Consider the following 72,089-nt stretch of genomic DNA (forward strand, 5'->3'; position numbering starts at 1 on the left):
ATGTCTGGTCACATTGCATCTGCAATAAGGAATCAGGGGAGAATGATGGTTGTTGGTGTTCAGCTTGCTGTTTTCTTTTCTGTAGTCAAGTCAGGACCCAATTCCAGGGAAAAGTGGCACCCACCCTTTGGGTGGGTCTTCCTGCCTCAATTGACCTATGTAGATAGTTACTCACACACAAGCCCCGGTGGCCTTTCTGTAGTTATTCTAGATCCCATCAAGCTGAAAACTGAGATGAACCATTCAAGAGACCCTGTACTAGACGATACACAAACAAGATGAACTTTAACCATTTGTGCTGTTTTAAATTTGCTTTTACCTTGATCATTCTTGTATATATAAACATCTTCAGCAGAGATGATCCACTGAGCCAGGAAATTCTTCGGCGTGGATAAGGCTGAGGACCGGTGTAGCCTATTCACTGCTTTTCTGCCTGCTTCATTTCCCCCAGGCATAACTGATGACCATCCACGCTGGACATAGAGACGGTAGACTCATTCTAGCTCAGTTTATGGGTTTTAATATTGCCACAGTAGACTTTTAGATAATGGAAGAAAGCAATGTAAGACCTCTGTCAAGGAAAAGAAAGAGAGAAAAGGAAAAGAAATCAGTTCTCAAAGTCATCACGACCTGCAGGATGTGAAATTGCTTTAAAATGGGCTTTCTTTCTCTCAGTCAGAAAGGTCTGTCACACCCCAGGGTTGTGATGCTGTCCTGTTCACTAGCTGATGTGAACCCAATGGGGAATTCTAGGGCAGAATTCCTAAAAATGTCACCTGTCTGCCAACTTTCAGATTCAACCAACTCAATTTGGCTAATTGGCTTTAGATGTGAAGGAGTCAAACATCTGTCTTGGGTCTTGGGACAATTTCAAAGAGACAAGGAAGTGACATATCTTTGCCCTTTGCTGCAGAGTTGCTTGTCTTTTTGTTAGCTATCTGTATTCTGACAGGTGGCCTTGGGGGTACCTGCTTGGCTGTTGAAGCATGAAACTCAAGTCTTGCTGAGATATTCTGTGTAAGGTTTGGATAGCTGTGGTTCTTTGGCTTTGAAAACATGCTGGACCACTGTAGGAAATGGTCACTCATCTCAGTTACTGTCCTGAGATATCTAGTCGCCCACCTGTGCTGGCTCCAAAAGGACATCGAGAGCTGAAGAATGCCTTTGGGTAGGTGAGCCACTCGTAACCGACATTTCTCTGTCTCCTGCCACTCTTTGGACTGCAGCCTCAGTGAGAACAGAGAGCCCTGGACATGAGGGCTGTGTCTATGCTCTGTGCCCTTTAGTCTCCAGTTGTTATGATTTTCTGCTATTTCCAGCAGCTGACAGTATGTTTGCAAATCAGCATGGCGGATAAATGTACTTTAGGAATTTAGAGCACACTGGAGGCAGAGGCAGAATACAGGAGCCAGAACTCAAGACCTGCAGATCCCGGACTGTACAGTAAAGGTGCAAAGTTCCTTCTGCCCATCAGAGCCAAGTCCTCCTGTGTGCTTCCAGGTGGGGCAGGGCCAAACACCTTTCCCCAAGCCCTGCGTCAACTCTGATGGAAATGTCATCTGAAAGTTTTGGGGTAGTATTTCCCAGGTATGTTAGCTACTTTTCTCCTGACTGTGACCAGAGACCCATCAAGAAGCAGCTGAAAGGAGGAGGAACTTCTGTTGTCTCACAGCTTGAGGGGGCAGTCTCTTTGCTGGGGAGGTGTGGCGGCAGGAGCTTGGGGCAGCTGGTTACAGAGCATCACCGTCAGGAAGCAGAGTACGCGATTGGTGTGTTTTCTCCTTTTCGTCCAGTCCTGTGTCCCCACCGGTGGGACAGTGCCACCCGCATTCAGGGTGGGTCTTCTCTGCTCAGCTAAACCTTTGTGGAAACACCCTCATAGATACTTCTCAAAGTGTATGTGGTGACCCCCGTCACCTTGACAACGGAGATCAGCCATCGCAGATGGCTGCAAGTGTAGGAAGCGCTATTAGAAGACTGATCTCAGTCCTACCTCTCAGAGGGAACTTCATTTAACGGCTCCTAGTTTTCATATCATCTTCTGGCTCCTGAGTTAGAGAAGCAAAGTTTCTGCTGAGTGATTTATTCATCGAAACCTTTGCATATTTATTTTACCCTGTTTTACCCTGTGGTAGATAAATCTTGTTAAAGTTCAAGTTTTATTTTAATCAGATTGTTTTCTGAGACAAAGCGAATGACAAAGGGTGTGGAAAGAGTCCTTCCTGGCTGTGACAGTGTATGCCTCTATTTCTAGAGCTTGAAGGGTGGAGACATGTGTATTCTGGGGGCTCTGTGGCCCAGCTAGTCTAGCTGCAGGTTCAGTGGGAGACCCTGTTTCAAAAGCAAGGCAGAGAATGACGAAGGAAGACATCTTGACATAGACTTCTGGCCTCCACACCTCACACAAATGGATGAGTGCATCTGTACATATACAAATGCTATACACATACACACACACACACACACACACACACACCGCATGAAGAACAAAGAGAAGAAAAATAAGAAAGAAAAGATATCCTTCAGGCTTCTTAAATTGCATACTTTCTACCTTTTCTACCATACATCTTTATCTCTGGAATTTCCAGCAGAAACACCAGAATTTTGAGGGCAGATCAGTGTTTACTATTTTTGTTCATATGATGATATAAATATTTTTTCACACTTGATCTGGGCATATACTGCCTACTTTCTTGAACACATTTTCCTCTTAGATTTAATAATCACTTCATTTTTCCTTTTGCTTAACTCTGTGTAATTTTTTAGCACTTTAGTCTGAAACTGTAGTTTGTGAATATAATGAAACACATATTCACTTTGAAGTAAAATAATGCAACTTTTGCCTACTATGAAAATGGGTGCTTTTGGGGGAGGTTTCACACTCATGGCTAGACTATGTGCTCTAAGGGGACTGCATGACTGTGCTCTAGGTTTCTTTACCTTGGATTTCTTATGTTTTCCATTGCCTCTGAACTAGTTGCTTATTGCTGTGCAACAAATCACCTTAGCATTCAGCAGCACAAAAGGACCAATTGTTGCTTTTTCCTTACAGTTTCTGTGACTAGAGAATGCAGGGGTAGCTCACCTATGTGGGTCTGCTTCAGGTTTCTTCCAATAGTGAAGTTGTCCAAAGCTTGGCTTCTAGGTTCCCTATTACATCATCCCTCTCCCTTATCCCCCTCTTTTCCTTCCTCTTCTCGTCCTGGGATTATGGGTGTGCACTATGTCATCTGGTTTTAAATTATGCTGGGGTGGAGCCTAGAGTGTTGCCTGTGCTCATTATGTATTCTACCTACTAACTGAGCTTAGTTGTTAGTAGGTAGTCACGGTTGTTTCTTGTAGTTGGTTTTGGGAAAGGTTGTGTGGGATGCAATCTTTTTTAGAGTCTACATTTCTATACATGTCTGTACTCTTTTCTCAACACTGAGTGATGGCCTCTGTGTGTATTCATTTTTCCCGGGGATTGTACAGGCTTTGCTTCATTGCCATGGTTTCCAGAGTTGTTAGTCAGGTTGATGCCAGTTTGAATCTCTTTGTCATTTGTCTATTTTTGTATTTTTGTAACTTTTAGGATCTTTTCTTTTCTCTTGCATTCTGGAGTTTTATACTTACATTCTACCCCTTCCCATATTTGTGTATATTCCTGGTAAAATATAAAATCTCTCCACCTTGAAGCCTAAACTCTTTATTCTACAAAGCTTTTCTTATGTATTCATTAAAATTGAAAATTTCTCAAATCTGTAAGTTACCTCTTTCTGGGGTTACATTTTCTTCATGTTGTATTAAATTCCTGATTCCCTAAGTAATATTCTTTCTATCAATTTTTCTTTGATCTATTTTCTGAAAGCCTTCCTCAAAGATATCTCTCAAAAATGTTTATTGCATCTTAGATATCTGCTTTTTTGTTCTTAACTTACTATGGTATTTAATGAATATTCCCTTCTCTTTGTTTTCTCACACACTTTGTCTTTCCATTTTCTTCCTGAGAATGTCTAGTTGAGTTATTTTGAACTACTAGCATGTAAGACTGTAGCTAAAGCTGTGTCTGTAGGCACAAGGCTTGTTAAGATTGAAACAATAATTTCCAGTAACTTATTGGAGCTATTCATTGATGGATATCAACACAATGTTTTTTCTTGAATTGTTCAGTCTCTTCAGGGAAAAGTTACCCAGTATTTTGCTGGCCGTGCGTGCGTGCATGCGTGTGTGCATGTATGTGCGTGCGTGTGTGTGTGTGTGTGTGTGTATGTGTATTATGTGTATTAAGGAATGGTTAATAAATCAGGCTGTGTGGATTCTAGAAGTCCACCATGGTGAGAGGGAAGAAGGATCTCATTATGTCTTAGGTGTGGCTCCACCAAGCCTTTCTGCTTTAGAGAATGTCCTTCAGTTCTGTTTAGTATTCCTGTGTCTAGAGACTGTCGGGTGTTTAGCCTCTTAGTAAATTGCTAACATGGAGAAAGAAATTGTCACCCAACTGTGTCAGTTAAACCAGAGGTCCTGAGGCAGGGCTTTGGCTGCTTTATAGATATTTGGACAAAGTCTTTCTGTCTCAGGTTCACCCTTCTTCTAGCTCTTATTATAGGGCCTTGCTGGCTCCTGTGAGGGCAGCATTGACCTTGCAGTTTCTGCATGCAAAGGGGCATTTGCTAGAATGACAGATTTTAAGATGTGGTCCTGGAATCTCTGGTGTCTGACAGGTCAAGATGTTTTTATAGTAATACTAAGCCACTATTTATCCACTTCATTTTTATTTTCCTCGGAGCATACTAGAGAAGTTTCCCAAGGCAACATGACCTGTGCTATCACAACAGATTGAATGCAGAAGCCAGCTAGATGAGACTCTAGCTGGCTTCTGTTAAAGAAGAGATTTGAAAAAATTGTGTATCAAGGCCATTTCTTTTTTTCTTGTATTTTCCCTTTGGAAAAATAATTATTTTTCACAAAATATGTTATGTTTATCTGTACTGTAATTATTAACACTGGTGAAATAAATTAATGCATAGATAATAAAATATGTCCTATGGTTAATTATTGTTTATTATTGTTTGGGCCTTATGTGTCCCTTGAAGGTACATGTACTCAAGGCTTAGTCTCCTGGTGTCACCTTAGGAGGTAGGGTCTGGTGGGAGGCAGTTACGTCACTGGGGGTATGCCCTTAAAGGGGATATTGGGATGTTGACTCCTCTCTCTCTTTGACTCCTGGCCACTATGAAGTTTTGTTCCACCATGTGCTTACAGCCATGATGTTCCGCTGTGTATCAGTCCCAAATAATGCAACCAACTGCCTTTGGACTGAAACTCGCGATAACGTGAGGCACGGTGTTTCCTGTGATTGTATCATTGGTTGTATCAGGCGTTTTGCTACAGAAATAGTACCATGACACCGCCGTCGGGAGTGAAAGCTCATGGGGTCTTGACTAACATTGAGTAGTGTAGCTCAGCCCCTCTGTCCCTCACCTCTCATTTGGGAGACCCCGAGACCCCAGCCTTGGAGATGAGGCTATCTGTGAGAAAACGTGAAGCTCAGCTGACAGAGCATGCCGTTATTAGGGGTGACATCTTAGGTTGGTCCCTGAGTAGGAGTGGTTGTGCATAGTTGTAATTCTATCACCCTGGAGGAAAAGGCAGGGGGACAAGAAGCTCGAGGTCATTCATGGCTACCTAGGGAATTCAGGACCAGCCTGAGTGAGACACACAGGATTCTGTCTTGAAAAAAACACGCACACACACACACAAAAAACCCAAACATCATTTGCCTTTGGTTGGGGCAGCTGAGAGCCTACTGGCTGCATTTTCATGATAAGTTGTGAGTGCTCTTCATTGCCTGCTCATGACTAGGCAAATTGGTCTGTCTGAGGGGAGAAGACATGGATACTTTTTTCAAATTCAGAATAAACTCTTTTCTAATATGAGCTTTCTTAGTAATCAAGAAAACATTTTGCTTTAATAGGTGTTTTAGTTTGAAGTCATTTTGGATTCATGGAAAAGTTGCAAAAATTGTACTCAGAGGTCTATGTATGTAACCTTTATCCCACTTCCCCTAGAGGTGGCATCTTACTGACTACATACTACAGCAGAAAATAGGATGCCCAGAATATATATTAAGACTAGCCAAGCCAGGCAGTAGTGGCTCACGCCTTTAATTCCAGCACTTGGGAGGCAGAGGCAGGTGGATCTCTGTGAGTTCCAACCAACCAACCAATCAACCAACCCGTCTCCCCAAAACAAAACAACAGCAACAACTAGCCAGTCCACAGACCTAATTTTCAATTTCGTTAGTTTTCCTACATGCTGGTCCAGGATTCAAGCCACATTAAGGGTGCTCTCCAGGCTCTGGAGCTCATACTTATATCTTAACTGGTGTGTACTCTGTTGAGGGAAAACGAAGGTGCCAGCATTGACCTGGGCCCCATCACTTTCAAATCTTGTGTTTTCTGGATTTCCATGACATGAGGGCCTCAGCTCTTCGGCCTTCTTCTCATATCCCTCACTCTGGTGGTTCCTCTCTTTGCCTCACTCAGGTACCACAAGTCCATGCCTCCCATCCTGAGACCTCGCTAGCCCCCTTTCCCTGTTCACTGCACCCCTGATTTGCTGTCTGAGAGGTTTTCTTTCCTCTCTCCCAGTCTAGGGTCAACCGCTGGGCCTCATGCAGGCTCTGAGAGCTGGGGAGCTAATGTGTGTCTTTATTCTTTTAATATTAATAGCGCTTAAATTTCAAGGAAGTGCGGAGATAAAGGAATAGATTTAATCTTGTTTAATTAGAAATCTGGTCCCGAACGCATAATCTGCCATCTGTACATTATTGCTTTTCAATTGAGAGCCTTATTTAAATACGTTTAACGATTATAAAACAGAGCTCCATAGTCATCCTTATAACCAGAAGAAACTTCCGGGGGAAATGAAGGAAGAACATAGTAGTTTTCCCACTCACTGTCTGGGTGTGTTTATTTATTGTAACCCAATTTATTTATTTATTTATCGGGCCCCAATTAGAATACTTTTCTTGTAGCCTGTCTTGCATTTTTTAGCTTGGAATGGAAAGCCATGTTCAGAGATGTGCCTTGTCCTTCAGGCTTGGCCAGCGTCACAGCTCCTCCAGCTACTCACTGCTCGGAGATCAATCGTGAGTCCCTCATAGGCTCCTCTCCCAGTTTCTGAAGGAAGGCTCGCTGGAAGGACGAAATGTTATCTTATCTGTGGTTTCCAGCTCTCAGCCGTCTCCTATCATTTTCTCACACTCAATCCAAAAGGAGGAGTGAGATACAGCTGGGTAATACTCTTCTATACGGAAAGCATTTGATTGGTTACTCTTGATTAATTCCCCTTGCATTAAGGAGGAATTAAACTGGTTTGTTACAGCTTATAGCATTTATAAGAAGACTAGAACAGTCCCTTCTCATTTCTTATTTTAAAGCTGTCCCTTGGAGTGGGTCCATCCCTTGTCTTTATACTTTTGCTTTGTAGTTAATTATGCATCCATATGCATGTGCGGTGTATTTGAAAATTGTGCACATCGATGTTGGGATGGGGTGAGGCATGGGAATGGGATGGAGGAGGGGTACTAGGAGTCAGGATCTCTACTCTTCTGCTTTATATTTCAAAGAAAAAGTTAGGAAGTATCTTTTCTGTTTTGTTTTGTTTGTATCCAGACAGGGTTTCTCTGTGGAACAGCTCCAGCTATCCTGGAGCTCTTTTGTAATCCAGGCTGGCCTTAAACTCAGAGATCCACCTGCCTCTCTGCCTCCTGTATGCTGGGATTAAAGGTTTGCACTACCACTGCCCGTTGATTGGAAGTATTTATGACAAAATATTTTTGTTGAAATAGATTATTTTCTTATACAATGTATCATAATTATACTCCCCCCCAATCTTCCCAGTTCCTCTCCTCTTCCCCTCCCCCTTAATCCACTGTCATTCTGTTTTTCATTAGAAAAGAACAGGCTTTTAAGAGGTAGCAACCAAACATGATAAAACTAAATATAATAAGATGAAGCAAAAACTATGATATCAAAGTTGGACACGGCAACCCAAACGGAGAAAAAGAGTCCCAAGAGCAGGCACAGGACTCAGAGACCTACTTCTCCTCATATTCAGGAGTCCCATATGTAGCTGTGAGTGACACATGCAGAGGACCTGGTGCAGACCCATGTGGCCTTGTGCTTCCTGCTCCCATCTCTGTGGGCTCATGTGCCCTTTGCCTAGATGATTCAGAGGGCCTTGTTCTCCTATGTCCTCCATGTTCTGTGACTCTTACAATCTTTCCAAGTCCATCTTGGAGGGGGTAATGGGAGTTTATAACCCTTGTGCTCAATTTTTTTCATTATTTTCTTGTACGGTGTGCTTATGGCAGTCTGAGGTTGATGTTGGGTGTTTTCCTTAATTGCTTTAAACTATTATTATTATCATCATCATCTCTTTTTTGATATAAGGGGTCTCATTGAATCCTCATCTCACTCAGCTGGCTAGAATGTTGGCCAGCAATCCCCAGGGGTCTTCCCGTGTCTACCACCCCAGGTTGAGATTATGTAGGTACACACCACCACACCTGGCCTGTATTATTATGAAGCAGTGCTGAAGATTTGATTAAAGATATTTTAATATAGGTTTAAGAATTAGGGTTAGGAGGAAACGATGCTTGGGAGAAAGTTTGACATGAAAATGTGGGTGTGGGCTCCTCAGCTGGGTGCTGGGTGCTGGGTGCTGGGGAGGCACTTAGGTTTTGTGCATGTAAGGCAAGCCCTTTGTGAACTGAACCATCTCCTATGCATCTAACTTTTAAATTTAAAACTCTGCATTAAAGAAATCAGATAGCTTCATTCATTTTTTCTTCTTTTATTGAAATTAGAAGCAACCTTGTTTTACATGTCAATCCCAGTTCCCTCTCCCTCCTCTCCTCCACTGCCCCTCCCCACTGACTCCCTATCCTATCCATTTTCTGTTCTCCAGGGAGGCTGAGGCATTCCATGGGGGATCTTCAAAGTCTGTCACATCATTTGGAACAGGGCCTAGATCCTCCCCCATGTATAACTTTAGTTTCTTTGTCAAAAATCAGGTGTTTGAAGGTGTGTGGGTTGATATCAGGGTTTTCAATTCAATTGCATTGGTCTATCTGTATATTTTTGTGCCAATACCAAGCTATTTTCAGGACTATAACTCTATAATAGAGCTTGAAGTCAGGGATAGTGATGCCTCTGGAAGTTCCTTTATTGTACAGGGTTGTTTTGGCTCTCCTGGGTTTTTTGTTTTTCCATATAAAGTTGACTATTGTTCTTTCAAGGTCTGTAAAGAATTGTGCTGGGATTTTGATGGGAACTGCATTGAATCTGTAGATTGCTTTCGGCAAGATTGCCATTTTAACTATATTGATTCCACCTATCCAAGAGCATGGGAAATCTTTCCATTTTCTGGCATCTGCTTTAATTTCTTTCTTTAAAGACTCAAAGTTCTTGCTATCCAGGTCTTTCACTTGCTTGGTTAATGTTACCCCAGGATATTTTATGTTGTTTGTGGCAATTTGTAAAGGGTAATATTTCTCTGATTTCTTTCTCAGCCCATTTATTGTCTATATATATTAGGGCTACTGATTTTTTTTAGTTAACCTTGTATCCTTCCACATTGCTGAAGGTGTTTATCTGCTGTAGAAGTTCCCTGGTAGAGTTTTTTAAGGTCATTTATGTAAACTACCATATCGTCTGCAAATAGTGAAAATCTGACTTTTTCCTTCCCAATTGAATCCCCTTGATCTCCTTTTGTTGTCATATTGCTCTAAGTAGAACTTCAAGTACAATGTTGAAGAGGTATGGGGAGAGGGGACAGCCTTGTCTTGTTCCTGATTTTCAAGGAATCACCTTGAGTTTCTTGTTGGCTGTTTTGGTTTGCTGTATATTGCTTTTATTATGTTTAGATATGTTCCTGTTATCCCTGATCTCTCCAAGACCTTCATCATGAAGGGGTGTTGGATTTTGTCAAAGGCTTTTTCAGCATCTAATGAGATGAATCATGTGGTTTTTCTTTTTCAATTTGTCTATATGGTGGATTACATTGATGGATTTTCATATGTTGAACCATCCCTGCATCCCTAGGATGAAGCCTACTTGATCATGGTGTATGATTTTTCTGATGTGTTCTTGGATTTGATTTGCTAGTATTTTATTGAGTATTTTTGTTGTCGAATTCTAACTTTAAAGCATGGTGGTCTGATAAGCTACAGAGGGTTATTCCAATTTTTTTGTACCTGATGAGGTTTCCTATGTTGCTGAGTATGTGGTCAATTTCAAAGAAGGTTCCACGTGGTGCTGAGAAGAAGGTATACTCTTTGGATGGGTGTTCTATAGATGTCTGTTAAACCCAATTGTGTCATAACTTCTTTTAGCTATTTTGTTTCTTTGTTAAGTTTCTATCTGGTAGTCCTGTCTAGTGGTGAGAGTGGGATGTTGAAGTCTCCCACTATAAGTGTGTGAGGTTTTTATGTGTGACATGAGTTTTAGTAATGTTTCTTTTATGAACACGGGTACCTTTATATTTGGTTTAGACGTTTAGAATTGAGACTTCATCATGATGGATTTTTTTTCTGTGATGAATATGAAATGATCTTCTTCATCTCTTTTGATTGATTTTAGTTTGAAGTCTAATTTGTTAGATATTAGGATATCTACACCAGCTTGTTTCTTGGGTCCATTTGATTGGAAAATCTTTTCTTAACCTTTTTCTCAGAGGTAATGTCTGTCTTTGAAGTTGAGGTGTGTTTCTTGTATGCAGCAGAAGGATGGATTCTGTCTTTATTTCCATTTTGTTAGTCTGTGTCTTTTTATAGGTGAGTTAAGATCATTAATATTGAGGAGATGAAGGACCATTGAGTTTTAATTCTTGTTTGATTTGGATTTGGTGTTGTCGTTGGTATTGTGTGTGGATTTAACCCCCTTTTTCTTTTGGTAAAGTGGGATTATCTATTGACTGTTTTTGCGAGTGTAGTTAACTTCCTTAGGTTGGAGTTTTCTTTCCAGTACTTTCTTTAGGGCTAGATTAGTGGATTTGTATTGTTTAAATCTGGTTTTGTAATGGAATATCTTATTTTCTCCATTTATAGTGATTGAAAGATTTGCTGGGTATAGTTGTCTGGGCTGGTATCCCGTGGTCTCTTCATGTTTGTAGAATATCTATTCAGGACCTTCTGGATTTCAGAGTTTCCATGGAGTAGTCGAGTGTAATTTGGATGGGCTTGCCTTTATATGTTACTTGCCTTTTTCCTTTGCTGTTCTTAATATTATTTCTTTTTTTCTGTATGTTTGGTGTTTTGATTATTATGTGGTGAGGGGACATTTTTGTGGTCCACTCTATTTGGTGTTTTGTAAGCTTCTTGTACCTTCATTGGAATGCCTTTCTATAGGTTGGGAAAGTTTTCTTCTATGATTTTGTTGAATCTGTTTTCTGTTCCTTTGAGGTGTTTTTTTTTTTTCACCTTCTTCTATACCTATTATTCTTAGGTTTGGTTTTTTCACAGTCTCCCATATTTCCTGGATACTTTGTGTTAGCAATTTTTTGGACTTAAGATTTCCTTTGGTTGATGAATCTATTTATGTTAGTGTATTTTCAATGCCTGGCATTCTCTCTTCCATCTCTTTTATTCTGTTCGTTATGCTTGCATCTGTAGTACCTGACCGTTTGCCCAGATTTTTTATTTCCAGCATTCCTTCAGACATGTTTTTTTATAGTCTCTGTTTCAGCTTTCAAGACTTGCACTGTTTGAATTGTTTCACTTGTTTGGTTGTTTTTTTTCTTCTTGGTATCCTTGCTTTCATTAGGAGATTTGTTTATTTCTTTCAAATTTTGGTTTGTCTTTTACTTAATTTCATGAATTTTTTGCTTGGTTTTTCTTCCATTTCTTTTAGCGATTTTCTCACTATCTCTTTGACAATTTCTATCATCTTCATAAAGTTGTTTTTAGGGTTATTCTCTTCTGCTTCATCTGTGTTGGGATGTCCAGGTCTTGCAGGTGTGGAGTCCCTAGACTATGGTGGCTTCATATTGATCTTTCTGTTGTCAGCTGTGTCCTTATATGCTTGTCTTCCCATCCCTTCTTCCAGTGGGTGCTGGTGGTGTCTCTCCCTCTGGTGGGTACGGGTCCATGGTTCTCTTCTGGTGGATGTAAGCAGCTCCAATACTCTGATTGCTCTCCTCTTCCCATGTGTGGAGGTGGGACAAAGACGATGGCAGACTCTGGGTGGTGTGATGGACTCCCCTGTGCACAGTCCCCAGGTCTCATTAGGCTCCGAGAAGGGCACCGGCAGGCCCAGATTTAAATAGGAATAATGATGATTGCTTGGTCTTCTGCTTTCTGGGAAGGAATCGTTTTCTGGAAATGAAATGATTTTATTCAATTGAAACTTTTAAGTTTTTGGGCAACGTTTTTTAGGCCACTCTTGCCTGGATATGTGTCAGTATAACAACACTAATGGAACAGTATTTCTGTTACACCCTTTTCATCATTCTAAAACAAGTCCAATCACCTCAAAATCGTCAAAATAGTCTGAATGGCTCTAAGAAACATCTGCACCATGTAAGCTTCAATCATATCTCCTCTGTCAGGTGTCTACAGCAGTGCGTAGCCACTGAAGATGTAAAGTAATGCTACATCCCAGGGCCCAGCCAAGAGGCATGGGTCTAGTGTCTGTGTGTAGTCATGTGATGACTGAAGGGCAAAGGCACTGAAGTCATTGCCATGCTCGGTGGCAGTGTGCACAAAGATGTGCCTCCCAACACATGATCACCACTACACCAAGGCTGAGGATGTTTTCCAGTCTAAAGGCCCTGTGTGAGGTTCTTTAGAAGAAGCACTGAGGCTCTTTTTGTCACAACTTGCTGGGGTGTGGTCTACAAGAGAGGCTGAGTGACAATCACGTGCCATGTCCTTCTTTCTTCCAGCTCAGGGCATAGAAGTGCTCCACAGACTCAGCTCTCCCCTTGGAGAACCCTGTCTCAGCATAGGTATAGGCATCTTACAATGTCTACACAGACTGTATCTGAGGCGAGTGCAGTTTAGATTAGAGCTGTGACTTTTTTTCTGATTTATAAAATATTTACATTTTAAAAGCATAATTTAAAAAAGAGGCACTTTCCTAATACAGCTATTGACCCTCCTGACTTCAGAAATTGCTCTTTGTAATTCTAGCACAGACAATGACGAAAACAAAGTACTCTTAAGTCTTGTGGGATTATCTTTGAAATAAAAACATAATGATGACTTTTGATAAGTGTAAAACGTGACTTAAATGTAAATGTTGTTGAGGTCCAGAGGCAGGACATGAAATGCAGAAGTTACTATATGAGCATGGCAAACCACGATGAGTTAATGGGTGAGATATTACAGGTTGTTCGGCAGAGCAAGTATATGGTCAGACGTTGTCAAAGTCACAGTGAGGCTTCCTTGACCAGCAAATATCTGGCCAGGGACGGTTTGTCCTGTGTGACATTCATATCAATTTATGAATCAGAAAATTGGGGTTGGAAAGAGAGCTTAGTGGGGAAAGGTGCATGCCACCAAGTCTGAGGACTTACATTTCATTCCTGGCACCCACATGATAGGAGAGAACCAACTCTGGTATGTTGTCCTCTGACCTCCATGCATGCATCATGGCATGGGCATGCCCACATGTGCACACACCCCCACACATAAAATGAATAAGTGTCATGATAAGAAAAAAATCACAAAACTTTATTTCTTTGCTGTTCTAGAAGCTGGGAAATTCCCTATCGAAATGCTGGGGTTAGTGTCCTAACTGGGCTTCCCTATTCACGTGGTACCAAGCAGAAGAGCAAGAAGGATAGCCCCTGTCATTCCAAGACAGGAGGAGACAGGTCCTTTTGTAAGGGCCCTAATCACTCCCACGAGGGCTCTGGTCTCACAAGTTAGACAGCTCCTATGAGGCTTCCTTCTCAGCCCTGCCACACTGGTGGGTGTCAACACAGGAAATCTGAGTGACCACCCTTCAAACAACAGTGGTGAGCATGTGTGTGCATGTATGTTTACATACACATGTACATGCTTATATCTTTACATACACAGGTTTTCAAGATGTATGTGTAACTTGGTTAACTTTTTTTTTCTTTTTTGAGACAGAGAATTGCCCAGGCTGTCCTCAACCCCAAATTTCTCTACCCAGTCCCTTGAAGTGTTGGGATTAGCATCATGTGTTACCATGCACATAATGTTTCAAGTTTTTAAATTTAACTTAACTGTGGAGAAATTTGACAAATATTTATTGCATTTCTATTTAATCATGATATGCTAGGTGCTGTTTGTTTCATAAAACATTTACCCTCAAAGAGTATACATTCTCAAAAGAGGCGCACAAAATTGAAAAGGGACAGACTAAGTACACGGCATGTCGGAGACAGTCAGAGAGAGACTGACTGTGTCCCAGAAGCTGGTTGGGACTGGAGGTGTCTTATTTTATCCGAAAGTTCTGACTGTGGGTATATGCAGATGAGCACAGGGCTCTATGGATGAGACAAGGGCATCGGATCTCCTGGAGCTGGAGTTACAGGCAATTGTGAGCCTCCCGTTGTGGCTGCTGGGGTCCAGACTCTGGTTCTTTAGAAGAGCCATCTCTCTAGTCCTGGAGAAGGCTTCTTACAGCAAGTGACAGTGAGGTCTGTCCCGCCTTTAAGGAGGATGAGAGATTAAATGAGAAGAGGGATGATCTAGACCAAACTAGATTTAGAGTTTCCTCACATACAAGTTCATTTTTTAACACTTAGAAGTGGATTAAGTATATTTTGACTACATATATTTAACTACTAATAGCTTCAGGGTGTTTGAATGTTAGGTATTTATTTATTATCACACCTGTAGGTTACAATTATTATCACACCTGTGTATTTGTAGTCACAGTCACTGAATAGAAACAGAACAATGTGTATATGTGACACTTGAGAACTCACCTGCCCCATCCCCACCAAGAATCTAGGCTTCTCCAGAACCTTACACACCACATCCATGGGTATTAAATGTGAAAAGAACACTGCCCACTGTGGTGTCCTCTAGTACTAGCTGTGCCCATATGTCTCCTAAGATTTTTCTAGCCATTTTAAGATTTTCCTTTTGTATTCCTTAAATCACAGTGTAGGTCCATATCCTTGATAGACAGCCAGTAACATCTGAGTCAACTTTAGTACCAGGTGGTTTACAGCTTTTCTATTCCTAGCTCATCTATTTTTTACTCAGTCAACACTTACCAAGCTCATATTGCATGCCAGGCATTGAGGAATTGGGGATGAAGACACAATCTGTCTCCCGACAGAGCTCTAGTCTAGGAAACAAGGGAAGACACCAGGGGGGATGTGAACCATGGCAGAGGCAAGAGCTATTGGGATGCCAGCAATGGGGAAGGTTCACAGCAGCATGGGAGCTCTTGAGCCCTCTACAGAAGGCACTACCAGGGTGCTTATGACTGATTTAGCCATTCCTGACTTGCTGAACACGATAAAAAGCACTTACACTGAGTGTGTTTCTGGAAGAATTGAAAACAGGTTCGCAGAAAAGACATTTGTTCCCTATATTCATTTTAGCTTTATTTACCACAGCCAGATGATGGGACTAACTTAAATACCCACTAACAGACAAGTGTGTTATATTCACACCATGGAATATTATTCAGCTTTAAAAAGAATGAAACTTGAACTGGGTGTGGTGGCACTGTTTTTTTTTTTTTAAGTTTTCGACACATGTTTTTTAAAATTTTTTTCTCAATATATTTTTTATTTAAATTAGAAACATGAATGCTTCACACGTCAGTCCCAGCTCCCTCTTCCATCCCTCCTCCCTTGTCCCTCCACCAGCCCTCCAACCCCCACCCAACCCCCACATCATTCCCCAGGGAGGGTGAGACCTTCCATGGGGGATCTCCAGAGTCTGTCACTTCATCTGGGGCAGGGCCTAGCCCTCCCCCATGTGACCAGGCTGAGAGAGGTTCCCTCGAATGGAATAGGCTCCCAAAGTCCATTCATATGCCATGGTAAACACTGATCTACTACCCAAGGCCCCAGACATTGACAAGGCCTCCTCACTGACATCATATTCAGGGGGGTCTGGATCAGTCCCATGCTGGCCTTTCAGCCATCCAATCTGGGGTCCAAGAGCTCCCCCTTGTCAGGTCTGCTGTCTCTGTGAGTTTCACCAGCACAGTCTTGACTCCTTGGCTCATCACCCCTCCCTCTCTGTCACTGGGTTCCAGGAGTGCAGTTCAGTGTTTAGCTCTAGGTATCTGCCTTTGCTTCCATCAGTTACTGGATGAAGGTTCTAGGATGGCATATAAGGTAGTCATCAATTTCTATCAGGGAGGAACAATTAAGGTAGTCTCTCCACTATTGCATAGTTTGTCAGTTGGTGTCATCCTTGTAGATCTCTGGAAATCCCACTAGTGTCAGCTCTCTCCTCAAGGCTGTAATGACTCCCTCTATTATAGTATCTCTCATCCTGGTCTCCTCCATTCTTCCCCCGACTCAACCTTACTGCTCCTCCATATCCTCCTCTCCTTTTCTCCCCCTCTTTTTCCAGGTTCTCTCTCCCCTCCCCCCATACTCCCAATCTACTCATGAGATCTTGGTTCATTCCCCTTCTCTGGAGTATCTTGCATATCTCTCTTAGGAACCTCCCTGTTTCCCAGACTCACTGGCAATAGGATTGTAGGGTGACACTCCCCTGATCCATGTTTAAAATTCATATATGAGTGAGTACATATCATGTTTGTGTTTTTGTGACTAGGTTACCTCACTTAGGATGGTTTCTTCTAGTGCCATCCATTTGCCTGCAAATTTCAAGATTCCATTGTTTTTTTTTCTGCTGAGTAGTACTCCATTGTGTAACTGGAGTGGTCTTCAGTTGTGGGGCATCTAGGTTGCTTCTAGGATCTGGCTATTACAAATAGTTCTGCTATGCATATAGTGGAGCAGACATCCTTGTTGTATGAATGGTCATCTTTTGAGTATATGCCGCCTAAGAGTGGAGTTGCTGGGTCCTGTGGTAGACTGAGTCCCATTTTCCTGAGGAATCTCCATACTGATTTCCAAAGTGGCTGTACAAGTTTGCACTCTCACCAATAATGGAGGAGTGTTCCCCTTTCTCCACATCCTCTCCAGCATACACTGTCATTGGTGTTTTTGATTTTCACCATTCTGACAGGAGTAAGATGATATCTCAGAGTTGTTTTGATTTGGCATTTCCCTGATGGCTAAGGATGTTGAGCACTTACTTAAGTGTCTCTCAGCCATTTTAGACTCCTCTATTGAAAATTCTCTATTTAGTGCTGTAGCCCACTTTTTAATTGGATCCTTTGGTGTTTTGGAGACTTGCTTCTTGAGTTCTTTGTAAATATTGGAGACCAGCCCTCTGTCAGATGTGGGGTCAGTGAATATCTTTTCCCATTCTCTGGGCTGCATTTTTATCTTGCTGACTGTGCCCTTTGACTTACAGAAGCTTCTCAGTTTCAGGAGGTCCCACTTATTAATTGTCGATCTCAGTGTCTGTGCTACTGATGTTATGTTCAGGAAGCACTCTCCTGTACCAATTCATTCAAGGGTACCTCTCGCACTTTCTCTTCTAAGAGGTTCAGTGTGGCTGGATTTATGTTGAGGTCTTTTTTTTTTTGCTTTTACATGACAGGGTTTCTCTGTATTGTTTTGGAGGCTGTCGGTCCAGCCTGGCTTCGAACTCACAGAGATCTGCCTGCCTCTGCCTCCCGAGTGCTAGGATTAAAGGCGTGCACCACCACCGCCTGGCTTATGTTGAGGTCTTTGATCCATTTGTACTTAAGTTTTGTACATGGCGATAGACATGGATCTATCTGCCGTCTTCTACATGCCAATATCCAGCTACGCCAGCACCATTTGTTGAAGATACCATCTTTTTTCCATTGTATAATTTTAGCTTCTTTGTCGAAAATCAGGACAGGGTGTCTAATTCGATTCCATTGGTCTACCTGTCTATTTTTGTGCCAAACCAAGTTATTTTCAGGACTATAGCTCTATAATAGAGCTTGAAGTCAGGGATGGTGATGTCTCCAGACTTTGTTTTGTTGAACAGGGTTGTCTTGGCGATCCTGGGTTTTTTGTTTTTCCATATAAAGTTGAGAATTGTTCTTTCAAGGTCTGTGAAGAATTGTGCTGGAATTTTGTTGGGGATTGCATTGAGTCTGTAGATTGCTTTTGGCAGTATTGCCATATTTACTACGTTGATCCTACCTATCCAAGAGCATGGGAGATCTTTCCATTTTCTGGTGTCTTCTTTATTTTCTTTCTTTAATGACTCAAAGTTCTGGCAATATAGGTCTTTTACTTGTTTGGTTAGCGTTACCCCAAGGTATTTTATATTGTTTGTGGCAATTTGTAAAGGGTAATGTTTCTTTGATTTCTTTCTCAGCCCTTTTATCATCTGTATAAATTAGGGGTACTGATTTTCTTGAGTTGATCTTGTATCCTGCCACTTTGCTGAAGGTGTTTATCATCTGTAAGAGTTCCCTAATAGAGTTTTTTGGGTCACTTATGTAAACTATCATATCATATGCAAATAGTGAAAGTTTGACCTCTTCCTTTACAATTTGTATCCCCTTGATCTCCTTTTGTTTTCTTATTGCTCTAGCTAGAACTTTGAGTAGTTGTGGGGAGAGGGGACAGCCTTGTTTGGTTCCTGATTTTAGAGGAGATGCCTTGAATTTTGTTCCATTCAGTTTGATGCTGGCTGTTGGTTTGCTGTATATAGCTTTTATTATGTTTAGGTATATTCCTGTTATCCCAGATCTCTCCAAGACCTTTATCATGAAGGGGTGTTGCATTTTGTCAAAAGCTTTTTCTGCATCTAGTGAGATGATCATGTGATTTTTGTTTTTCAGCTTGTTTATATGGTGGATTACATTGATGGATTTTCGTATGTTGAACCATCCCTGCATCCCTGGGATGAAACCTACTTGATCATGGTGAATGATCGTTTTGATGTGTTCTTGGATCCGATTTGTTAGTATTTCATTGAGTATTTTTGTGTCAATGTTCATGAATGATATTGGCCTGAAGTTCTCTTTCTTAGTTCTGTTTTCGTGTGGCTTGGGGATCAATGTTATTGAAGCCTTGTAGAAAGAGTTTGGCAAAGACCTTTCTGCTTCTATTGTGAGGACTACTTTGAGGAGAATTGGTATAAGCTGTTCTTTGAATTTCTGGTAAAATTCTGCACTGAGGCCATCTGGTCCTGGGCTTTTTTTGGTTGGGAGACTTTTGATGACTGCTTCTATTTTCATAGGGGTTATAGGTCTATTTAAATTGCTTATCTGTTCTTGATTTAATTTTGTTAAGTGATATTTATCCAGAAAATTGTCCATTTCCTTTAGATTTTCAAATTTTGTGGAGTACAGGTTTGCAAAATATAACCTGATGATTCACTGGATTTCCTCACTGTCCGTTTTTATGTCCCCCTTTTCATTTCTGATTTTGTTAATTTTCATGTTCACACTGTGTCTTTTGGTAAGGTTTGGAGTTTTCCTTCCAGATCTTTTTGTAGGGCTGGGTCAGTGGGTATGTACTGTTTAAATCTGGTTTTGTCATGAAATATCTTGTTTTCTCTGTCTATAGAGACTGAGAGCTTTTTTGGATATAGTAGTCTGGGCTGGCATCCGTGGTCTCTTAGTGTTGGTAGAATATCAATCCAGGACCTTCTGGCTTTCAGAGTTTGGTGGCATTGTTTTTTAATCCCAGTACTTTCAAGGCAGTGGATCTTTGTGAGTTTGAGGCCAGATAGATCTACAATAGTGAGACTCTGCCTTTAAAACAAAAAGGAATTTTGACACAACGCAACTGAAATGCAAGAATATTTTCTAAGTGATATAAAGCACAAACAACGATAAATGACAAGGATTATATTTTCTAATCCCCATAATCTTCTAAAACATGGCCACTCTGTCACAGATGTGGGATCTGTTTTTCTCTTCCCTTGAGATCTGGCAGCCCTTGGACTTGATCGCCTTGTTTGATAGACTGCGAGATGGGGGTATGTGACAAGGGTAGGTGATAGAAGGCCTTGAGCTGACATGCAGCAAGCTGTGGTCCTGGAGACCCACTCCTGGGCCACTTCCTCGTGTGAAGGTGGAGAGTCATTGTACAGATGCTCTGTTGATTCCCTCATTGACCTCTGGAACTCCAGGTTCAGATTCTCCCATTCCTTCTGACCTTTCTCCTTTAAATAAAACTGACACGTCTGTAGCTAGAGTGCATTAACAAAGCCTACATGTTTTGCGTTTTCCCGGTTTGTTCAGAGTTCCCTCTGATTACATTATGTCCCTTGTCTCATCTTTCCCAGATGCTTTATCATTTACTTTTATCAACGGTTTTATCTGCTATGGTTCCTTGAGTCTCTTCTGCAAGATATAGATGCTATAGTTGTCGGCTCCATCCTGTCCCAGGCCAGAGAGATTTACCAGAACTCCTTTTTCTTTATAATGTTTGAGTATGATTATGGTGCGGTGTGCCTGTGTGTTTGTATTTGTGTGTGTGTGCACGTGTGTGTGTGTGGTGTGTGTGCACGTGTGTGTGTTTGTATTTGTGTGTGTGCACGTGTGTGTGTACACGTGTGTGTGTGTGTGTGTGTGTGTGTGTGTGTGTGTGTTGTGAGTGTAGAAGTCAGAGGACAGTCTTGGGTGTTCGTCCTTGTTTTCCACCTTATTTGGGAAAAGGCCTTTTGTTGTTTTCTGCTTCTCATGCCAGGCTAGCTGGTCTCTAAGCTTCCTGAGAGCATTTATCTGAATCCTCCATCAGCTTCAAGATACGAGTTAGAAAAGCATGTTTGTTTGTTTTCTATTTCTATCCTCATTCCTCTTAATCCTTCACTGGGCTTATTTAGTTATATACTGCTTCACCTCTTATATTCAGAGTACTGGGATGGATAGATTAGAAGTTGTTGTATCTAGAGGTAGGCCTCCTTCTTTTAGTTCTTTTTCTTTTGAGACAGCGCCCGTGTCGTCTGGGCTGGCTCAGACTCACTGTGTAGCCAGAGGTGACATTGGCTTTCCGAGTGCTGGAATTATAGGCTTGTGGCACCACACCTGATCTTCACGGTGGTAGGGTTGGAACCCAGGGCTTCAGCTGTACTGCCACCCCCGCAGTGGGTCCTTGGTAGAGCATCACCCCTTTGAGGATTCAGGAGCTGCGATAGGAATGAATGGAACTAACTGAAGCCCCTGTAGTTGAATCTTTGTCTAAGTCCTCTTGCCTTGAGAATTCCTTACATTGCTGCTGTGAGTTAGACATTTCATTGGCCGACTTGTTTTAAGACCTTGTTCTAGGCCTCAATTCCTTAGACAATCCATATTAGTTCTTTTTAAGTCTCTGTTTCTTAATTTGGAGCAAGGGGGGAGACAATACCTTTAGGGATTCTCTGAGATCTTGATGGGATACTTGTGATCATGTTCATAGCTGGTCCATGAAAAGACTTTGTGCAGATGAGAAACAGTTACCCCTGCTTCTAGACACAGTGCTGTGCCAGGGTGTGCCTCTTTTGAGTGGAATATGGGTAGATCTCCTTTTCATGTATTTGCCTAAAATAGGCCACAGAGCACATAGCTGTGCAGTCTTTTTGTACCAGTTTTCTCTATTGTGCCAAGATGCGTAAAACATAAGTTACTGTGCTATTTAATATTGATCGACAACTTGGCAGGATCTAGAACTACCCAGAAGACAAATCTTGGTATCTCTGTGAGTGAGATCTGGATTGGGTTGGTTGAGTTGAAAAGGCCCACCATAAATGTGGGCGTCACTATTCTGTGGCCCTGGGTCCTAGACTCCTAGAAAGGAGACTAGGAGCTGAGCACCAGCATCCATCCCTCTCCGCCTTCTCCCTGCAGATGCAGTGTGATCAGTTGCCTCTTCCCACCTTGTTTCCACCACCACAGGGACTGCACCCGTAACCTGCGAGTCAAAACCAACCCTTCCTTCCTTCAGTTGCTTTTGCCAGATTCTGCCCCAACAATCAGGAAACAACTAATTCCCATCTTACTCCTTACAGTTCAGTTGGTAAAACTTTAATACCAAAAAGTAACTCCCATTTTCCCTTTCCACCAGTCCCTGGTAACCAACATTTTATTTTCTCCCTAGAGACCCCCTGAATTATAACATTTGATTATTCATGTTGTGTTGTGTATGTGTGTGTGCACACTCAGAGGCCAGAAGAGGTCGTCAGGGGTCTTCCTCTATTTCTCTGGACCTTATCTTTTGAGGTAGGGTCTCCCTGAACTGGGGGCTACACATTTCCCTTAGGCTGACTGGCAGCCAGCTCCTGGGATCTGCTGGTCTCTGACCCTCAGTGTTGTGGATACAGGTGTGTAAGCAATGTCTAGCTTTTATGTGGGTGCTGGAAATATTTGAACTTAAGTCCTCTTGCCTTCACAGCAAGTGCTCTTACTCAACCATCTTCCTAGCCATAAAGTTTACTTTATAATGATGAAATACAATTTGTGTGCACACTAGGACTCTGTATTAGCAATAATATCTGTCATCTATCTATATATCATATCTATCTTCTATCATATCTATCTTCTATCTATCTATCTATCTATCATCTGTCTATTTATCATCTATCATTTATGTATCTACTACCTCTATGCATTCAGTCATCTCCCTTTTCCCACAAAGTATCCCATGTGATGTTGATTAGATAACAGAATCATGTCTCTTATTTGCATGGTCTCGATTACTTCATTTGATCCTCACAATGGTCCCACAGGTGAATTTCCCATCTTTTGCTTCACTAGCGAGTCATCTGGGTCTTAGTCAGTGGCAGAGCAGGATGGAGTCGCACATTTCTTAGCTTACACACAGACTCGTAGTTTCATGGTGTCATGCTTTCTCGATGGCTTGGTACAATGATTAAGCTTAGTGTGAGACTTTATTTTAAGTGTTGCATCTCAAAAACCAAAACACTCTGTAGCCACTAAAACCGAGTAAAACTCAGCAGCTATTAGAAGCACAATGGATCAGGCAGGGTTTGTCTTTTCTTGGATGGGACACTAACTTTAGCTGTTAGAGCATTTAATCTAATTCACAGGTGAGAGGAGGTAGCAATTCAACCAAAGGCCTAGGAATTCTGTAGAAATGAGCTAAGATCAATGGGGTTTGGGTTGTCAAAGGAAAGGGAGACAAGGGCATCTTTAAACCTGCAGCTTGAGCAGCCAGTAACAATCACTTTTTGCAACTTCTGTATATTGCTGCCTAAGTGTATCGAGTGTCTGTGTATTGCTGCCTAAGTGTATCGCGTGTGATCTACAAATGAGACTTCTGTGAATAGCTTGATTGCTTAACACAAGTGGGTTTTAGATAAATCTCATGTATCTGTTCCATACCACCCTGTGTTGCTGGATTTCAAAGTGTTGGCGAAACACTAGGGTGGTGAGATGCTATCTAGCACTTAGCTAATAAGCATAAGTGTGGCCCTGATGGCAGTGAGACCACACCTGTACCACTCAGAGCTACAACCTCAGATTTTAGGATCACCCAAGGCTACCTATTTTCTTTGATAAACACCTTTCCATATTTTTTTAGTGTGCTGACTCATGCAATTCTAATGGCATTTTTATTGTTCAGGCAAGCATTGCATCTTTTGTTTTGGAGGCACCAAACTTAGGAAAACGTTGGAGTATCATTTCATAAGTCCAGGCCTTGAAGTATTTCTCTAAAGACAGAACGTTATGGATGACACCCATCCTTACCCAAAAAAGAGTCAGTCATGTGACGTACGGAATAAAGAACATTCAGAGTTGTTGGGATTGGTGCCGAACTGTGAGAAAGACACTGGCCCCTTCTTATAGCAACCATAGTGAGTGAGACAAACGCACCACTCCAATCTGACATCAGCTGTATCTCAGGAGACATAACATGATTTATAGCAACACTGAATCCAGGTTACAGACAGCAAGAAGGCCCATATGGTACTAGGTATTTTTTTGGCAACCAATGTGATTTATTTAACAACCTACGGCTTTAAACGCAGAGCCAGAGAATTATTTAAGGATGTGACAGATCTTTAGATTTAGCCTAAGATAGTTTGGTCCAACATTTTTGTTTTGAATGGAAAAAAAAACCCAACTGATCCCAGAGTTAGCAGATAACTTGTGCAGTGCTGACCTAAAGACACTTGAGGGTTACTCACCGAACATTCTACCACTTCCTAAGTGGAAGATAAGGGGAAGAATATTTATTTTAAGAGACAGTAGATTAGATTTATTTAGAACTTTGAAAAACAGAGGCTTGGGAGATAACGCAGTCAGTGATATGTTAAGACGTAAGTTCAAGCCCTAGAAACCATGCTGAAATGCTAGGTGTGGCATGCACTGACCGGCTCGGTTCTGGAACAGACAGATCCCTGGGCCCTGCTGGTTGGCCGGCTTTGTCTGCTCAGCAAGTGCTAGGCCAATATGCCCTGTTTCAAAACAAACAAACACAAAAAACACCCCAAAACAAAACAAGGCGGGTTGTTTTTGATGAATGATACCAGAGGCTAACCTTTAGTTTCTACATGTGTGTGCACACAGTGTATACACACATACCTGCATACAAATATGCACTCACACAAACACCCTACACACAGACACACAGAGGCAGAGAGAGAGAGAGAGGAAGAGAGAGAGAGAGAGACAGACAGAGAGAGAGAGGGAGGGAGGGTGATGGAGAGGGAGAGAGAGATAGGGAGGGAAGAGAGAGAGGGAGAGAGATAGAGGGAGATAGAGAGAGAGAGAGAGAGGGAGGGAGAGAGAGAGAGAGAGAGAGAGAGAGAGAGAGAGAGAGAGAGAGAGAGAGAGAGAGAGAGAGAGAGAGAGAGAGAGAAAGAGAGAGAGAGGACTTGGACCCAAACCACACAGTGACCTCTCAGTGTCATCTCGGGGACCACACCCAGTTACCACCTGCCTGGCTTGCAGCAGCCTCAACTCAAGGTTGTTGGAAGGGGATACTGGCAACAAATGCTCACAGCCCAGTGATCGCTGTTCTTTTCTCTTCTACGCCACTGTCTTTATTCTGCTCATCACAGCAGCTTTCCTTTCCACGGCCCTCAAACCCGGGGCAGCCCACGGCTGCCGGAGGCTTCCCACCTCTGGCTCCTGTTTCTTCGCAGCTGCAGGCTTCTTTTCTTGTTTTATCAATACTTTTGATGGTAAAGGTCCTCAGGGCAGACAATGTTATTTATTGTGTAAGCTTCTGAATACTGTTGACACACACATAAATATGAAAATAACAATGTCCTATTTTGACTGAAGGGGCTTCCTTTGTAGTCTTTGTTCATTTGACTCCCTGTTTGGTGCTGGGGATGGAAGCTGGTGCCTCCTGCGTGGGGAGCGCTTGCTCTACCACTGAGCTACACCCTGGCTCATGTGGTTATTCTTTACAAAGAGCAGGCCATTTTTTCGATTGTGATTGTGAGAGGGGTTATAAGTGGGCCCCTCTGTCTTTAAAAAAAGAAAAACAAAGCCTGTGCTCGTTCTTTCTGTTGAGGGCAAGGATATGAGTTTTCATTCAGCTTTTATTGGAGTTAGTTAGGCACCGTGGAGAAACGTTTGTTGCATTAAGAGTGTTCCCTTATTTAGTTGAATGGTTTGCTGCTCCTGGCTTTAAATTTAAGAAAATACACTGTTTTGGGGGTGACGAGCATAACGCGAAGGTACTTTCTACCTGAAATCATTTCAACAAAGAGCTGGAGTTTGATTTATGATGTGGATATTGGTGGGAGGTTGATAAATATGCAGTCCGGCTTCAGTTTTTATCCCAGCCATCCAAACCATGCGGTTTCTTTCATTCCAGGGTCACTCGGTAAGTGATATTTGAATATGGCTGTAGCTGGTTTGCTGGCTTGCTTCAGACTGCAGGTCAGGCATGGCCTGCACGGCTAATGAAGCAGAAGCTAGGTGGCCGAGATGCATGTCCTCCCGGGGAATGCAGCCTCCCAGGGATGCCTTGGTGTCTCCTGCTGCTGGGAGGGCAAGTCTGGACCTCTCTGAAGACCTGGTTGAGGGTGTCCACTGAAGTCTACTGCTGTCTACTGCAGACTCACCGAGGAGAGCTTAAGCAAAGCGGAGCCAAGCATGAAGAGCCTGAGTCAGGAGCCGGTGGGAATACTCAGAGTATTATGGGCTGTTTGTGACTTGTATTTTCCTCCCATGGGCAGTCTTTCTGAACTCATGGCTAGAAGCAAAAGTCAGATTTGTTTAAATGTACTACCCCCAAAATAGGAATGACACAAACCGTAGTAACTCTCAAGAGGAATTGTCCTTTTCACTTCCCGGCTCACTGTAGACAAGCCTAGAGGGTATCCAGGAAACTGGAGTATGTGTGGCCTTCTTGGAGGATGTAGGTCACTAGGGGTGGGCTTTGAGCTTTTATATGTGCAATCCAGGCCCAGTATCACTTATTTTTTTCCTGCCTGTTGATCGAGGAATAGAACCCCCACCCATCACCTTCGCCAGCACCGTGTCTGCCTGCATGGCGCCATATTTCCCACGTGATGACAATGAACTCAACCTCTGAGCCTGTAAGCCAGCTCCAATGAAATGTTTTCCTTTATAAGGGGCTCTGTAGCCATGGTGTCTCTTCATGGCAATAGAAACCCTAACTTAGCTAAGTGTCACCAGCATCACCATAGTACCTCCTCATGGGAGAATGAATAATGCTGTTTAGGGGCACTTGGCAGAACTGGGGTAAACTGCTGTGTTGTTGTGGAAGCTGGAGGATTGAGTTGCCCTGGGAAGTCACTGGACCCCAAACTGGCCCTTCCTAGTTAGAGAGAAGAAGGCATCAGCATGCATGTGTGTATGTACTACATGCATGTGTATATGCATTGCAAGCATGTGTCTATGCAACCTACAACTGCGTTTGATGTTTTTTAGTATTGTCAAGTAATCTTTAGTTTATTGCGGCCTGTGGATTTTTATGAGCATGGCCTTCTACCAACAAGTGAATCCCAGGGTTCCACGACTGATGGCCCCCAGTGTCTGCCCTTTGCTTTCCCTGAATGTTCAAGTGTGTCTTTCAACGATCTGTGTTTCATCTTTTCACTATCTGCTCATGCTCATGCTTCCTAGTGTCATTTTGAGCCTCTGCTAAGTCCTGTCCTTGTCTTGTTTACTTTTTCCTCAGCTTGTTTTTATTGATGGAGTGCATGCCTCAGTGCTCCTTAAACCTTGGTAGCCAAGCATGCTTTTGGGACCTGCAGTGAGAACCAGCCACAGTTACAGATTAGTCCTGCAGCACCTGTTAAGGAGACAGGACACAGACACAGAAAGGAACATATTCAAACGAGGCCATTATGTCTCATTTCCATCCGAAACTTAAAAAATCTCAGAGGGATCAAAAGTTCTATGTGATTTTTTTCTGAGAGAAGATAATTGTTTGGCATTAAAGATGAAGTCTCAGAGATTGGTAGACAGTTGAAGACCAGGAATATATGTGATGGTCTTGCTAGCCGGTTAGGTCAGGGTTAGCTTGAAAAAGCAATGAGCATCTTCTATTTTCCCAGACTCTCCTTGCTCTGTGAAGATTCTGGGTCTCCTTTTCCATCTGATAAAGCTCTCTTTATTCTTCCTAACTTAGCTCCTGGACAGTGTCTCCACTGTTTTCCAAGGCACAGTTACCTATCTCCTACACCTTACCTAGAACTTCTATAGTAGCCTGTAGGACACAGCTGTATTATAACGTATACCAAGAAACAGAACAGGATTGCAGACTATTATGTAAAAAACCAGATCATAAACATTTCAAATTTTGCTGTCCATATGGTCTTTGCTGCAACTACTCCACTTGGCTGTCATGGGGTGAAACAGTCACAGGCAATATGTAAATGAAGAGGCCTGGCTGGGCTCCAATAACATTTAATTATGGACTCTAAAATGTGGGCTTCATATACACTGTGTGCGGCATGAAATACTCTTTCTCATTTTATTTTTTCTTTTAAGCATTGAAAGCCATAAAAATCAGCCATAAAAATACACATGGAGTTGGCATGCAGGCTTCACCTGCCCACCTTTGGCATAGGACAATGATTTGGACACATGCCTTCATCCTCTATTTGACCATGAACAAGGGGAGCTCCGTGAATACAGCCTTGCTCCAGACAACATAGTTCCTGCAACTGGTAAGAGTTTTACAAACTTAGCAAATACTTGTTACATGAATGCTTGTGTGAGAGCACGCTGTAATAATATTTCCCAGTATTAGTTGAGCTCTTATTATGATGCCAGACCATTTGACAAATGCTTTATTTGCACTTTCTCATTTAATTTTGTTATCTGGGGACATTAAAAGCAGTGATTATCATTCTATTCTGCTAAACACTGCATAGTCTCCTTCAATCCTCTCAATAACTCTACAGTGAATAGGTCCTGCTCAGGTCTTTCGAAGCTCAGAGAAAATACTCTCTTTGTGATTAGCTCTTTCTGTAATGTGACCAGCTGTCACCCAATGCTGTGACACAGTCTACAATGCTGTGACTTCCCTGTAGCAGTGAATTGTGGGTCAAAACGGACCTCTTCCTCCCCTAAGCTGCTTTTTGTCAGGGTATTTTATTGCAGTAGCAGAAATGGATTGGGACAGAGTTGGACTGATGCCCGAAGGCATCCAGTCACTGTCATCCTCTGCTGTGGGGACCCAGGACCTAGATGCCCTTCTTCATGAACTTGAACATGAGGCCTGTTGTGAACTTATGTGGCCGATTATGGAACAGTGTTGGTGACTCTTTTCATTCCTTGCCCACCCATTTAGTTATATGTAAGGATGATGGTGTTTGTTTTCTACCTACCCACGTAACATTTGGAATCTGCTTCAATTCTTTAAGCCCAATCTCCTGCCAGAAGAGTGAAGAGGTTGAATTATGGCTGTCAAACATCTCCTCTCGTGATAGGTTTCCGCACCTCCGTCTTCTGATGCCTTCTTGTTATTTATTGGCATTGCATGTCTTGGTTCTTCTCATAGTCCTTGGCTACAGAAAATTCAGGAGTTATGGCCTTGAACTTGGTGGTTGCTTTAAGGAAATCTGCTTTTCTGATTTTTTTTAATGCAATGCTAGCTTCTCCATGATTAAAAATAAGTAACTAAATGACAGTTGTGACAGTGTCTTCTATTTCACAGCATTGTTTAAAAGCAACTTTGAAGACATTATCCAGTCATCCTTCCAATGTTCCTTTGACACAGATAGGTGTTTTGTCTTTATTAGAAAATCCTTTTACATAGTTACAGAATGAGGCTTTCTTTGTTTTAAGACAATGAGTGGTCCAGAAGATTTCCATTTTAGGGTGACTGGTCACTTTCAAACTGATAGGCACAGTTCTTAAAATGCACACATACACACACACACACACACACACACACACACACACACACACAGAGAGAGAGAGAGAGAGAGAGAGAGAGAGAGAGAGAGCCAAAGTGCTTCAGAACTTCCAGAAATGTAAAGATTTATTTTTAATTATGTGTATGTGTTTGAGTCTGTGTGTGGGTATGTGCATGTGAATGCCCTTAGAGGCCAAAAGTGCATGTTGGTGCACCCGGAGCTGCAGTTTACAAGCGGTTGAATGGGCCAGTGCAGATGCTAGGGACTGAACATTAAGGAACTTTGCAAGAGCAATAATTGCTGTTAACTGCTGAGTCATCTTTCTGCCTCATTTTCAGAAATTTAAAGACACATTTCCCATTTAATATAAATATGGCCCTGGTATTTAAATATCCAACATCCTCTTTGACTCATGTATCAGTCAGGTGAACGACCCAGCTCATTCTAAATAAATATTTGCTGAAGGAGGAGAGGGACTGTTGTTGCAGTATTTGGAATGCACGCAGGACCTTCTACGCCATGTGGCCAGAACACTGGGCCCCAATTAACTGTGAGGGTGAGCCTGGTGGTTTCTCTAGGATTTGTTTCATAGACAAATTGGGACGCTTGTTCTAAGACAGTGATCTCTTTATCTGCAGATAATGAGGTGTTCTCAGAGTGGCAGAATTCCTATAAATAAAGTAAAAAAACTTGAAAAAATTCTGTATAAACAAACGTTTCAGACAATGAACAACTGTTCATTTACATAAAAGCAGCCAAGTCTGTGCAACAGGAGCTTTTGGTACTCCTGTGCAGTTATTTTCACAGGTAGAACCCGGCAGGCAGGCCAGGCCAGTAGTAACCCGAAAGAAGAATCAGAGTGTGTTTGGGGGAACCCTCCCATCTTCCTTGGTGTCCACATCTCTGCATCTTCCGCTACTCCACAAGACTGTTCTAATTGCGTGGACCTCCTCATTTTTAATTAAAAAGTTTTTATTTGTTTGTTGTTTGTTTACTTATTTATTTACATGCTTGCATGTATGTGTCTATGGAGAGCATGTCTGTGCCACAGGGCACATTGGAAGTCAGAGGACAACTTGTAGGAGTCAGTTCTCTCCTTCTACCCATGTGGGATTGAACTCAGGTCATCAGGCTTGGTGATCAGGCTCTTTGTGCAGAGAGCTGCCTCACGAGACTCAGACTTAATGTGTCACCCCGGATTCCTGTGTTGGAACCTTAATACCTCACTGCCACAGTGATGGGGGTGAGAGCTTGATGGGGCTCTGGTCAGACGGGCTCTGCCTCCCGTGTGGACTAAAGATGACATGAAAAGGACTTTCGGGAATGGTTTTGGTATCTTTTATCCTTCCAAAGGAGGATGCAGCAGAGAACCACACCAGACACTGGTGCCCATATCTCAAACTCACAGCCTCGAGAACTATGAAAATAACTTTAGCTCTGTGTAGCTTATCAAGTTCCAGCAGCAGAAAACAGACTAAGACAGCAGCCTTCCCGCAGCTGTCTAGACACAGGATAGCTCTGGTACCTATCCTTTCTTATTGCCCTTGCCTTTCCTTAATTAGTTAATTAGGGCATAACCACCAACCCTGTCTATGTGCGTGTGGAGATCAGATGAGGGCATCACGTGTCATGTGCTATCGCCCTGTAGACAAGGTCATTTGCCGGGCCTGGAGCGAGGCTGGCAGCAGCTGGTCCCAGTGATTCGTCTCCGTCCACCCCCTACAGTGTTAAGGTTACAGGTGTGTGTGTGTGTGTGTGTGTGTGTGTGTGTGCAAGCACACCCAGACTTTTACGTGGGTGCTGGGGATTTGAACTCAGGTCTTTATGCTTGTGCACTGAGTGCTCTTACCCACTGAGCCATCTTTGCAGCCCCTTTCAAAACTTCTGTATAAGTGGAAATCCAGCGGATAAGTTAATTCATGTTTTTTGTTCAGCTTATAGAGCCATAATTCTATGAAATGAAAGATAACTGAGTGCCTATAAATTGGGATGTAGACATACAACCTCACAGCAAAAATAGTTTAGCATGAAAGAGAACTATTTGCAAATTTATGCCAATGCATATTTGAAAAAAATATGTTTTAATGGATTGGATTCAATAAAATTGCAGTATTCAGTATTCTGTTATAAATCCACAGATAAAGTTGTCAATCGAACACTCTACATCAAAAGGTCAAAATCATCTAAAATGATGTGGAGTTAAATTTTTTTTCCAATAGTCACTGTCAAACATCACATTTCATAGGGAGGAATTTGATGAAAACATAAACTTCCTTTTCAAGCTCTATTTGGAATGTTCTAGTTGAACTCAGCAGTTGGGCACTTCGGCTCATGATCTGTCCCTGACTTTTCTGGCACCCTCTTTGGAGGGCTGAAGGGAAACCTGAGAAAGGTAGATGTGAGGGGGGAGTGTTAACACTCTGCTGAGACGGGGGCCACAGAGCGACCCCTGCCAACGTCTGCTGACAAGGGTGAGTGTCTTTTTCACCCGTCCCAGGGCCATGGAAATGAAGCTAGAGTGAGGATGCCCTCTGCTTTCAGCAGGCACTGGGCAGACTCACCCAGACTCTGAAAAGACGCCTAACCTTCCACGGAGAGTTTGCACTTAAAGAGCTGATTAGCCAAACAAATGTCCAATGCCTCGGTTTTAGTGCCGGCAGTGGTCTTTAGAGCAGTAGGTAAGAGGCCAAGTAATTCTTTCCAGGATAATTCCACAAACCTATACAGAGATTATGTGCAAGACTTCGGGAGCCTAGAGTACAATAGCCCTCCCTGTGTGCGGTGACTTAGGATCTTAGGCCTCTCCCATTGTGCACCTTGCCTTCCTATGCAATTAGATACAGATGTGATGGGTTGAATTATAATCAGGTCCAAACTGATATATTGTTGTAGTCAATTACAGGACAGCTGGAATAACATAAAATGAGTAATTTCCTTTTGCACTTTGAATCCATTATGGAGTCTAACCACTCAGACCAAGGCCTCCCTCTTAGATAGTCGTGAATTCATGCTGTAGGATAATACAGCAATACTGCAGGCATGCCAGCTGTCCATCTGCTAAGCCTTCTATGTTCTAACTGTGATGTTGAGGCAGGCGTAGTTCATACTTACATATAGCCTTGACCTCAAATCCCTCCAGCAGTAAAAGCAAGATAGACTGTTTATCTGGAGTTGTTTTGTTTGTTTGTTTTTATACTTTGTAGCCCTGGCTAGCCTGGAATTGACTATGTGGACCAGACTAATCTTGATCTACCTGCCTGCCTCTGCCTCCTGAATACTTGGATTAAAGGCATGCATTACCATGTCCAGATATGTTCGTAATTTTTACTCCAATATATTCAATATTATCAGGTGTGACTTCTTTTACACACACACACACACACACACACACACACACACACACACACACAGAGAGAGAGAGAGAGAGAGAGAGAGAGAGAGAGAGAGAGAGAGAGAGAGAGAGAGAGAGTGTTTTTCACCCTTTGGGTCTCTCTCTCTCTGTTTATGTGTGTGTGTGTGTGTGTGTGTGTGTGTGTGAATGCACACGAATGTAGAAGCCAAAAGTAAATGTTTCTCCAGCCTCTGTTTTGAGACAGGGCATTTTGCTGTGACCTGGGCTTGCTTGATTAGGTTGGGCTGGCCAGCCGGCAAACACTACTGAGCCTCCTTTCTCAGCCTAGCCTAGCCCAGCTTTCTAGTACAGGTGCTGGGGATTTGAACTCACGCCCTTGTACTTGTGTAGCAAGCCCTTTACTGAGTACCACCTTAGGCTCCTTTCAAATGTTTCTACTGTAAGCAAATAAAAGGCCTAGTATCTCTGCATCTTTCCCTCAGTGCTCTCATATGTGAAGCCATCAGTTTGGAATCTCTTAAACCATCTAGATGCTAATGACAGCCCCTCAGCTAGCAAACCAGTATAGTTTTGTGTTGATTTTAGAATTATCCTACTGCTTTCCCTCTTCCCATTTTCCAGCCCTCTGCCAGCTCCTGAGTTTCCAGGGCAGATGACTAGCTTACTCCACCCCCTTCTCTGGATCCAGAAGGCAAATAGTGACTACCTTTCTCGTAAAGATAGGTTGAAATCTATTTCGGCTTTGATAAACATTCCTAGGCGACACACACATAGAAGATTTGCTCTGGGGCTAGGCTCTTAATAGAACTCCACCTCATCAGGCAGCCTTGAGGAACTGCTGAGACAGACTGACTTGGGCTTCCTGATGTCGTTAACACCCTTGCCTGTATCTCAAATCGGCGATACTGTTTAGACCTAGGGTTAGCTTGCTGTAAGTACCAGTGCTTGAAGAACTCAAAGGAATGAGCTTCAAACTGCCTTAAGGAAATGTGGACTGGGATTGCTGTGCACTCTGGAGACTGGGGTCCCAGTTCTTCTTCAATGATGTGTCCCCAGTGGCTTAACTTCTATCAAGACCCACCTCTTTTTTTTTTTTTTTTGGTTTTTTGAGACAGGGTTTCTCTGTATTGTTTTGGAAGCTGTCCTAGAACTCGCTCTGTAGACCAGGCTGGCCTTGAACTCACAGAGATCTGCCTGCCTCTACCTCCTGAGCGCTGGGATCAAAGGCGTGCACCATCAACACCTGGCAAGACTCACCTCTTAAAAGCTCTGCCAGTCCCCCAAGTTAGGAACTAAGTCACCCCATCTCTCCCTTTTATGGCCTTCCAGGCCTTTTGGCTGTCAGCTACAGTTTTGTCTTAGGAATCATAATGGGAATATCTTTTGTTCATAAAGTCTCCAAAGATGGATGTCTTAGAATTACTCTGTTATTGAGTTTGGAGGTAGTGGCATGGATTGGGCTGTATATTTGCATTTAAAACATATCTATGAAAAGAATCAAAGTGCCAAAAAATTCCTTCAGCTTTGCATTTCTAAAGGCTATCATAAATAACAGAATCATATATTCACAGGTTGATAATTATGTAGCATGAGAAGACCCCAGGTCTCTCAGCTGACAGATCTACTAAAAGAGTGACTCAACCCAAAGGACACACGCTATAAAACAGTGTGTGTTTTATAGGATTTTCTGTGAGTGTCTGTTTCTGTTGGGGGAAAAAAACCTCAGAAGCTTTTCAATTCTAAACACTGCAAATTTTCACTAATTCAACTCTGTTCCAGATAGTTTAGCATTGCCCATTCTGCTCTTATTTCTTCTGGAGTGTCACTCTTGATCTCTCTTGGGCGTCTCTGCCTTATACTCTGTGTGTGTGTGTGTGTGTGTGTGTGTGTGTGTGTGTGTGTGTGCAGAAAATAGCCAGCATCATTACCATTTTACTTTTTTTCTTCTTCTTGAGATAGGGTCTTTCCCTGGAATCTGCTGATTAGAGTAAGCAGGGAGGTAGTGAGCTCTAAGAATACACCTGTTCATGCCTCCCAGGCACTGGGATTACAAGCCTGCCTCACTACACCCAGCATTTTACCGGGGATGGAAATCAGTTCTCCATGCTGTAGCAGGCACTTCACTTAATGAGCTATATCCCCATCCCTGTTGTTTTACTCCTGACCCCTTCCTTTTCTTGAGCCAAGATTAATGCCTTTTGGGGTTAGGGGTGGTTACTTTATTAGTTGCCTGGTTGACTTTAGTATTGGAATGCTGGTTTCCACAAGAATCAGCAGAGCTTCTGTGGGGAAATACGTGCTTGCCTGAAGTTCCACTGATGAAGTCCTGGGCTGTTTGAAGTGTAACTGATGAAGTCCTGGGCTCTGGTGCAGTCACCCGAGCTCAGAGACACTGGCTCGGCGATGAGTCTGGCTTGCTAGAATCTCTTCTTGCACTTCTTTCTCTGCTGGGGACATTTATTCAGGAATCACTGCCATGGCAGGCAGAGTGAAAGGGGTCACCTTGGTGTGTATGAAGCAGCATCTCACATCTATCAATCCCAGATGTGGGCATGTGTGAGCCTGCAGCTTGTGAAGGGACAGACTCATTCCCTTGGTTGAGATTTATCTGGCGCCTGTTATCAATCGCACTCGAATCTCAGTCCCCCACCTGCAGTGCCTGCTGATATCTAAGTCCTCTTTTTTGCACACTTCAAGTGTGGTAGCTGCAGTTGCAGGAGGAAGAAAGGTTGAGCGGAGGTCAGGTCTATAAAAACATCAGGGGAAAGCTTGGGTAGCTCGAGGAATCAGTATTAAAAAACATTTTAAAAGTAATTTTTCTCTGTCCTGCTGTCTTACAAAAATCATATCTCCCCCCCACAAATGTACTTAAGTCCAAATAAAAGTAATGCTAAAAGTCAAAAGTCACATAATCCCCTAAGCGAGTTTGATTGCACCCATCTTGCCTATTGATAAAGAGAATTGTAGCAGGACTCTTTTCTTTGTGAGCTGTGTTTCCTGAAGAGTTGCCACTTAGAACAGAGATCTCCCATCAGACACGGAATAGGAAGCCTCGAAGTAGAGCCTTTTTGTCCCTGGCCACCATTAGGTACAACTCAGAAGCTAACTGTGTGCCATGTAGTTCATGACCAACAACTACTTCACAGAGATTAAATGGTTATCTGTTATGAGAAGCTTTTCCTTTTGCTAGCCGCTTTGGTTTATCACCCGCCAGTCGCCTGGGCTCTGCAGCGTATCAGTCCCAAATAAACACACAGGAGGCTATATTAATTATGAAGCTGTTGGCCTTGTTTGTCTCTTACTGGCTAGCTCTGCCTTAAGTAATTACCCCATAATTGTTAATCTAAGTATGTTTCTTACCGGAGAATAGTTCCCGGCGTCCTACCCCCATGGTGTCACATGTTGACTCTTGTGTTCTCCTTCCCAGAATCCTCCTGGACTCCTAGCCCCACCTATCTAGATTCCTATTGGCCAGCAGTAATTTATTAACATATAAACAGGACTTCCCCAACAGTTATCAGTGTCATTTACCCTGGGCAAGAAACAGAATCCGAGACACCATTCCAGGAAAAACTGGCCAGAGGTCACAGCTCCACCTTAGTTGTCTTTGAAGTTGGATTCAGAGCTCATTTTGGTGGTAGGAAGATAACTGGATTCTTTAGATTATATGAAGGATATTGAATTATAACCTAGAGAGGCCTGTATGAAAACACGCGCGCGCACACACACACACACACACACACACACACACACACACACACACACACACGCATGCACGCACACACATATGCATTAAAGGATTGCAAGAAGAGAAGGAGAAACTGGAGAGACTGCAGGGTCTGGGTGGTGCGGTCAGACACGAGTCAGGAGACAGACTTTCCAGCTGATGTGGGAAGGAGGAACAATGCACTGCCAGGAGGCATACAAACAACAGCAGCTACTGTGGAAATCAGCGAAAATTCCTCAACAAACAAGAGCTGTAACCATGTGACCCAGCTATGTCACTCCTGGGCCTGGACCAAAGGACTTCATCCTACCACGGAGATACACATCCGTGGTTATTACTGCTCTGTTGTAAAGAAGGAGGAAATCCAATCACCCTAGATGTCCATAAGCTATGATTGGGTGATAAAAATGTAGTATATAGACACGAAGGGACTTTATTCAGCCATGAAGAAAAATGATGTTATGAAAATTTCAGGAAAATGTATGGAACTGATAAATAAAATATCAAGGGAGGTAACCCAAGCTCAGAGAGACAAATGTGGCCTATTTTCCCTCATAGGAGGGTCTTGGCTTCTAATTTCCATATATGTGTATTTATGTCCCGGGAGCGAGTGTGTATATAGTTCATGATATCAGACTAGAAAATATGGCCTTAAAGAGGAGTGTGGCAGCGTGGAAGAATAAGGGAATATATGTGATGTGACAGTGTGAAAGGGAACACTGGGGTGACATAGTGTGTGTGTGCAGAATGAAGGGGACAGCTGAGAAGGGAGCACCTTTCAAGCCCAAGTGTGGATGAAGGCCATTACTTTGCCAATCAAACAAAATGTGAGCCAGGGTGAGGGACCGCAGAGGGAATTTCACAATGGCTTCGAAAATTTTTCACAAAAGGACTGGAAGACCGTAAAACCTCGAAAAGAAAAGAATTATGAGAGGAGAAGGAAACACCAAACCTGCCCTTCCTACGCTTCCGGTAGGAAGCTCCCTTTCTGGAGGACCAAGGCGACCGGTGCCTCCTCCACTGGAGAGAAGTCTGAGTGTTTCGCATCTGGTCCCATTTCCTACCATTCCAAAACCCAGTGTCTTCCCTTATTCCAGTGTTTCCTATGCTCACATTGGCGGCGAGCATCCTCCACTGGCCATGGCACAGCATGGTGGGGCGCTGTCTCCCACCTTAGTGCTAGGAATGGCTCATAGCCTGTATTACAATATGCTTTTGGTAACCATCAGCCACGAACACTTCAGTGTCATAAACACAGTTTCTGTGCTTCTATTGTGCTAATTGTCCTTTGTAGGGCGGCTAAAGGACTTCCCTGTCGTCTTCTCAGCCTTCCTTAGAATAGCATGGCATTTCATGTTTTCTGCCTTCTGGGTTTTCACCGATCACGAGTCAACTTCCAGTTATATAATATTAGAGATAAACAGTGTAGAAATGACTCTTAGTTTTGGGGGTTTCGGTCTGTGAACAGCTGGCCCTATTATTTGGACTGCATCATGGGCAGCAGAATAAAACCAATCATCCCACTGCTGGTATGTCAAAAGGAGCAAAGAAACATTCAAGGCCACTCCCTAAGGACCTAAAGACCTTCCACAATGTGTTGCCCACTGAAGAGTCCACCTTTCCAAGTAGCACACCCCAACAGGGAGCAGGTCTTTAACACATGAGCATCAGGGGACATTCTCATCAAACCATATAGCACAGGCGAACATTTTGCCAAATACTGTGTAATAAGTGAAATAAGTGTTGCCAACACTGAAATTCCTGAAAGCAATTTCCTGTCTGTTCACGGTGTAACCTTCAATTCAGTTTTCTGTTGTTGCAGTAGCATTCCTCTTGGTGCTAAGTTCTGAATTTGTCAGGAATGACAAGGTCATGCAGTAAAGAGAAGTTAGTTCAGCCAGTGAACTGCCGCCATACAAGCATAAGGAGATGAGTTCAAGTCCCGTGACCCATGTAAAAAGACAGGTGCAATAGTATACCTGTACTCAGGAAGAAGAGGCAGGGAGATTCTTGGGACTCAGTGCCAGCCTGAGTAACCTGGAAAGTATCGGGTCAGAGATAGTCTCTGTCTCCAAAAAGCAAGGTTGATCTCTGGCCATGCCTGCACACACACAAGCACAAGCATGCAGGCATACACAGAGAGGGAGAGACAGGCAGAGAGACAGAGAGAAGAAACAGAAAATAACACGCAGTGTCTTAATTGAGGAAGGGTTATTTCTCTGTGCTCCTATTACAGTTATCATGGGTTAGAAGACCCAGGCTGCCACTTACATTCTTTTTTTTTAAATAAGCTCAGCATTATTAGGTATTAGGAGAACATAAAATAAAAAACACATTTACACATAATAGAAAACAAACAATGATTAGAATGTCTCACATGCAGAACTCACAAGCTTTTGGTAACTAGTAGTCATGCATGTTATTCTGAAGGTAAATACTAGTTTTCCAGGGCCAGAGATAGATTAACTATAGACTCAGAAACAATGGTATTAGTTCTCCTCTTGCCACTTACATTCTATAGTTAGTTGCCCAGGCTGACATCTCAGTTAACTGTGGTTGAGTAACAAACAAGTTCCTATTCTAGTAGCAATGAAAAGAACCATTGATTTATTAACCATTTTGTAGCTTGGCTTGCATTTAGCTGGGCAACTGCTGTTCTGACCACTCACATATATTCAGTGACTTGATGGGTTGCCTGCTGATCATTTGGTGCTAGTTTGCCTCACTCATGTGACCAGGGCTCCCTGGGAGAGCAGGGTCTCCCCCAACATCTGCTATTTCATCTTTAATGAATTCTAACCTGGCCTGGGGTACATGCCAACATTGTTCCAAGTAAGAATGGGAATCGTGTGTCAAAGCTTCTTATGGGATAGCTCAGATAGAAAAGGGGGGGGGGACACATTCCACTTCTTAATGGGAGAAGCCTCAGAGAATTTATAGCCATTTTTTAAAAGTCCATCATCGAAGGAAAATGAGATTGGAGGATATCATATGCTTGCTCTTACATCTGCCTGATCATACCAATAGTTACATTCTCTCATGTTCTATAAGCCTCAGCAAGTCATAGGTGACCATTTTAGTTTCAAGGAAGGTAGGGAACTGAATTCACCTTTGTTAAGCAAGTAGAAAGCTGAAAATATTTGGAAATTGGGAATAATGATGTCAATAAGTTTTTCATCTTTATCACTGTGCGTGAAGCCTTTTATGGTTAGGAACTGATGATGGCTTTACTGAATGGATTTTTGGCAGTGTGTTGCCCAAGTATCAGAATTAACCAGTCAGATTCAAGACTTACATCAGCCTTGAGTGTTTGCCTAGCTTCTATGTGCTTCTTTATGTATGATCAAGCCTTTTCTAATGCTTAATCGTTCTGTAGACCTTCATAGATTTAGAATAATTTTGCACATCTCTTTTTATCAGTTATTTATGGCCATGGCATCACATCACTTTGAATACCATTTTTAACATTTTCTCGTGTTTGTCACATTGCAGATGACATGAGCCGTCAACCTCTCCTCTTATTTCCTTAGCTGAAAAATAAGAATGCAATTAATAGATACATGAAAACGAGTAAGCTCAAGTCAATCTTGGCTGTCGCAAATTTAAATTTAATAGAGCAGTACCGCTTCTGTTACGGACTTTGAAGAGACATCATCTTGGGTAGACATGATCCATATTTATGGGGTGGAAAGCTGATGAAGATGGAGACAGGTCAATGTGAGTCATACAGTGCTCTTAACTTTTCTTGAGGAGATCAGCCAACCATGTCAAGATAGTTAAATACAACTAGGTATCTATAAAAACTTTTCAAAAAAAATTCACAAGTACAACTTTAGCTGGAGTGAGAGAGTCTTAACAAGCTGTTGAGAAGGCAGCTGGCAGAATGCTGCGGGGAAATCTGCAAGGCTAATGCAAGATAGGAATAGTGTAGTCGGAGAGACGCAGGTCTCGTGAGCCCGGGTGTTCAGGTCCCGGCTCTGCTGTTTCCTGGCCGTGAATCTTGACGCTGTGCGTGTCAAGGATGGCTCCGTTCCACCCCATCCTTGAGATGTCAGCGGTACATGACATGATATGGCCCTTGGAATGAACCCAGGAACAGTCTTAACGACCTCCGGGCCTGGAATAGAAACACATGTGAGATTCCTGCTCCCCCAGTCAGATGAAGGGAGAGGATTTGGGGGAAGACTTGGAAGAAGTCTAAGAAGACTGAAGGAGCTCTGGCCCTCGCATGTACTGTGTAGCACAGCCTTGTCATCCTCCTGCTCCTGCAGCAGGGCTAACACACAGGTGGCAACGCTGATGTTGAGCCGTTAAGATTCAGGGTGTGTCTGTCACAGCTGCAAGCGTTGTTCTACTCCATGTCTACATGTGTGATTTTAGGTGAGTCAGTCCTTCCATCTCTTGTCTATGAGCTGGAAGAGCTAGCAGCCACTTTTTGATGATGTTTCTGAAGACTAAATAAAATAGTGATTTCAAATGCTCAACAACATGCCTAGCAGGCAGTGAATACTTCATAAAAGGTCAATATTTACTATTGTTATTATTTCTAATTAGCTTCTACATTGGAAGGTTGGTATTTCATCTTTTCTTTCTGTCTCCCTGCCTCCCTCCCTCTAACTTTCTTCTCCATTTTTTTTCTTTCAGACAGCATCATGTATCTGAGTTTAGTTTCAAAGTCACTATGTAGCTAGAGATGGCCTTGAACTTCTAATCCTCCAGATTTTACCTCCTGAGTGCTTAGAGGCGTGTGTCACCCACCAGGTCTAGGTTGGTGTGTTGCTGAGAATCTTCTCATGGAGACTGTTCCTAGCAGGTTCTAGACTGTGTTGCATTGACCATAAGAACTAACCATCACAAGGTATATTTTAGAGACCTATAGCTCACATATAATCAGGGCCTCCTGGTCAGTAGTTAGAGCCTTGATCCACTCAGATATCCAAATCTGATGAGAAGAGGGCCAGTGAGCCACTTTGGAACTGCGAGAATCTAAAATGGAACTGGTGTTCAGGCTGATTTGAGAGACAGACAGAACCTCCACTGGTGTGGCCCTTGGTCTGTGACTTGCGGATGTCTGGTCTTTTCTAGGGATATAGGCAAGATTTGAATGGACAAATAAGTTTCACCATTCATCTTCAGTCTTTCTAGAAGCTTCAGATCCAAACTAGGTGTCCTCTGCCCCCTAATTATGGTCTCCAGCAAGTGCCACTGGCTTCGAGGAAAGGAAGTGTCCCCCTGCCCCCACACAAAGCAGAAACACAATTTATACTTAATATTCTGGAGCAGCATTGAAGCTTATCTGCTTTTCCAGCCATTTTGTGATGCGTATCGCTGCTATTTTATGCTACAAGATACTCACAATGGATGCTTTTATTTTATAAGAGATCACAAGGTGAGTGACAGGATTGCTGCCACTGTCTCTCTCCAAAGATGTTCAAGCACATATATCTGTAAATAGATCTATACAAGGAGAGGACATAGACCAGGTTGACCCATGATTCTTTTCTTCCTAAAATTTTCGTGTCTGTGCGATAGCGCTGATCTTAAATTTTATTTGGCAAGTCAAGTCACAGAAATGCTAGTTTATCAGAGAGATAACAAATGGAGGGCTTTTTTTTTTGCTTTCTGAATTTTGATGAAAGAGGAGTGTTCATCTTTAGTATTGATCTGCCGTGCCCACGGGTACTCGGGTGATTAGCGCTCTCCAGTATTTATAGAGAATCAGCACTTCATAAATGTTGAAAGGCACTTTGCTTTGCTTAAGTGGCCGTGTTCTGACATCTCACAAAGTTAGTAATTATCCTGAGAACCACGTGGGGAAAGTGGAAAATAAATAATCACTGAGGGGAGTGAGCACGGCTCTCGATGGAATGGGGCAACAAGGAGAAATTCTTCACTCCAGGTTCTGCTCTGACTGCTTGTCTTTGACCATGGAGGCACAGTGCCGCAGGGACTTGCTGATCTCTGTGTTTCATTTGGTTTTCCGCTTCAAAGGTCCCCTTCTCATGAGGTTGAATGCCAAGTGGTCCAAACAACAACAACAACAACCAAATAACCAAACAAAAACCAAGAAACCAAATCCTCTTTCCCCTTGGGATGTTCTTGCTGAGACAGGAGAAAATTACATTTTGAGGCTAGGAATCAGAAAGGTCAGTCTTTGGGGTTCTGTGGAATTATAATATTAAGGTAAATAAAGAAGTGTGTTTACTTTGTGACAATGTAAGTATATTTTGGGCATTTTTTTAAAATTAAGGATGGAGGATTCCTAAGTAAGCTTGTGAGCTGCCCTGACCATTTAACCTCCACCAAACTGACCAGCTCCTTCATGTCCTATAGACAAAACCGCTGCCTGTAGGGATTTTCTTGGTCCCCAATAAAGCCTCAGAAAAGTTGTCATAGCAACAGTGGCCACAGATAATAAAGCAGGGTGAGGAGGTGGCCTTACTGGCCTTCAGGCTTTGTTAGTTCATGCTGTCGTGGGCTGGGATGGCTTATTCACAGATAACATTTCATTTCAGCAAAAATGCCCTATTTTGGAGACCCCCTAGAAGAAGCATGTCTTGCTCTCAAACAGATCACTTAGGCCTCCCCCATTTGTCCTCTGTACCCCTCCATCTGTACTGTTTGCCTATGCTCAATCTGTGGGCACAGAGATCACCATTCTCAGCTGAGTTGTTCCTGACCGTGAGCTTGCTGAATGATGTTAGGTTGGCGCTTGTCATCTTTCCTCAATTGCTTAGGTGGATCTCTCAGTTTTTCAGCTCTGTGTGGGAGGCTCGTGCAGCTCTGTCTTTGTTCAGTGTGCCAGAAGAGTCTGAGAAGTCCTGGGTTCTTTTCTAGCAGGCTGCTATCACCTACACATGGTTGTTATACATGTTATGGCTCTTGCATTTAACGATCGTGTTAAATGATGTTACTCCCATGGTGCAGAGGGATGGTGTGCAAAAGCCCCGTGTATTTTAGGATTCTGGGGTGGAATGATGCATTCCATCTGTCTCTCTGGCACAGGGCTGTGCCTCAAGTTTTCTGTGGTAAGGGTCTGAGGTTGTCACATTTATGTCATTTTTTTTCTCAATGTCAAAACTTGTCATGTCTTCCTGATAGATTAAAAAAAATAGCTGCTTTTTGTTTTTGTCCTTGTGTGATGCTTGTGGCCTGATTTCTGGTATTTAAAAAAGTCTTCAGGGTTTCTTTGAAACTTGCAGTTTTGCTACTCCATCTGCCTGAATGTTTACCTGCCTCTGTCACTTGTGTGTGAATGTGTGTGTGTGTGGGTTTCCTTTTGTTTCTTGGTGCTGAGGAGCAAATCTAGGGTCTTGTGCATGCTGCACAGATTCTGCCTCTACACAGTCTGCCTTTAAGCCATACTTTTTATGACTGCTTACACTGACCCTTTAGGAACACAATGAGCACATCGTAAATTTTGATTATGTGGAATTTCAGGTGGGACAGAGAGAAGGCGCAATTTGAATGAATGCGATTTTACTGAGCCATCTTTATGCTGAAGTATTTCAGAGGGTTATGGCCTTATGTCAGGCAGCAGAACAGAGCTGAACTCACCGTGGTGATAACCCACTGTTCCCCATGTGAAATCAAGAGCAGGTATGCAGGCTGCAGGCAGAGTACGCAGAATGACGCAGTTCTACAAGCCGACCAGAACTAAGAATATCCATAGGCCGATGAAATGTTTAAAAAGCAATATTTGTACATAGGAAAATTGCACATTGGAAAAATGCCTACAATTGCTCTGGGGAGCCAAACCCATAGTAATTCTGCTCTCGAGGAAGCCAAATCTATTTTGGGGTATTTTTTAAAAAATCAGATTTATTGCCATGATTATTTTAAATATTCTTATAGAGAGCGAACAAAGAATGCATTTTACCTTTCATCCCAAAACTGGGGTGATTTTACCTTTTATCCCAATAACTGGGGTGATATGTGGCCCTTGATTTCCGTCAGTTGAGGTAGCACCTGTGAAAGATCAGCATGATAATAAACGAGTAGGCAGAGACGATAAACTGCCCCGTCCTGCCCACTCACCTCCATCCTTTAAACACAGATTGGCTCTGGGACATGAAAGGAGTGTTAAGCAGTTAACCCGCACAAACAGCAGTCGGCTGCCATGAGCTGCGCTTTGATGGAAGCATCTCAGTGGCTCCTTAATTGTGTCCCCGAGGATCCGCATATCTTAACCACCAGAAGGGCCACTTGGCAATAGCTGCATGGAGAAGAAGAACAGGGTCAGAAATGGGCAGATTAAATGACTCTGGGCGGTGGCTCTCAGAACCTTAACCTAAAGCGGGGAGGAGTCCTGAGCAGGGCAGGGAGTAAAATCACAAGGTGACTTGGTGTTTCAGATCCCCGATCTCCTCTCCCTACTTCCAGAATTGAATCTTTGTGATTGAAAGGATTCTGGGATAAAACGCTTGCTTCCCGCCTCCCTGATGAGGAAGTCATAAGTATAAGGAAGGACTACCTATGTTTGTCTGTGGTACTGACTTTCCTCTCCAAATAGCAATGTTTAAGGATATAAAATTCTAGTGTGTCTATGCTTTAGGTATCTATAATGGTATAATAAGAAACAGGATTTTATTTCCTATTTAAGAGGTAGTGATCCAGACATAGTGACTCCCACCATAATCTCAACACTTGGGAAGGCGAGGCAGGAGGAATACTGAGTTCAAGGCCAGCTTGAGTTACATGGTGAGTTGCAGGCCAGCCTGTGCTACTGAGTGTGACTTTGTCTCATCAATAATAACAACAAAACCAACCTGACCCAAGCCCTAAAATAGAAAGGCATTGGAAAAAAATGTAATAGCACAATAGTGTCACTAGGATATAATCATACCACCAAGCACAAAGTTGAGGCTCAGTAACTGTTTATGTGAAAGACATTGATGACTCAGCTACCTGGTTCTGCAGTTCATGACAAATTCAGTTCAGGTCATTACTTTTCAGTTCAGCTCAGCAGCCATTTACCTCAGTTATCCGCAAGGCATTGCAGTAGAACCTGCAGAGAATGAGAAGATACGATTTGGGCCTGAGGGTGACTGTGGTAGCAAAAATCATAAGACCAACATAAGACCGGTAGACAAACCCAGTACTCACAATAGAGGCAGTATTCACCGTACAAGAGTTAGTTAGAAAATACCCACAAGGGTCATGACCCTCAGGTGTGACAATTATTACCAGAGTGCACGTTGGTAGTATTACAGTGAATACAGTAACGGTCACCTAAGGATGGGTATGCATTTGAAGCCCACAATGAGTGTATGGCCAGTAGGGAAACTCCTTCTCATCATGGACATTGCATGGGCTAGGAGAAGGATCATAGCTGCGTTTGCCTCAACTGACCTATGTTCAGCTCCTACTTGCACTAATTGTCAGCTTTGTGAAATCCTCTTGATTTTCCATTTTTATCTCTGAAATAGAAATAATATTCTTATAAATATACCAATTTTCAGGGATGTATGGATTAAGAGAGATAATACATGTAATATCCTTAGTACAACATCTGCCATACAGGGGACCCCATGAAGATAGTTTTTTTTTCTTAATCCACAATTTCCCTTTTCTCACAAAGTATATTCAAATCCATCCACTTGTCTATCACTTTAATTAAATTTTAGTATTTTAATTATTACTTATGTGAATGTTTGTGTATCTGTGTATGAGTATTCACACATGTGTTGGGGGTGCCTGCAGAGGCCAGAAGAGGGTGTCAGATACCCTGGAGTTAGAGTTACAGGCCTTTGTAAGCCATTTGACCTGGGGGCTGGGACCTAAACTCCTGTCTTCTGGAAGAGTTGCAAGAACTTTTAATGGCTGAGCATGCTTTTCTTTTCTTAAAAAGTATTTTATCCTCTGTGTGTGTGTGTGTGTGTGTGTGTGTGTGTGTGTGTGTGTGTGTGTGTGTGTAGCCAGAGGTGTCTTCCTCTAGTATTTTTACCTTGTTGTTTTGAGGCAGGGTCTCTTACTGAACCCAGAGTCACTGATTGACTAGACTGGCTGGCCACTGAGCTCCTCTTCTGTCTGCCTGCCCCAGGTTAGCCTTCCCTGCCAAGTCTGGCTTTTTATATGGGTCTTGGGGATACAAACTCAGGTCTTCATGCTTGCACAGCACAAACTTTATTGACTGAGTCATCACCCTAGTCCTGACTAATGTTTGCCCTTAACCCACTGAGGCAAAGGGTGGTAATCCTTACCTTGGCTATTTGCTTTTTAGTAGCACCAAGGAAAGGAGAGAAGAAAATTAAGAATCTACACTTAGTCAAAGCAATGTGTATTCCCTAAAATGATGGGAATGGAATGTTCCAGGGAGGATAGGAAAGCTAACATTGATGTTCAGAGGACAGTTTCCATCCTATGTTGCTTGTCCTAAACCTGACCTTTTCCACTGGTGAATTGCATTTGAGAAGTAACCATCTTCTGTTTGTGATTGTTTGACTAACATATTTTTATAAACAGTGTATCTTAGACCTGCTCTGATTTATTTCAATATTTGGGTTTTCCTTTTGGCCAAAAAAAATGGGTAAAACGCTTATTATGACAAAAGATGGTGGGTGCTTTCTCATTACCCCCTCTCCAGAGCTAGAGGCCCATTCATCACACTGTGTAGTTTCTTATCTTGTCGGAGAAGTTTCTAGTTTCCCTCCCTCCCCACCTCCCTCCCTCCCTCTCTGCCTCCCCAGTGCTGGGATTAAAGGTGTGCACCACCATGCCCAGCTCCCTTTTTTACTTCTATGTCAAGAAAATATTCAAAAAAGTTTTATTAAATAAAACTTTCCAATTTTAGCATCCAAATCTTTATTCTGATGACCAAACTACTAGTCATCATGGGACAATTTCCTAACTTCACTGGCGTACCAGAAAAACACAGAACACTAAGTCTGGCAAAGTCACAGTAAGTAGATATTTTATCCATTTCATACAATGATGCTCTTAAACATCTGATAGATGACTCAGTTGTAAGAGTTATTGAAGTATAATAGTTCCTTATGCTAATTATGAACTTTTTTTTCTTTCTTCTTCAACCTCTTCTCCTTACCCAGATCACCTCATAAATGAGGAAAATAAGATTTTCTAAGGGGGTTTGCACTGCTTTCTCTAAATATTTCCCCTCCATATTATTTTTGATAACATAACTACCTATTAAATTAGAATTGCAAACAAGGAGGAACATTCAGCCATCTTTCTTATTTAGTTTTCCAAGATTTAATTTTATTTATGTGTCTGTGTGGTGTTGCTGTAATGATAAATGGCACACTTGTTGAGGGTATAGGTAACTGTTGTAGAAATTACTTACAAGAGAAAATGGGCAACCCAGATGAGTCAAGTAGCTTTCTCGCAACCGAGCCGGAAGCAAAAAAGAGAGCGAATGCGGCTCTGATGCAATCTTTTATCCCCACCTACATACTCACCTCTAGCCACACCCAAAAGTAGGCCTGGCTATCAGAGTAGTTCACCGCCCTGTCTCTAGTCATGCCCAAAGTGGGTGTGGTTAGTAGCATGGTTCCACCCTTTCCTTACCACACCTGTATGCGCCTGTAGAGTGCCACGTGGCTAATGGTGCAGCCCTACGATTCCCCCTACACTGTGGATGTAAGCCATGTACGTGCGGGTGCCATAGAGGTTGGAAGAGTTGACAGACCCCCTAGAATTGTAGTTATAGGTGGTTGTAAGCATCCCAGCATGGGTGTCTGGAACTGAACTCAGGACATCTAGAAGAGCAAGAAACTCTCCAATCAGAGGCCCTTGTCCAGCTGAATCTCCCTTACACAGCAGGGATTTCATACATCTGGCACAGTTGACATTCAGTCCTTCCTCTTCTCAGAGGAGCCCCAGGAAATCTGGCTAAATAGATCTTGGTTTATAGTTCTGTAAAGTAGCAATAACTGAATGAAAATCTAATTTTGTGATAGTTTAGTTTGGATTAAAAGATTATTTTATTCATGTAAACTAGAAAAAGAAGAAGGAGAAGAAGGAGAAGAAGAAGAAGAAGAAGAGGAAGAGGAAGAGGAAGAAGAAGAAGAGGAAGAGGAAGAAGAAGAAGATGTAGAGAATCATTTAAACTGCCCTCATTGTGAGAAGCTTTCCCCAGTCTTTGGCAGAGCTGGCCATGTTGACTGACAGTCACTCAATGCAGCCTGGAAAGGTGTATTAAGAACCACACTGGCCCTTGAGCAGGGGAGGGGTGGTTGCCTAATAGGCATTTTTAATACATGATAAAAATAACCTTTTCGATATTTAAATCATTTTGTTGCCAAGGGCATTTAATCAGGCCCATTGCCAAATGCTAATTAGTGATACAAGTGGAGGATTTTATTTAAATTTGTTGTACTAATATGTTGAAATATAAATAGAAACTGCCAGTTGAGAGGAGCTTGTCGGAGGGTGGGGTGTGGAAGGTGAAGGGGCATCAAGCCTGAAAACAATAGACCCAGTGTTTCCGAAGCTAATTGAAGCAGAGACCTTGAAAGGAAAGTAATTTACTTACAAAAAATCTTTTAGAACAAGGTTTTCAAGTACTCTGACCCCTGGAAATGGTATGAAATAATGATTTAGGCTAACTTGGTTGGGATCGAGGTCACTGCTGAGTGTGTTAGAAAACATTTTCTCGTTTGTTTTGTGCACAGCTTGACGGCTGAGATACTGTGGGCTAATGTGCCCTTCCATGAGTTTATTGTTGCTTGGACATCGTAGCGCACCAGCGCCCAAGCCTAGATGGTCAAGGCCAATTATTTAACATGGCCTCTTGATCCACTGAAGACACAAGAGTTTCTTTTAAGTACACTTTTAAAATACAACAGAATTACTGATTACACTCTAAAACAACCATAAAGGCTCAGTATAGCAAAGGCACAAGCCTGTAACATAGTTATTGTCAGCATCAAGTGTATCTTACTGTGCGTATCTACATGCTGTCCTACTATGTGACTGCAGGGATGCAAGTTTGGCTACACCAGCATCACTGCAAATGTGAGCTGTAAGGCAATCTTCAGTACTGCAGCATCACTGGGCATTAGTATTTTAAAATCTATGGTCTTCTGGGGCCACTGTGCATCTCTGATTAAAATGTCTTTATGCAACTCATGAGTGCATTGGCTTTTAGCATCTGTCTCTGGTTGGCCTCGGTCCTGAGTTTATTTCTCATCATGACCTGAGGCTGATGCTATTTACATTTTCAGTCCTGCTGATTTCCAAAAAAAGTTCATTATGGGGACATGGTAGATTGTATGGCTATAGCTAATGATATTAATAATGTGGCCATCAGAGGAGTGATATACTGCTCCATACAAATGTGTCTGTATTTCTGTCCACCATCTCCCACTGGGATTTCCAGTGCTTTGGCTTTTTGCTTCTTATGCTCTTGACATGTTTCCTTGCTTTCTTTTGGATGGCAATGATTGGATAAACCAAAGGCAGACAATTAATCACAGGGTAAGGGGATAGTGAGGAGGACCGAGACCCTCTATTATTTTTGCATGTGAACAGAAATGGGAAGGTTATTTCTTCCCCTGTGTTGGGTGAATCGATTGGTCCTTTAGACCTCTAAACTGATGTCTAGCAGCTAGTCTTATCATGAAATGTGTATGGAGTATTCCTGGTGAAAGAAACACATACTTTGGGCCAAGGAGGTATTTATCTTGATGGGGTTAGATTAACTGTGGGAGCTGGAGATGGAGTGATTAGTGACCTGTTGGTGGTTGACCCCTGTGAACAAAACTGCAAGATTCAACTGCTTTTATCCTGGCTGCTCTGGGGTTCCCCACCTCAGAGCCATTGTTTGTATGAATCACCCTTCCTGGTGTGAGTATCCTCAAGATCATGCTTCCTTTCTATTCATCCATCAATTCTCCTTTCACTGGAGAAGCCTCGGAGCACTAATCACTTTGCTGAAGGAAGCTAATGAATACATTTCAATCTACTAGATAAGTACCATTTACTGCCCTGAGCTGTGTGAAACTGAAAGTTACTTTGGAGTTGCTTGTGTACTTGTGTTTTCCAAGTAGATTCCTCATTAGTAGTGAGCCGTGTGTGTGTGTGTGTGTGTGTGTGTGTGTGTGTGCGTGTGTGTGTGTGTGTAGTGTGTGTGTGAGTGTGTGTGTATGTGTGTGTGTATGTGTGTGTGTGTGTGTGTGTGTGAGTGTGTGTGTGTGTGTGTGTGTGTTATGCAGCCAATTGATGAGAGTCCATTTAGCCATTCTTCATTGTGGCTCTAGCACTAGAAAGGATCCTTCTTGCATTTTCTTAGGTCAAATATTAACTTTTAACCACACAACATCTGGGTGTGCTAAAGGTAGATGCATTCAAATCTGTGTCAGCAAACGATTGTGGGACGCCTGACCAGAGTTTTCAGTGCTGCTTCTTGCTCACAGAAGGTCTCAATCAACATCTGGATTCTTGTAAGTCCTGGTGCATCGTGGAGGGAACGCTTTCAGTAGTTCTTACGAGACTGGACACCTTCTACCTGGAACCCTGAGGGTGAAACTGACCTCATGGGCCTCTTCCCTACCCAGACCAAGAGAGGGAGACTCAGAGAGTTTAGAGGACTTGCTCAAGGTCACTCAGAGCCACTCAGGATTCTGTATTCTTGCTACTACCCATCAGAAAACGGTATAATTCACAGCTAGCTGCCCTATTTGACCATCCGTCATGGACTAAACTCTAAATTTCCCAACTTTTTTTGTGTGTGTGCTCTCCATATATCATCTATGCTATTTCAATCGTCACATATCAAGTCTCAAGAGCCTCTGTCAACTAGGCTCTTTCACAGGTGAGGAGACTGTATGGCATATATATTAAAATAGTTTGCTTGAGGTTAGGGGCAACTAAGCCCACACAGAAAGGATCGTTACCGCCATTTGGACTTACATTTTGACATTTAGTTCTGGCGAAGGAAAAGCACTTACTGTTCTGTGCTCTTGCTTGGCTGGTTTCCTTCTGGGATCAATAATAAGCATTTATAATGAAAGTCATTCCTGTGACTACTCTTCCATCTGTGGGTGCACAGGAATGTGTGTTGATATTAACCCCACAGCTCCTGGCTCTTACCGCTCCCGTGGGGCCTCAAACTGTCCCTGCATAGACTTTCCACATCCGAGTGTGTGTGTCTCATGGCAACTGGATTTTATCTGTGGAAATCAAGCTTTATTAGACTGTATCCCTCACTCTGTATAGTGATGTCTTAATTCTTAACCCTCATACCCATTGAGGAGATCTTTTCGTTGACATTTATAATAGTGGCTCCTTGGAGACCAGTAATTTTTTTTTCAAATGTGCAGCCCAGGCTGACCTTTAACTCATAATCCTCCTGCCTCTGCCTCTTTTGGCAAATTCTACTGGCATGTACTATCACAACTGGCTAGCTAGTGATTCTTACACCCAAACATTTTTCATCTTTAGTTCCCTAAGTAACCACAGAGAAATAGAGAATACTTCTCCCCTCTCTCCCTCTCCTGTCCTCTCTCCCCCTCCCCCGGCTCCTCTCTCCACCCCTCTCCCCCTCTCCCTCTCTTTCTTACTCTCCCCCTTCTCTTCTGTTTTACTTTATTTCCTGGGCCCTAACCTTGAGCCCTAAAACATCACCGATTGGGCATGAGTTTTCAAACTCTCTTTAACACGCTGTATCTTCCCACTCTGGCCCTAACTGTTCCCTTCCTCAGCCACAGCACGGTGACAGTGGGGGGATGGGTGCCAGGGGGCCTTGGTGAGGGCTGCCATGACACTGTATCAGAGACTGGATGGCTTGACGAAGTACCATTTCTTTCCCACAGTCCCGGAAGGTCAAAGTTCAGTGTAAGATTCTGGTGGGGGCTTTCTCTAGGTAGCTGACTTTCTGTATTCTCACATGGCGAAAATAGAGTCCACACTTTCTCTCTCTTTTTTTTTTTTTTTTGGTTTTTACGAGACAGGGTCTCTCTGTATTGTTTTGGAGGCTGTCGGTCCAGCCCGGCCTCGAACTCACAGAGATCCGCCTGCCTCTGCCTCCCGAGTGCTGGGATTAAAGGCGTGCACCACCACCGCCCGGCTCCACACTTTCTCTTTACATGGAAAGTTTATTGGGGGAAGGTAGGGAGTAAGGGAAGCAAAGCGAGAAGAAAGATAGAGACAGAGAGAGAGAGACAGGGAGATAGTGACCAGCCTCCTCAGGAAACAGCAGAGAGTGAGAGCCCACACCTTCTCTGTCTGGTCTCTGCTTCTCAGAGCACTTAACTCATTCACAAGGGCCCCATGCTCAAAAAATAATTTCCCCCAGTGGATCTGCCTCCTGACACCATCACATTGGGGTTGGAGTATCAGTGAGGGATTTTAGGGAGACATGGCGTTAAGTCTGTAATGTCTGTTGTTCATGTCAGCCACCCTTCTCTTACTTAAGCCCTTTATAGATCCTTTGTAGATTTTTCTTTTTGTGTGTGTTTGTGCACGTATGTGTGCTTGCTTATGTGTGTGCGGGTGCACGAGTGTGCACGGGCATGAATGCACATGTGTGCACATGCACAGAGGCCAGAGGGCAATCTCAACTGTCATTCCTCAGGAACACTGTCCCCTTTTCATGTTCTTTGCGAGATGGGGCAGGGCTCCTCTCATTTGCCTGAAACTCTCCAAGCAGGAGAGGCTGTCGAGGGGAGCCCTGGCATTCTTCCCCTTTGCCTTCTCAGGGTTGGGATTGCAAATGTGCTAAACTCAGGCTTCAGTGTGACTTTGGGGATCTGAACCTCAGGTCATCCCAGCTGCAAGGTAAGCACTTTACTGACCAAGTCATCTACCTAGCCCCATTCTTATAGATGAAAAATGAATGCCCCTCATGCTCCTCCAACAAAAACCAAAATAGTCCTTTTTATTTACTCACATGAGAGGTTCACAGGTCCCTTCCTCAGTCAAGGGGACAATACACCTGGGGTTCAGTTTTTATACTTTTACTTTGTGCCTTACATTTTGATCACTTGATGCTTGATTCTGACTATTTTGAAAGGTGATATCATTGCCTCAGATAAAACCCTGGATTCCAGTCAGATCTGGCTGACTTCTCAGCTGAGGCTCTCTCTGGGCACACCTGGCCTGGTGTTGTGCAGCAGGTCATCCATCTGCGGCTCCAGTCACATCAGCTGCACATGTGTGTGATGTGCTGACTTACTCGTTTAAACCAACACAACGGAGGGTGGGAATACGATCTCATGAGAAGTGTACATCCAGAGCGTGTTGTAACACTAAGGCTTTGGTCCCCTGGGCTAGTGGGTGCACGAGACTCATATGACATACTCTATAGGAAAGCAAGTCCCTAGGTGTCTTCCCAGTTGGGACTGTCACCCAAGCCCCAGGTGACCGAAGCCCTGGTAACCATGGGGGACCTCTGAGGTGACAGACATCTCTCAGGTAGGGGGGCACTTTAGTGTAAGTGGATTGGGAACATTGCACCATCCTTAACTGTGGCACTAGTTCAGCTTGATGTCACTCCTCTGGGTAAAGGTCACAAGGACGGTTGTGTTTCCTGAGGCTCTGGGGTTATGTGTTTCAGCATAGGTTGTCTACACGAAACCACTGAGACTGTGATATCTTCACACATATTGCTCTGAGAGTTGTGTGTGTGTGTCTGTGTATGTGTGTGAGTGTCTGTGTGTGTCTGTGTATGTCTGTGTGTGTATGTGTGTGACTGTCTGTGTGTCTGTGTATGTGTGTGTGTCTGTGTATGTGTGTGAGTGTCTGTGTGTCTGTGTATGTGTGTGTGTGTCTGTGTATGTGTGTGAGTGTCTGTGTGTGTGTCTGTGTATGTGTGTGTCTGTGTGTGTGTCTGTATATGTCTGTGTGTGTGTCTGTGTATGTCTGTGTCTGTGTATGTCTGTGTGTGTGTATGTGTGTGAGTGTCTGTGTGTCTGTGTATGTGTGTGTGTGTCTGTGTATGTGTGTGAGTGTCTGTGTGTGTGTCTATGTGTGTGTCTGTCTGTATGTCTGTTTGTGTGTGTCTGTGTATGTGTGTGAGTGTCTGTGTGTGTGTCTGTATATGTCTGTGTGTGTCTGTGTATGTGTCTGAGTGTCTGTGTATGTCTGTGTATGTGTGTGAGTGTCTGTGTGTGTCTGTGTATGTGTGTGTCTGTCTGTATGTCTGTTTGTGTGTGTGTCTTTGTATGTGTGTGAGTGTCTGTGTGTCTGTGTGTGTGTCTGTGTATGTGTGTGTCTGTCTGTATGTCTGTTTATGTGTGTGTGTGTGTGTATGTGTGTGAGTCTGTGTATGTATGTGAGTGTCTGTGTGTGTCTGTGTATGTGAGTGTCTGTGTGTGTGTCTGTGTATGTGTGTGTCTGTCTGTATGTCTGTGTTTGTGTGTGTCTCTGTGTGTGTGTGTGTAGTGACTTAGGTGTCAGCCATTCTCCATCACATATTTTTAAGTTTTTTTTCATTTATGTGTATGTATGTGTCTCTCCTTATTTGCACATGCCTGTGGGTCCCCACAGAGTCCTTCAGAAGAGGCCTTCAGATCCCATGAAGCGGTAGTTGCAGTCTGTCATGTAGCAATTTTTCTTAGCACTTTCCATTTGGAGGGAAGCTCATTAAGATTCAGGGTGCTCTACTGAGAGGTGAAGCATTTCATTCCGCAGGCAAGCTTCTTAAAACCTGGGAAAGTAAACAACTCAAAAGCTTCAGGGAGTTCCTGAAACTGACCAGATTCACCAGGCTTCTGTTTCCGCACGTTCATACTATGTAGTAAGGACTGATGAGAGACACTCAAACCAACTGAACTGCCTGGAAAATATATTCTCTGATCTCTTGAGCTGCCTGCAAGTTTTGCAGTGAGCTCCAGCTTGACTGAGCCTATGCTTGGGTGGGCTTTGTTGATGTAACACCTCTTTGGGTCATTCCGGCTCCTGTAAGTTACTCTTCACCTTTATTCCTGTAAGTAACCACAATAAAACTAATGGCTGTACCAAGTTGGACTTTGGTGGTATCCTTACTTTGATCTGTTGCTGGTTTCCTATTTAGGGGTGAGTAAATGTGTATTCAAGTATCTCCAGAAATGGTGTCACACAACGCAAGTAGCTATGAACGATCTGGTATGGGTGCTGGGAACCGAACTCTGGTGCTCAGCAAGAGCAAGCAGCAAGTGCCGTTGCTCACTAAGTCGCCTCTCCAGCCCCTCCACATTATTGTTTGAGACAGGGTCTTTAGCTGAACCTAGAGCTTGCTGGTTGGTTAAATGGTTGGTCTGCAAGCTCCACCTCACCAATGGTGGGAATACTAGAAGAATTCCCATTGCCTGGCTGTTTTGACATGGATTTTTTTAAAACCCATCTCACCAGCCCTGTTCTCTTGTGGGCTTGGAACTCACCAACTGTTTTCTTAACATGCTTGGTATTATGCTCAAGCATCACTAGATTCAACACCAAACAAACAATAGAAGAAGTCGTTGATTCAGCGTTAACTTTAAAAAAATATCATGATTCCAAAATGAGTCTGTTTGAATGGTAAATAGACACAAGTAAATGGCCCAAAGGCATCTCTAGGCATTGTTTCAATTGCATTTGTCACCCGGACTTTGCCTACCTGTTCAAACAGATATACCAGAAAAGATGGCAATGATGCCGACAAGGGAAAATATACAAGCTCAGAGCATATTGGATGATTCCCTTCTCCCTGCTACGTCAGCGAAGTATGCATTTTCTACTTGTTTTTCTCCACAGGCTTTCAAAGAAGATAGTGGGGACTGAGGTCCTTTGAGATTGCAATTGATTGAAACTGTGAGAACATTGGAGCATAAGGGCTGGAATTAATTAGCATCCTCAAAACAGCAGCACGAGGCCCTTGCATTTTTGGAACATATGAATGGTAACCGTTGATTTCTCAACCCAAAGCAGAACATCTGTTCTCTCATAGAGTGTCTAGCAAAGATTGCAGTGTGGAGTCAGGTGGGGGCAGAGCTGTTAGGCTGTCCTTGTGGATTTATTATTAGATGGCACTCAGTGTAATTGCTTTCTGGAGAATTTTTAGACGTCTGATGCACATATATCCATCGTGTGGATTTTATTGGACATTAATCCTTTGTAATGTTATTCCTGTCAAAAATGCATGTGATGTGTCTGTAAAATGTAACTAACCATATTCGGAGTTAGTTTAAAATTAAATGCGATTCATTATTTTTCAAGATGTCGTTATCTTCATTATCTTGCCCGCCCAAATCTTTGAGTGTAGAAAGGAAAATGTGAAGGTAACATAGGAAAAGAATGGATGCAAGTTGGGTTGTTTCTCATGCAATAAATGGTGACACTGAAGACGGCCATAAAATAACAACAAAGCCAAAACTTAAACTGGCTGTCAGATCCATCAGGCATGTCTGGGGACCCTCATCAGGCACTTTCCATGCAACCTTGATGATCTGAGTAGGATCTCCCCACCCATGTAGAAAGCCATAAAGCCGAATGCGGTGGCGGGCATCCGCAGTGCCATCATTCCTGCGGTGAGCTGGGAAGTGGACTCAGGAAAACTGATTGGGAGCTCCAGGACCAGCTAGCCAAGGATATGCATGCCAGAAAGGACAAGAGAGACTGTGCCTCAGAATCAGGGTGGCAGGAGAGAACTGACCCATAAAAGCTGTCACCTTCATGTGTGTACGGAGGCAGGCACGTACCCACCCTCCCTGCAAACCCACACGACACGCACAAGGAAAACTTCTGTATGTGCTTGGAGGCATGCGTGTACCAACCTACCTCTCCAATCCACACAATGCACACAAAGAGAAGATAATTAATCCTATCAGGCATCCCATGCAACCCGTGAATAACCATGCACCACACACCATAATTTTTTATTATTCATTCATCTTCATTTTAATTTAAGGAGTCAGACATTGGATACTGTCCCAGCATTGACACACTCTTATTCTGTGGTTCTTGAGAAGTTACTTAAACTTCCTATGTAAAGAGAGCTTATGTAAAACAGATGTATCATTTTTTCCTCATGGGGTTCCTACGGAGATGAAATTGAAATACACTGTGTGTAAGAGCCTACTAAAGTACCCGACACAGAAATCATTTACAAATACTGGCTAGGGCTGGTAGGATGGCTCATTGGGTGAGTGTGCTCCCTGTTAAGTCTGATGGTCTGAGTTTGATCCCTGCAACCTCTCTGGGGCCATAAGTCAACCAACTGCTTCAAGTTGTTGTTTGACCTCCACGCAAACACCGTGGCATGCAGCAGCCCAATTAATGTAATTAAAAACAAAATAAAAATGCCGCCTACCTTCCCCCACACCTACTAGGTCTCTCTGCAGCTGATCTTTTCATATCTGGACTTGATAGAGTTGGATTACTTAGCTACAGCTTCACTAAATTAATTGGAAAGTGAAAGGCTGACTACATTAATTTTCTGTCGGCTGCTCTACAAACAAATGTGCTTTCTTGTTAGGGACTGAAGTGGGTGGCAATGGGCTCAGCTGGGTGCAGGGGCAAAGGGGGCACTTGACGGGCAGAGTCTTTACACTCTACAAGATCGCTTAGTTTTGACCTTCATGCCACTGTCATGTTTTTCTGTCACACCTTCGGAGCACTGGTCACAGACAGCTTCAGGAGTGGGTGAGGCAGGCAGGGAGTGACCTGACAGAAGAGGGTCCTGTGCCTGGCCTTGCTTTTCCCTGGCAGGGCTGATACGTTGGTGGGCTTTAAAAACCGACACAAAAAAGCTTCCAGCTAGCATTCTCAAATTTTATAAACTATACAGTTTATTATAAGATATAAAGGGGCTTGATGAGTGGAAAATCATAGGCGTGAGATCAACAAACAGAATTAGATCATTACCGCCATTAGGAATTTGGCTCTTCTCAGTTTATCCTTTGACGGTCTGACTTCCAGAGTTACATTAGCTGGCTTGATGGTGAGTGATTACCACTGCTCTGGGTAGACAGCCAACATCTCTGACTTCTCTAATGGCTTCCCAAATTATGCCGTTTATTAATTAAATTAATTCAGCTTGATGGTTTGATTGCTACAGCCTCCTTCAGCGGCTCGTCCTATCTCTGTGACAGGGAGATGGCTCATGCGCCTCTCTCACCTGGCAACCGTCGGATGCACTGCCCTCAGCTACTTTGTCCATATGGCCAGCATTCAGAACTCCCATGTGCCTGTGTGAGAGCGGAGGAAATCCGAAAGGAAGCTTTAATGGTGTTGGATATTTTTAGACCCTATGGGTGACTCCAAACATGTTCTAACTATCCCTTGTGCCTTTTCGAATCTCATGTTTAGAGAACATCTTCAATTTTTTCTTCATTATTATTTGTGCATCCCAGAAAACCTCCTTCTGTTTTCATGTCTTTCTTTTTCTTTCTGATGCACTGAGTTTAATTAGGGTTGCTCTCATGAGCACGGGTTGGGGGTTATTTGCCGGAACAGGGCAACTATAATGGTGGTTAAATCACAGAAGTCTTCCCCAGGAACTGTTAGCTCCCCATAGCTCCCCAGGGAGAGCGGAGCCTCATTTGCCCTCCTCCCGTTTATGTGGGATGTTGACGGAGCTCCATCTTTTGTGGATAACTACTCTCGCTGCGAGAGTATGAATGTGGCAGCCTTGTCATTTGCAGAAGACAGCTTTTCACAGCACTCTTCCCCATCCTTTGTCTCACATGCTTCTCCTCCCCCAATTCCAAAGGCCTTGGAGGCCATAATTTGGCGCCCCATTCAGAAGGCCATCTTTTTCATGGAAGAAAGTGGTCAATGCTATAGGTTAAGCTATAGACTTAAAGTTGCCTTTTAAGAACAGAATCTCATTATGTGGCCTGCCTTGACCTCGAACTCATCATCTGTCTGCTCCTGGGTACAAGGACTGGCACCCTGAAAAGTAGCAGCATGCTTTTGTTACTCTCTTATTTCCTTTCAAGGAGGGTGGATTGACTCGTGAGGAAACCATAAGTTATGGTGCTTTGGAAGACTGAATGTCAGAAATGAAATTTGTACCACGATCAGGGGTCTTCTCTCCCACTGAAAGTAGTAGACTAAATCTATCATTAAAAATGTAGGAATGTTTTTTTCTACTGAGTAATGCTCCATTGTGTAAATGTACCACATTTTCTCTATCCACTCTTCAGTTGAGGGCATCTAGGTTTCTTCCAGGTTCTGGCTATTACAAATAGTGCTGCTATAAACATAGTTGAAATTTGCAGGCAAATGGACAGCACTAAAAGAAACCATCCTGAGTGAGGTAACCCAGTAACAAAAACACAAACATGGTATGTACTCACTCATATATGGATTTTAGACATGAATCAGGTTGAGTGCCATCCTATAATCCCAGTGCTAGTGAGTCTGGGAAACAGGAAGGACTCTGAGAGAGATATGCATGGCACCCCAGAGAAGGTGGAATGAGGCAAGATCTCCTGAACAGATTGGGAGCATGGGGGAGGGGAGAGGGAGCCAGGAAAAAAGAGAGGGGGAGTAGAGGAGGGGAGAGGAGGATATGGGAGAGCAGGAAGGTGAGTTGGGGGAAGACTAGAGGAGAGCTGGATGAGAGATACCATAATAGAGGAGTCATTATAGGTGTGAGGAGAGATCTGGCACTAGTGAGATTTCCAGTCACCTACAAGGATGACACCAACTGGCAAACTAAGCAATAGTGGAGAGACTACTTTAAATGCCCCTCCCTGATAATGATTTTAACGACTATCTTATATACCATCCTAGAACCTCCATGCAGTGACAGACGGAAGCAGAGGCAGACACCCTCAGCTAAACACTGAACTGAACTCCTGGAACCCAGGGACAGAGAGGGAGGAGTGATGAGCAAAGGGGTCAAGACTGGTCTAGTGTAATCCAGAGAAACAGCTGACCTGAACAAGGGGGGAGATCTTGGAACCCAGACTGATAGTTGAGAGGCCAGTGTGGGACTGACCCAGACCCTCTGAATGTGGGTGTCAGTGAGGAGGCCTAGGCAATCTATGGGACCTTGGGTAGTAGATCAGTATTTATCCCTGGCACACAAATGGACTTTGGGCGCCCATCCCACGATGAGGGATGCTCTCTCAATCTGGACACTTGGGGTAGGGCCTAGGCCCTCCCCCAGAACGAAATGACAGAGTCTAGAGATTCCCCATGGAGGGTCATGCCCTCCCTGGGGAATGGAGTGGGGATTGGGTGGGGGGGCCGGGGCTGGTGGGGGGAGCATGCGTGTAGAGGAGGGAGAGGGATCTGGGACTGACATGTGAAGCAAGCTTGTTTCTAATTTAAATATATAATAAAAATTTTTAAAAATGTAAGAATGATCAAATCAGGGTTTTCTACCAAGGTTTTATTTTCAGAGAGCCATAGCTTTGGTTAGGCCTGTGCTGGTTAATAGTGGGGATGTAACAAATAGAGAATTGGATTTAGAAAGTGAAAAAAAAAACTAAGTCTAAAAAAAGGGAATGCAGATGTCTACATTAGCCAGATGCCCTGGCCACAAAACCAATCCATTCTTTGATTCCTTTTCCTGTTCCACTTCCGCACGAGGCTTATCTTTTCCTCTAGGTTTGGACTCCTTTTTCCCCCCCAATCTTTTTGAGTCAGTGCCAGAAGGAAGACACACAGGTGTCACAGTTTTATTTTTCCTTCCCAGAGCCTCAAAAGGAAATTTCAGGCAGATTTTGTTAGGAAATGGTATTCATTGCTGAACTGAAAATTAGATTGCAAGTGCTTTGGGCATTCTTAGTAAATTATATAGCTAAAACCCAGAGCTATACTAAACCCTTTGAATTTAATTTAACTGCTGGCAGCCATCAATGGCTAAAAGAATTTAGAAAACCCAACCGCTAATGCTTGAATATGCTGGGAGGGGATGTTGTAGGAACGGCAGGTGTTGTGGGGAGCCAAATAAAACAGTGGCCTTTACAGACAATTCAGAACTAATACAATCAAAGTGCGTGCACTGCATAATGCTGCGAGTTGTGCTAATGTAATCAAGGCACACATAGCCTTGAGAGTCATGAGTTCCTTCTCCACCTTCTGAGTCATTACAAGTACAGTGTGCCTCTCCGCTCCGCAGTGCCCGCTTTGGGAAGCCTTGTCTCTCCTTGTACTGCAGGTCTGTGTCCTGCTAATGCTGTATTCTGCCCTAACCTGACAGCTACAGATTAGTCAGTGTCTCTTGTCCCCTTTCTCCACTAATGCAATTCCAGCGAGCAAGGAGCCCAACGTTTGTCTTAAATAGTCCTAAGCATTTTTCATACGAAATTCAATTAAACCATTTTCCAGGCTGTCTGTTCTCTTACCTTTCAGCAGGAATGAAGTTTCCCTTCCTGTGAATATACTTAAAGCAGGCATTTGGAGGAAGCTGGGGAGGGAGGGATGGGGCGGGCAGGGGCTGGAGGGGGGCGAACCATGCTGTTTGGCACAGCCAGCTAATTGTCTCAGCCTTTGTTTTTCTCTTCCCCTTGAAGATGAGCTGTGTGCTAATTGCCGCATGAAAGATTTGTCTTGATTAGATGGCTAGGAGGTGCCAGTGCTTGGGAAAGAGATGAAAATGCATGGGGAAGAGGCAAGAGGCAGGGATAATAGATATGTCCCCGAAATGTCCCTGCATTCTGCCAACACACACCAATCTCTGCTCAGGCTCCCCTTTAGGTACAAAGGAAGTTTGTTGGGTTACACAGTGTTCTGAGATAGAATTCATTTAGCCTGGGATGAAGAATGTATGGACAAATGTGTTCAGAATTGTGGTTTGAAAACAAAAATTAGGCTAAATCTACGTGTCTTGATGCCATGAAGCTAACGACCACACAGGGCAGCCTGGGCTGTCTGCTTCACTTCCCCTATCGGAAAGCCTCATTGGCTAGGTGAGTCTAGGGGCCGGGCAGGTGGTTAGTGTATAAAGACAAATAGGGCTGAAACACTCTTCACTCTTTTAATTGGTGGGGGCAGAAAAAGAAATAGTACCTGGCATTGTGCTGAATGCTCTCAGAAAACACAAAGATGCCCTTGTATAGCACCAGGGATGGGAATCCAAGGTCATCAGCTGTGTCAGGGACTTGAGAAGGCTTCAAGGGGCAAGTCATCTTGGTGCAGTCTTGAGGGTGAGTGATGGAGGACGGGCCAGACTGCATAACTGGGACAGGGACAGGCATTCTCGGGGAACATTAATGAGATTGGCTGAAGGTGGGGGTAGGAGCCAGGTTTTCAAGTTCTTGGACGGGGAGGGCACACAGTAAATAGTTAGGACTTGCCTTTAGAGAAGTTAGGTGGAATGGGAAGGAACCTCAGTTAGAGTGTGTCAGTCTAGTCTTGAAGTATAGTGAAAAGTTGCCGTCTAGATAGCTTATGTCTACCAGTATGACTAGTAAAGACAAACCAAGGCAGGGATGGACTCTTGTCTGTAACACAGGCAAGTGGGAGGCTAAGTCAGTACACTCAATGTGAGTCTGGGAGTTAGGAGCTAGCCTGAGTTATGGAGTGAACTCCAGGACAGCCTGGGCTCCAGTGAGAGTCTGTCTCCAAAACCAACCAAACCCAAAAACAACACTTGTTTCTTGTAGCTAATGCAACTACATAAAGGTAATTAAAGGGTCATTTCTGGAATCTTGCTGTAGAGAATATATGAAAATATTTTTCGTTTATTCTGGAAACTTTCTGACTTTTTAAAAATAGCAAGATCAAAGGTCCAGTCTGGTCTAATGTGTTGGTTTAAAATACATGTGACATGTAGAGATCTGTAACAGGGACGGGACCTGTGAACATTTAATCTAACATCTTAATCTGCAATTATTTTTCCCTCTAAACATGTTTCAATCACTAAGTATTTCAAAAAGTGATAATTTTCAATTTCCTGTAAGAGTTCCTATGAGATTCAGGAAGTGATGGATTTCATTTGATTTGTGCTCTTTGTACTAAACTTTGTCCCACTGTCCTAGCCCTCGCTAAAAGAACTTTACAGATACTGTTTGCCCTAGGAGCACACACAGCTGTCCGTCCTTGTGGCCTTCTCATGTGATAGGTCGGGAGAATAAATGGAAGTCAATTTTTGGAGCAAGATAGAAGAGGCATCTACATATAGGGACTTGCATGTATGTGACAATGTGACAGCCAGCCTTTAGCTGGACCCTGAGTTCGGACTGGCTCTGAGGCATGTGCACGTTTCCTTTGGAGCTAAAGCTCGCCATGTCTGAGACTATTCCAACAAGTTGAAATGAGGTAACAGTGTAAGGAAAGTGTTAAAAATAAAAACTGAGAACATTGCCAATTCAGGAAAGCTTTGAGTCATGAATTAGCATCATATTTTTTTAACCACAGAAGGCACAGTTTTCTCTATCATCACCACTAGGATGTGTTTCCTTTAAAATTAGCAATTATTGAAAACCTGAAGTGTATGGGGTCTATATATGGCTCCTTCCTCCGTGTTTAGGTAGGTGATTATTTATTTGTTTATTTATTTATTTATTTATTTATTTGGTTATTTGGTTATTTGTTCTCCAATCCTACTTCTTGGAAGCTTTATGTTTTGGAAAACAGTAGGTATATTTTGGAGCCCTGACAGGTCAGTCGGTGTTGAAGCTTAATTTTATGAGACATGGAAAGGCTGTACTAAGTCTGTCTGGGTTGTTTCTAGGTCAGAGGCATATATTTGTCCTTAAAAAAAACCTGGAGGGAAATTACTGGAAAACTTGTAAATTAATGCCAGAAATCTCAGAGCAATATTGTGGCATATTGGCTCTTCTTCACTGTGTCTGATGTGATCCAAAGGAAGCATCAGGCTTGATGGAAATAGCCACACACACAGAGGAGAGTCATGGCTCCTTCCCACTCGAGGAGAAAACGTCCTATTGTTAAAGCAAATCCTTAGCCCAAGAAACCTACGTTGGCAACTTATTTTCCTTCTGTGTAGCTCTGCCTCCTCCCCTTCCTCCTCCTCCCCTTCCTCCTCCTCTTCCTTCATGTGTGTTCTGTGTGTATGCATATATGTGTGTGTGGAGGCCAGAGGTGGACACTGGCTGTCTTCCTTAACCTCCCTTTGAGACAGAGTCTCTCTCTTACTGAGCCCGGAGCTCCCTGACTCAGCAGACCAGTTGGCCCGAGAGGGCTGGATCATTCTCTTTATGTCTCTGCAGAGTGTCCATGCATTACTACCTCTGCATTTTGGGGTGGGTGATGGGGATCACTCCGTGCTTGTGGATCTAGCACTTTTTAACCCACCAGGCAATCTTCCCAGCCTGGAAACAGTAAAATAACTGAGAATTGCTGCTCAAGTTTGACTTCTAATTTCGTGGCAATAACTTAATACTACTGAAGACCAGCAATGAGTAAATTGACCGTGGTTCTTCCTAATTTTGTCCTTTTGGATGGAAGTGGGATTTTTTTCTGGGAGAGAAACATTTGTTGTCTATGTACCAGATAAAGAAAGTCTTATTCACTTTGCAAAAGGGACCAAAAAGTTCCAGTTGAGAAGCCTGGAAGAGGCCACCGATCTGAGCTCTAGTGCACTAGAGGCAGCTTATAGTCATGCCATGCCTGTGATGTTAGAATCTGCTCAGGAAGTTTTCTTCCCTTATTACTGGCTGTTAGTCAATAACATGCCTAAGTATTTTGGTACAACTTATATTTTTTATATTTGTTGTGGGAGAAAAAAAAGCCACACAAATCTACAAACTTAAATTTACCATTATCTTAAGGAGTGATTTGAAAGAATCTTAAAAAGTGAATGTAAAACCATGTCTGTCAGTCAATTTATGACATTCCTTAAAGAAAAGGCAGTTTTAGAGACACGGTATTTTCATAAGGTCTGAAAGGCCCAATGCAACTTTCTTAATTGCAATTTTAAAACAATAAGTGCGGATATAGGGGGTATCAGAGACATCTGTTATATCAAGCCATGGGCACCATTAGGGTCTGTTTGTGTGTGAGTCCATGGCAGAACAGAGCAGAACCTCTGTCTTGCACAGACTCAAGAAAGGTCATAGAAGGATATGAGTTTCCACAACGTCATAATCATAGGACATGGAGTTTTAGGCTCATTGCGTATTTTCAAACTAGATCAATCTGGTATACAGAATTGCAATGACTATAAATTATACATAGCTAGACATTTTTATTTGATGATTTGGGGATAACATGATAGAAAATGAGCTCACTGTCTATTCTCTGTGCATAGGGGAAATGGGGTTCACGCCACTGTGACACGTGAGTATAATGAGCTCTCTTGAGCATGTTACACAACAGATGGAAACTTTTTTTGTGTGTCTATGAAGGTGTGTGTGCATAATTGTATAGAGGTCAGAGGTCAACATCAGGTGTGTTCCTCAATTGCTCTGGCCTTTGTTTCTCTGAGGCAGGGCTCTCACTCAACATGAAGCTAAATGACTCAGCTAGACTGGCTGGATAGCAAGCCTCAGAGATCCCTCTCTGGCATCAGAGGTGTGTCCTATGACACTGGCTTTTTTCTGTGGGTGCTGGGGTTGACTTCATAGCCTTATACTTTCATGGTAGGCACTTGACCCCTGAGCCATCTCCCTGGCCTAGTGAATAGTGCGTTTTTGTTGTTGCTGATGGTATTATTTGGTTTGATGTTTATAGTGAGACAGTTACAATGTCTGTGTTCCAATTCTGCCAAATCTTGATTAATCAGAACCCAATTCTCCTGACTAGGAATTACTTAGTGCTGCCTCTGTGCCTGGACATTTCTTTTCTTAGCATAATCTTGAGCATATGGAAGGGAGTTGTGAGATTAAACTCAAATCGGCTTTGTTCCTTGCTAACAACGTTGGCAAACAGCTGACACTTCTGGCTAACATGAAGTTTGGGTATTCTCCATAGATTTTTATTACCTGTGCTGTCTTTGTCTCTACAGATAATCAAATGTTCACTGCACAGTACATAGCAGATTCAACCCGCACATTCTTCTGAATGGGTAATCAGAGGTAATGCAAATTAACACCTTTACCTCAGGAGAAAGCTATAGCTACAGAATCTTCCCAGTCTAGTAAACAGAAGAAATAATCTTAATCAGAGTTCCACTGTGGTAGAGAATGCAGAGAAGAAGCCAAGCATCTCCCTGCTTTCACTAGAAAATGCAATTCTAATTAGCTTTGATATCAACCTAAACGGACAGTTTTTGAGTTGAGTAAAGCCTAAATTTCAACACAAAAAAATTAAAAATATGTAGGAATAACCACATTCATTCTTTTTATCTCCACAGCTATGCTGATAACTAGTATTGAGGAATTTTTCTTTGTTAGAAATGTAAAAGTAGTAGTTATAAAGCTTTTTAAAAATTTCAGACCATGTATCTTCACACAGATTTTTAAAATGGGCCCAGAATATTAACAAAGAAGTAAAGAACTTGATTTTCTTAATTTTCCTTATATGTATATTTCTTAGAGTCTCTAAATGAAATCAAGTTTTCATATGATTTTATGCTATTTGCTTAGTTAACAGACCATTCCATTAAATGTTTTTCTGTTACACTAGTTTTAAATGATAAACATACCAATATACTAAGATTTATTTATTTATTTATTTATTCAGGCCCCAATACTGGATATTTGTTTGTTTCTACTCTTTATTATTGTGAAGAAATCTAGGCTGAACATCTTTCTTTTTTATTTTTATTTTTTGAACATCTTTCTAGGTGCGTCCTTATGTGTATTTCCGATTTTTCTTTTAGCACACATTCCTAGTTGGGAATTTGCTTGATCTAATAGTACATACGTATTTCAAAGGCTTTTGAAAAGAACCACCACCTTGTCATCGAGGAAGATTATACCCATTGATGTCTGTGTTTTTTGCTTCATTACCTTTGTGAGTGTTTGTGTGCGTGCATGCATGTGTGTGTGTGTGTGTGTGTGTGTGTGTGTGTGTGTGTAGGGGCCAGAGGACAGCTTGTCAAAGTCAGTTCTCTCCTCCCATCATGTGGGTGCCAGGAGTTAGACTTCGACTGTCAGGCTGTGTGACAGGCACTTTTATTGCTGAGCCATCTGGCCGGCTGTATTTGTGACTTTAAAGGCAAGCAGTCCTGGGGCACAGTGTCTGGAATTTTCTCTGTGGGCCACTGTTTGAACTCAACATGAAGAAAGCCTCACCTGTGTGTGAAGATAATACTGATGTATGTGGAATGGAGCGATGTACACCCTTCCTTCGCAATCTCGCCTAGCATCTGATGGTTCATGCCCACCTTTCTTCTGGAGCTTGTTTTTGGTGGTCAGAGAAATGTCTCCCTTTGGAAAGGGGCTGATTTTTATCTAGAAGTGTCTTCTCACCCCATCTCCACTTCCCCGAAGTGCAGAGTTTCTCCTCATGTAAGACTACTGGGTGTCCCAGATTGCATGCTTGTTCATGGCTTACATGTATGTGTCACCAGATTCACACTCAGTGTGATAGCATCAATAAGTCTTTTAGGAGGTGATTAAGCCATGACATTTTGACCCTCATCAGCAGGATCTGCGTCCTTATAATGCAGCATGGGTGTGTCTAACCTGTGACTCAGGATAACTATGCGTATAACCTGAAGCAAAATTATGAATTTTGATGTGGTATTTTTCTTATCTATTGTGCTTTTTCTGGAGCATGAACATTGTAGATGACATTATTGTGCCACAATGTCAAAATATTGGTCCTGCCTGTGCCTTCTGCTCTATGATGACACAGCAAGGAAGCCCTAAGTTGGACATAGAAAGCAAGCAATCCACCTTAAAGACTCTGAGGTCTTCATCTGGACTTTCAACTTTTGGAACCATTGGAAGTACATTTCTGTGCCTATCAATGGCTCAGTCTCAGGTATTTTGGTGTAGTACTTGGAATGACCAGAGATACATTCCCAAACAATGAGCATGGGCTTCCAAAAGCTGTTTTGGCTGTGGACTGTGGGAGTCTGCTCCTGGACCATTCACAGGAGGAGAAAAGGCACTAGAGGCCAGCAGCTGTGGTTTTCATGTTCACAGAGGCCTTTTCCAGTGGCCCAGGAATCCCTATTGGCTACCCAAATCGGGAGCCCTTTCTACATCATGGTTGCCCTTTGAGCAGAAAAAAAAATTGACATTCAATAGCGGGAAGCTGTAAGGTCTAGAAAAATCTTTATTTAAAAGAAATATGTTAAACGCAAACTATATCCTGGATGCATAAAAGCATTTGGTTTAATCAATAGCATTAATAGATAATAACAGAAACTTCATCTCCGATTCAGACACCAGCTGGAAAGTTGTGTGTAGAGATGGCTTTCTCTGTGTTTCCCAGCCTCTCGTTCCTCCTGCCTCTGCAGCACACATTCTGACCACCACCTGCACCACAGACTATAAAGCCGCTATTTTAGTCTTCGGGTCTCTCTCTGCCCACCCGCCATTATTCTTCCTTGTCACCAAGTGAGAAAAAAATGTATGTTCTTTTCACTTCCCACAACTCCCAGAAGGGGTTGCGCTCAATATTTGTTTTATGTTTCAGGTTGAAAGTGTTGGGAGAATTTTGTGGTAGAGCAAACACATCCCTCTTCTGTATCACACACTACATTTGCAAAGAACACAGGTGGCTTGCCAACTTAATTAGTTAAGGTATATAACTCTAGCATTCTCTCCTTGCCTTTATTTCTCTCAAATTTAATAACGTGATTTAAAAATCATTTGGAAATCCAAGTTCAAACACGACTTTCCCCATGTGATTGTACTGCTCCAGTGACCAAGGTCATGGATTTTGTGTTCCGATTTTAAGGACAGCTCTTTCCTCATCTGCATTGTGTTGAATGCAATGTACCCTTCAGACCATAAATTTCAGTTTTTGTTTCAGAAAACGTAATGACCTGCCTCAGTTTCTTTCCCCGTTGCCATGATAAAATAACTCTAACAGGAACAACATAAAAGAGAAAGGGCCAGTTTTGGTTCTACTTCCGGAGAGGTAGATGCAGTCTCCACCATGGCAGGCAAGACACGGTAACTAGAGCAGGAGACATCTACACTGAGGAAACCGGGAGTGAGCATGTAGCTGGGCCTGGCTATGAAATCTCAAGACTCACAGTGACTTACTTCTTCCAACAAAGCTGTCTCTCAGAGGAGCCACAATTCTCCTAAAGAGTACTCTCAGCTGGAGGGCAAGTGTTCAAACAGATTAGCCAATGGGGGACATATAGTTAAACCACATGGCGGCCATATTTAGGGTGATATTCTGCTCACAATCCTTGCTCACAACCTTTGTGCTTCCACACATAGACTGCAGTGAAGAGGCAGCATTTTGAAGACCATTGGCTTCAATGAGCACTCAAAAAATAGTATTTGGACTCGCAGAGAGGAGTGGGTATTTTAAATATAAACTTGTTCTTGGGCCTGGGGTTATGTTTCTGAGTTTTGATAGTGCGTGATAAACTCAGGTAAGCAATATGAAGAGAAGATACCACACACATGCTCTAAATGGGAGCCATCATCAATACCAGGGACCTGGCTTTCTCTTTGTGCCCATTGGCCTCTGGACTCTGTGGGAAGTCATGTGTGAAGGATGCTCTCCAGCCCACAGCTGCCATGGGAATCATCGTAAAGCCGTCTGCCAGAAGGAATGTGTGAGCAAATGACAAACGGTACCTGACTCCAGGGGAAAATAGACTTTGGGAAGCTTTTAATGCCAAGCTTTATAATGTTTAGGATGAAATACTGCATCAGATTTCTCATGAGGATGGAAACGACCTCAGATCAGTTTAACAAAGCATTTTCCAGTCCAAGAGAACATGCTTGAATAGAGAAAGAAAATAACCTAGTACTCAAAGCTTAGAGGGGCTGTCTTTCTTCCCTTTCTACCTGGCTCTCCCGTCTTTCATCCTGACCTCTACTCTATAACTCCCAGTCACACTCAATGAAAAAATAAAAAAAAAACCACAAACCTCTATGGATTTTTTTAGCATAGACATTTAACTCAGAAGTTCCTTTATGATTGTTGGGCCATGCATCTCATTTCTCTTTTTCTTTTTGATTCAGAAAACCTGGGTACCATATTGAATTAGTCTTCAAGTCTTGCCTCTCTTTTTGGTAACCTCCTTGTGTGTTTTACCACTTAGTTCTATGACTGTCTCCTACTCCAGGGCATTTTCTGCCTGGGATAATACTGATGTTTCCCCTCTCCATCTATAACAAGACCGATGGAACAGAACGGTGAGAGAAATACAAGAGTGTTCTAGGTGAAATCTGTGACACAGGGATGGATGAAGTCATACATGACAGTTCAAGAAGTATCCTTCTTAAGAACCAGGTGACTGCATCTGGGTGGAGAATAGCCCTCTTTTTGATGGCTGAAGACCTCTGTTACTGTTTTAATTGTGTCATTCACTTTAATTTGGGACTGGGGCTCTAAGAATCTTCTCACTTTTGTGGCTCTTTGACATCTGTCTGTAATGACCTTCTATGGGTTTCTGTATTTTAACACAAAAGCCTGTACAAAATAAAGCTGGGATAGATACATAGAAAGTCCACATTTCACTTGATTTGTTGATAACCAGTGATTCTTTCGTTTATCTACCTCTTTCTTCTTCCTAACTCAGAATTGAGTCTCTATCATGTATTTTGCTTTTCTCCTATGTCTTATGAATCAATATGATAAAGGGAACAGAGTAATAATATATATCATTGATCAGCTTCATCTTTATCAAGGGTACATTAGGTAGTCATTCATTATTCAATTTTCTTTTAAAAATGGGTTACCTTAGGACATGAACTGACTTGACGTTATTATCTCTCTATGGGATTTTCTGTTGTCATGTGGAGAAGAGCCTGTTTGATGTGTGCTGTGAAAAAAAAATGTGGCTAAAGAATAAAGAAAAGAAATCCTCTCTTCAACTTTAAGCTTCTTTTGAGTGTTCCAGAACCATCTTCCCCACGTGTTCATGTGGCCAAGAGGGTAATGACCCTGAGATTAGAGCAGATTAGCTTTCCTTGGCTGCAATCAACATTTTATGATCTGAATGATTTTTGAAAATACCTCAATTTGAAGAAACATGACTGGAGTTGATGCACTGATTTTAATGTCTCAGTAACACAAAGTGTGCTTTTAGAAAACACAGTCATTTGTCAAGGAGGTTATGTTTCCCATGGTGAAAGTAACACATGTGCACTACAAATAATTTAGAAATATGAAATATAAGGAGTGAAAAGTTTTGCTCAACCAGGCTCATTTGGTACTTATTAACTGCCTTTAAAATATCTATCTATCTATCTATCTATCTATCTATCTATCTATCTATTATTTATCTCTATCATCTATCTAATCTATCCATATATTATCTATTTATCATTTATATCTAATCTTATCATGTCTCTGTATTTATCATCTGTTTAGAGATCTATCAATCATTGATTTCATTCATCTATCTAGCATCTGTATCTCTATATCTATTATCTATCTATCTGTTTTCATCATCTATATATCTACTACCCATATATCGTAAATGTATAATCTACCTATCATCTATATATACACTATTTATACTATGTATATGGTTGCAGTAATGCTTTTAATATGACTCTTGTACTTGTTATTTTAAACAATTTTTAAATGGCTTCATGATATTACATTACATCACTGCCATGTAACTTATGCAACACAGCTTATTTATTGGGTATTTAGGGAATACTTGATTTTTCATTATTTTACTTAATGCTAGAATACACAACATCAAAATTAGTGTCAAATTTTAGGACAGATTATGCAAAGTGAATATATTTAAGGCTTATCATTGTGTTAATTATAAAAATGTCTGCAATACT

The 72,089-nt window shown here is 42.7% G+C and overlaps 1 long non-coding RNA gene across 1 annotated transcript; it reads left to right on the forward strand.

Moving 5' to 3' along the window:
- The first annotated feature begins 27,992 nt into the window (after positions 1 to 27,992).
- On the forward strand, positions 27,993 to 49,515 carry LOC110342287. Its single transcript, XR_002384322.2, has 3 exons — positions 27,993 to 28,153; positions 47,219 to 47,326; positions 48,386 to 49,515. It is a non-coding gene; the product is annotated as an uncharacterized LOC110342287 (long non-coding RNA).
- Positions 49,516 to 72,089: the final 22,574 nt, after the last annotated feature.

Source organism: Mesocricetus auratus, unplaced genomic scaffold (genome assembly GCF_017639785.1).
Source record: "Mesocricetus auratus isolate SY011 unplaced genomic scaffold, BCM_Maur_2.0 Super-Scaffold_100011, whole genome shotgun sequence".
NCBI classification, from domain to species: Eukaryota; Metazoa; Chordata; class Mammalia; order Rodentia; family Cricetidae; genus Mesocricetus; species Mesocricetus auratus.